Consider the following 62,419-nt stretch of genomic DNA (forward strand, 5'->3'; position numbering starts at 1 on the left):
TAACACATGCAAACATGAAACACGGAAATTGAACTGCATTACTGCACTAGAAATATGAAAAATGAGAGCGTTTAGCGCATAAAAAAGGCCAATTTTATGTGTACCTGGTAGCCACTTTACGGCATCTCTCTTATACCAGGTCCTACGCTTTCCTTCCTCGCTGAGAATAAACGTCTCCATGTGAATGGGTACCTACGAAAACCTCTTCTTAGACAACATTCTCTCTCTCTGTGGAGGGGTACTGGACCTGCTGCAATTAAAACACCTGTGACTAGGAGGCGGAGTGCTCGGTCAGAAGGCTAAATAATACATTTGAATAAACTGACCGTCACATCCACATCCGCTACCAGGTACACATAAAATTGGCCTTTTTTATGCGCTAAACGCTCTCATTTTTCATATTTCTAGTACAGTAATGCAGTTCAATTTCCGTGTTTCATGTTTGCATGTGTTAGCGCTGCAGTGTGCTGCCTTTTATGCTTGACTGTATTATACAGTAGGCATTTGCCACTAGCAGATGTAACCGGAGCTTGCTCAGATTGCTGCTCTTTGACAAATTAAATCCCGCTGTCAATCTCCGACAGGACCGTTAAACTCACAAGATCCTGCCTGTGTGACCATTTTGACGACCGACAGACAACTATGATGTGGTTACCAACATGGCTGACTTGATACTTCTGTGAAAATTAGTCACTGACTGGGCATCCTAGGAGACTGTGATTTTTGCTATATACTGCAGTACTATGGTATTGCAGTGTAATGGACAAGCATTTGGTTGATCGTGGGTTCTAAGAAAAAAAAAAAGTAATAAATAAAAGCTTTAAAAAATATAAAATAAAAATTGTAATCAACTCCATTTTCCAGTTTAAAAATAAAGAAATAACAAAAACAAACATACGGTATTGAATCAAATAGAATAATACATTATTTAACTCCTATGGTAAATGACAAAAATATTTGAAATGCCACAATTGCCATTTTATGGGTCATTGTTACTCACTCAAAACAATGCAATTCAAGCTATCGAAGTAATGAATGGTGTCATTCAAAACTACAACTCGCATAGCAAAAAAAAAAAAAAAGTTTCTGTGGCTGTGTCGAGGAATCAATAAAAAAGGTATGGGTTTCGGAAGAAGCGGAGGAAGAAGCAGTATTTAAAAAATTAAAATTGGTCGCTCCAGGAAGGGTTTACAGTAGAGTGGCCCTCCACCTTGTCATTAAATGTGATCATATGATCATACCGCCTTTACTTTTCCTCTACAGTGAGATGGACAAGTTCTGGTGATGTGATTGGTGCTTGGCCATCTTACGGGACAAAAAAGGCCATCATGGACAGGAGACAAACAGAGCGCCGACCTGACTAAAGTATGTGATGGTTATAGGATGGAGAGCACCAGGGGAGGTGATTATACATGAGAAATATATAGTCACATTTAATATAGAGGTTGGAGGATCCCTGTAAAGAGAATCTAGGTTAAAAAAAAGTGTCCAGTTTTGCTCTTATAGTATTCCTGCTGTTCCCCTAATTATTCATATATATATATTTTTTTAAATCCGTTATATGTATCCAGAGATATGAGCTATTTAATTTAGTGTAAATTTTTATGATCTTTCCCAAAAGGGGCGTGGCTCACAAGGTAATTATGCAGAGGCACGCCCCAGAGGATCCTGCGAGCCACGCCTTCTTTCTAAAGCATATATAAATTAGCACTGGAACCGTATGGTGGACTTTAGAAAAAAAAAACCTGGCGCAGTGGAAATAAATAAAGAGCAAAAACAGACCACTTTTTACTTGGTGAGATGTTCTCTTTAAGGAGCTAAACTAGGCCACATCCTAACAGGTTGATGAGAAAACTCCCTTAAAAAACACTTCCAATATTTCATAGGTTTCCCCTGGAGTTTACCTTCGGGATAATAAATGACAGTTATTTATGGCCACTCCATTCCTCCATTTACTCCTTTTCTCATGTTCGCACCTATTTTGGCTTGGATATTGTTGGGCGGCTCTAAAGTTTACGCACCGAGCTTTTTTTCTGATCCCTCACCAAAACTCTGTAAAGTAGCCTATTAGATAATGGAGGGAGTTATTCATTAATCCGGCTCATCTCATAAAACTGGACTCAGGCAATTCCCAGCAGACTCATTATCAGCAAACTCCTTCTCCTGCAGAACAACAAACAGGACCATGGGCAACTTCCATGTAAGCTTTCTCTATGCCTGACACGGTATTGATGCGATGCAGCAGAGCTGGACTTGTTAGACATTGATTTAAAAAAAAAAAGGTTTGAAATAGTTTTGGGTTTTACATAGGACTGCAGGTAGCCCTGCAACAACTGGGTATACGTGAGAGATTCAGCTCTGCTACATCCGCTCAATATATTAATATTATTCACTGATATTACTTAATGCATTTTAAATGTTAATATCTTACATAAATTCATACATTTTTTGCATTTTTATGAAACCCAATTTAAGAATATTTGTGCTGTGTTTTATATTTGTGTTCCGTGTCTTTCACACCAGTTTTTTTTTTTGTGTGCCCTCCATTATTTGTACAGATAGATCATAGATCGGTTACAATTATTCTGTCTTTTCATATGTCCGTTTTTTTTTTGTGGGGAGGGGGTTTACGGATTGTTCTTGAATTTGAAGACATGTTCCATTTTGATCAGTTGTTGCGGATGAATTTCGCCAATGCAAGTCAATGGTCAACTGGAAAACAAAAAGTGTAAAGGCCATGGATGTTATCCGTATTTTACTGCTTAGTGGGTAGGAGAGAGGCTAAGAAATGTTTTTATTCCTCCGAGAAAAGCGGATGCAACCAGGATTATAAAAAGTGACAGAAGGACTAAAAAAAATTGGATGCGGCACGCTAAAAAAGACTTGGATTGTTTTCATGTATGGGAAAAAAACTGACGTGCGAAATCGATCTACGGGCTTATGGACCCGTCCGTGGATCTCATTCCTCACAGACCCCAATGCACAGGCTGGCCGGCGGGTCTCCCGAGTGTGACAGCCTCATAGAAATACATGGAGAATCTGGAAATCTGGAGACCCGCAGCCAGCCAGTATATTGTGGTCCATGACTGGACCAAGACGTCTGCATGAGAAAATGAATTATTCACGGGAATCTGATGGTGTCTGGACCACGGGCAGGGTGAATCAGACCCTGACTGCGCGAACGTAGCCATGTATGCTGTTGCGTTTCAGGAAAACCATCCTTTACTGTCTTGGCTGCGGTCCCTGGTGGCTTCTCCCTATGTCCAGGTCTCCTAGACTGACAGGTCTCTTCTGAAGTGTCTATAAGTGGAAAGATCTGGCAGTGTAGGGGAGTGGGGTGGGCGGCAGCATCGGACTAGTTATCGGACGGTTTATCAAAAAGCATATTCTCTTTGTAAAGCCCTCCATGCACATTAGACTAATGTTGGCCGCACCTGCCAATGTCAATCGGTTTGGCCGACACTTATGGAGGTGCCGGCTGATGGACGGTCGGAGGAGATGTCAGTTGGGTATGTCCGATTACAGACTGCCGATTGCTTTGTCCTCCTGGAGAAAAGCAGAGATGTCTGTTGGCGGCTTTCTCAAAGTGTGCCATGGAGCACTTGGCCGAACGACGCTACTGTGTATGGGAAAGATGGCCAAGACCGGTGATTGATCGAATGTGCTTAGGACATACACGGCTAAAATAACTCTGCTCATGGTTCAGGAGCGCGAATCAGATGACAGCGTCCCTCTAGTATAATTACTGCATAATTGTATCAATACATTTCCAGATAAATTTACCTGGAACGTAATATATCGAGGGTAAAATTCGCTTTATTATGGACAAACCACAATGTTGTATGTAATAGAAGTGTGAATCCATTTTATACTCTTGGCAGTGAATGGGACAATATTTTTATTACAATAATCGACTAGAGACAAATCTTATCAGAGGGAATGAACGTAGAGTAACCCTACAAATGAGGGGAATCACGCTACAGCCGAGAGCGCAGAGGTCATCTCCCTCAATCACGAGATTCACCTGTGCCGATACTGAGGGCTGATGGCTGCCAACAGCTCTAATGACACATATATATATATATATATATATATATATATATATATATATATATATATATATATATAGAAACAAAAGCGCATTGCTAAATAGTACCCAATATCACTAGAAACAATGGATCGATCCATTCCTGCCTCAACGCGTTTCTCCAATTTCGGCACATCAGGAGGCTTAATTATTAGTACAGGGGGATATAATAAATATGGTGACCCTAAGGTCAACTTCGGGACCAATGATTATTTGTGCCTCATAATTTACCGAAGCCCTGATGGCAGAAGACTCTGGCTGCATAAAAGAAAGCCGAAGTTCGAAGAATTGTCAAAGAGTTGACAAATAGTTTTTTAAATAAGTGCAAATCTAGAAGGCAAAATGATTACTGTTATTACTTGGCACATTTATTTTTAGAATATGATTTTTTTTAATTAATTATGCCTAGCTGGAATCAATTATAGTTATGATTTTATTACTCATTTTATACAATGTTATTATTATCATCGTTGTTATTATCACTATTATTTTTATCATCATCACCATATTTTATATTTTCATCATTACCATTATTTATTATTATTAATAATTATCATTATCATCATCATTATTATTATTAATATAACTATCTTTCATTTTATAATCATTATTATCACTATTATTTTTTATTATCATTATTATTATTCATATCACTATTTTTTAGCGTTTTATCATCATTTTTTTTATAATGTTATTATCATTATTATTATCATCATTATTTTTAATATCATTTTATTATCACTATTATTTTTTATAATTTTATTATCATTATTATTTTCAGTATCATTTTTATTATTGTTATCAATATCACTATTTTTTATTATAATTTTTTTACTATTATTAATAACACTATTATTATTATTATTATTATTATTATTATTTTGAAGTATTTTTATGAAGCCAACAACATATTTTAGTAAGAAAATAAATTTAAGGGGATTTTGCTGTAAAGATAAAGATTTTATTTAAAGCATAAAATACACTATTTTGGCAGTTTTATTTTTACATTGGGTGGTTCAGCCAACAGCTTCCCCTAATGAGGTCGTCACACACACGCATGCACAGATTGGCAGAGTGTGCATTTACGGTGGGGGGTGACAGTCTGGTCACCTCCATACACATCAGAGGCCAAGCTGACCAACCTTTTCCTTTCGTAATGTGTTTGGGGGCCTTTATGGAGTATTTCTAGAACTGAAAGTTGTCCATATTTGTATCAGTCCCATTGATAATGCATGGAGCGGCGGAGGTCTGCATCCGCACCATCACTCCATTCACAAATGGGATCTTGCTCTTGGGATTACTGGAGAGTCATGGTGGTCCTATTAATCCCCCGGTTATAGAAAGTTAGATAGCAAATCTACCGCGTGTGAATATATGGAGACAAAGCTAAGTCAGCCATGAAACAATATCCCAAATCTCAGATTCCTACATCCTCGTGTCATGGAGGACATTTCCGGCATTCACTGCAGAACTGTAAAGTTTTTAGTTAATTAATGTTTTTTTTACGTACATTGGAAAATCCATTTTTGTTAAAAAGGTCGACAACAAAGCTCCGATCCCACGGTCTCCCTAAGCTGTAAAGTAAAGGGGAATCAGACAGCAAGTGTTTTCCACAGCGCCACCATAGGGGACGTGAAACATGACATGGAGCTCATTTATATCACTAAAAGTCGTTCTGGACCCTCCTAAGTGACAGAGAGGCACTGTCTACAGCTATCTGACTGGCCCTCAACGGAGGGATTTTTAATCTTAAGTTTAATGCTCATGTTCAATGTTACCAGCCACCTTAGAGTATCCAACCTCCTAGCCAAAGAGCATGTGCTTGCAAGCTACTTCCTATACAGCTTGTAAAAGCAGCTCTGATCCATCCAGACTCCATCCAGCTCTGATCCGACAAGCCTCCATCCCCCAGACTCCATCCAGCTCTGATCCGGCAAGCCTGCATCCCCCCAGATTCCATCCAGCTCTGATCTGGCAAACCTTCATCCCCCAGACTCCATCCAGCTCTGATCTGGCAAGCCTTCATCCCCCCAGACTCCATCCAGCTCTGATCTGCAAAGCCTCCATTCCCCCAGACTCCATCCAGCTCTGATCTGGCAAGCCTTCATCCCCCCAGACTCTATCCAGCTCGGATCTGCAAAGCCTCCATTCCCCCAGACTCCATCCAGCTCTGATCTGGCAAGCCTTCATCCCCCCAGACTCTATCCAGCTCGGATCTGGCAAGCCTTCATCCCCCCAGACTCCATCCAGCTCTGATCTGGCAATCCTTCATCCCCCCAGACTCTATCCAGCTCGGATCTGGCAAGCCTCCATCCCCCCAGACTCCATCCAGCTCTGATCCGGCAAGCCTCCATCCCCCCAGATTCCATCCAGCTCTGATCCGGCAAGCCTCCATCCCCCCAGACTCCATCCAGCTCTGATCTGGCAAGCCTCTATCCCCCCAGATTCCATCCAGCTCTGATCCGGCAAGCCTCCATCCCCCCAGACTCCATCCAGCTCTGATCTGGCAAGCCTCTATCCCCCCAGATTCCATCCAGCTCTGATCCGGCAAGCCTTCATCCCCCAGACTCCATCCAGCTCTGATATGGCAAGCCTCCATTCCCCCAGACTCCTCCCAGCTCTGATCCGGCAAGACTCCATCCCCCCAGACTCCACCCAGCTCTGATCCGGCAAGCCTCCATCCCCGAGACTCCATCCAGCTCTGATCTGGCCAGGCTCCATCCCTCTGAGCTCTGTATAGAAGTTGTCCACTACTTGGACAACTTCTTCTCATACCCTTCGCTCGGCCCCCTTAAAATAATAAAGCCTATACTCACCTCTCGTGCCAGGGCCATTCCCGCGTTGTCAGCACTCCTTCTCCCTGGGCTCCCATGCTGTTGTTGTGACCCCAGCACCCAATCAGCGCTGGCATCACTGTCCCCGCCTCCTGTCGAATTGAGTGAGCAGGAAGAGGAAGCTAGGGATCAGCGGCAGCCTGGACTTCCTCTTCATGTTTGACTTGTCCGAAGGTGGAGATAGTGATACTGTTGCTGATTGGGCGCCGGGGTTACATGTCACAAGAACAGCACGGGAGCCTGTCGAGACGGGAAGGGAATATAAGCTTTATTATTTTATCGGCACAAAACATTTTGTTCAAGAAGAAGTTGTCCTAGTAGTGGACAACCCCTTTAAATGATGCAGAAGCAAAGCTGTCTCTGCTGGCAGCTTTGGAGAGCACACAGTTCGGACTAGAGGTGCATCCATACCGCTGGTCTGAATTGTCAATCTTTGGAAGGTTATCCCCTCCCTGACAAGGAAAGCGGGGAGCAGCATGCTCCTGAATATAGAATATGAGACCACCCCTCTATAAGGCTGACCCCTGTAATAACTCACAATTCACCAATATGAATAGAGACAGATCTTTGTTTTCCCATGGTGGGACCACCCTAGTTGGGGCATTGATTGAGCCCTGGCTCACATCGCAAACCCGATTTCTCCAGAGATGCTCTAGAAGTGCTGAACGCTTATGGAGGAAAACACGCACACCAGAAGACTTCATCCACTTCAAATTTATATTAAGGACCTATAACTCTGCCCTTCACCTTGCCAAACAGACCTACTTCACCACTCTGATCTCCTTACTATCCAACAACCCCAAGAAACTTTTTAACACCTTCCACTCCCTCCTCAGGCCAAAAGCACAAGCCCCTATCACAGACATTTGTGCTGATGACCTGGCCTCCCACTTTATAGAGAAAATAGACATTATCCGTCAGGAAATCCGCTCCCAGACACCAAGTGCAATGACTCCCATTCCTGCCTGCATCTCCCCTGGCTCACTCTCCACTTTCGATCCCATCACAGAAGAAGAAGTCTCCAAGCTCCTCTCCTCTTCTCGTCCGACTACATGCACCACCGACCCCATTCCCTCACACCTCCTCCAGTCTCTCTCTCCAGTTGTCGCAACTCACCTAACCACAATCTTTAATCTCTCCCTCTCCTCTGGCATTTTTCCCTCCTCCTTCAAACACTCTATCATTACTCCATTACTAAAAAAAACAAACCCTTGACCCATCATGCACAAACAACTACAGACCGGTCTCCAATCTTCCCTTCATCTCAAAACTCCTGGAGCGCCTAGTCTACTCCCGTCTTACCCGTAACCTCTCCACTCATTCCCTCCTAGACCCTTCACAGTCCGGGTTCCGCCCCCCTACATTCGACAGAAACTGCACTCATCAAGGTGACCAATGACCTTCTGACAGCAAAACGTAACAGTGACCACTTTCTGCTCATTCTCCTCGATCTTCTCTTCTCTCTCTACACGGCCCCAATTGGACAGACCATCAGCAGATTTGGCTTTCAGTACCATCTTTATACTGATGACACACAACTATACACGTCAGCCCCTGACCTTACCCCCGCTGTACTACAGAACGCCACTGACTGTCTGTCCGCAGTCTCTGACATAATGTCCGCGCTCTACCTGAAACTCAACCTCTCCAAAACTGAACTTCTTCTGCTCCCGCCTTCTACTAACCTCCCTAAATCTGGCATTTCTTTCTCCGTGGGTGGCACCATAACACCCCGGCAGCAGGCACGCTGTCTGGGTGTTATGTTTGACTCCGATCTTTCCTTCACCTCCCACATACAATCTCTTGCCCATTCGTGCCGCTTACACCTAAAGAACATCTCTAGAATCCGCCCTTTTCTCACCATGAAGACAACAAAAACTCTCACTGTCGCCCTAATCCACTCCCGTCTGGACTACTGCAATGCTCTATTAATTGGCCTCCCCCTCACGCGACTTTCCCCTCTCCAGTCTATCCTTAATGCAGCAGCCAGGGTCGTCCATCTGGCTAATCGTTACTCGGACATGTCAGCTCTTCGCCAGTCATTACACTGGCTGCTCATTCATTACAGGATACAATTCAAAGTACTCGTTCTCACCCACAAAGCTCTGCACAGTGCCGCACCCCCATACATCTCCTCCCTCATTTCTGTCTATCGGCCTAACTGACCGCTGCACTCTGCAAACGACTTTCGACTAACCTCTGCACTAATCCGTACCTCCCACTCCCGACTCCAAGACTTCTCCCGTGCTGCGCCAATCCTCTGGAATGCTCTACCCCAAGATATTAGGACCATCCACAATTTGCATAGTTTTAGGCGCTCACTCAAAACACATTTGTTCAGAGCGGCCTATCACGTTCCCTAATCAAAGTCATTTTATGTTTATGTGTGTGTGTAGCCCATTCACTATCTCCATCTATCCCCCACTCCCTGAAGATGGCTGGGCCATCATTGTAAATACATCGTTGTAAATACACACCTGTACTTTGTATCTCCCCACCTCATTGTAGATTGTAAGCTCTCACGAGCAGGGTCGTCTTATTTTGCTTTATTACTGTATTGTTAACATTGTTACCTATGACTGTTGTGTTTGAAACTGTTAAACTGTAAAGCGCTGCGGAATATGTTGGCGCTATATAAATAAAGATTATTATTATTATTATTATTGAGACTGCGCACTCCCCCTCCATTCAAAGACGATGAGGTTCACGGAGGTCTCCGAGTCCAGCACTCGGCCATCCCTGTCCCATAGACTTTGACTAGAGCGGCGGTACATGTCTGTCCAATGGACGGGCTGCCCACGATCATACACTTATCACCGACGCTGTAGATAGGTGGTAATTGTCAATTCTGGGACAACCCCGATACGGACATTGTACTTCTCTACCCTTATAGTTATCATGCTGGGCGTGGGGTGAAGTCCCTATAGTGACGTGCACTTCACATTTCCCCGCCAACAATTTTGGTAAAAATTTTAATCAATAAGTCGCGGGCAATACTTGTCAGTAGGATTTCAGTAGTACACCCCGAAACCTGATTTATGGATTTATTTATGGCTTTTGCCATAATAAATTCCGCTGATAAAAGTCATGTCATTGGAATTTCCCAACACCTGCCCAACGCGACAGTCACGGAAAACAGGCAAGCAATTATCAGATGGGAACGGATACAAATCCATACGAGCAGTAATGGAGCGATTATTACATCCTTAGACTTAGTGGGGGGTTTTCCAAATAGATATTTTCAGTAATAGTCAGCTTGGTGCTGAGTAGCTGGTGCAGGGGTGTAGCTGGCGGGACGGGGGGAATACAAGCCAAGTTGCTTTTTGCACGGGTATTTTCATGGTTAGACAGTAAGTCATGGACATACAGTGGATGCATCACACCAGAGGTCATAGCATCGTCTATGGACGTCACACACGAGTCCTTTTATTGGAAGAATTTGACTGTAGACAAATAAAACCCAGGCTGCGGCTGATATTATAGACCTACAAGATATTTAAATTAAAGGTGTTGCCCCTTTCAGAAAACTTACTTCATTGTAAAAATAACAAACTGCGCCTTACTTACCCTCCCCGGGTCCAATGCTCTGTCTCCGTTCTTTCTTGTTTGGCTGCATCGGTGATGTGACATCAACAGCGCTGCAGCCCATCACTGAGGTCAGCAGCTCGTGTTGCCTATATCAGCAGAGCTGCTGAGTTCAGTGATTGGCTGCAGCGCCAGAGACTTAGCTCAGGACCCGTGGAGGGTTAGTAAAGTGCAGCTGGCTTTTTAATGATAAACTGAGCTGGCAGGAAAAAGGGGACAACCTCTTTAAAATACAAATTGCATAGCAATGTTGATGTATATTGTAGAAATAATACCATTATATAGTGTTTAACCACCATTCATGGTAAATGCCATAATCATTATTGCCAGGCTTGGGGACCAAGATATTTGGGGATTACTTACATTAATTACTATGTTCCAAATTATTATACAAATGACATTTTTATCGGATTTTCCTAAATGGTCAGTGCAAATGACAGTCAGTCTAATAAAAGTCATCACCCGTTAGATTATACATCGAATTTTATTGAAGAAACCTCCCAATGATAACAGTATAATCTCCAAAATGAATAAAAACTTAAAATGCACTGTTCCAAATTATTAGGCACAGTAGTATTTCTAAACATTTGATATGTTTTAAAGAACTGAAAATGCTCATTTGTGGAATTTGCAGCATTAGGAGGTCACATTCACTGAGCAAAAAAGCTATTTAACTCCAAAACATCCTAACAGGCCAAGTTACATGTTAACATAGGAACTCTTCTTTGATGTCACCTTCACAATTCTTGCATCCATTGAACTTGTGAGTTTTTGGAGAGTTTCTGCTTGTATTTCTTTGCATGAAGCCAGAATAGCCTCCCAGAGCTGCTGTTTTGATGTGAACTGTCTCCCACCCTCATAGATCTTTTGCTTGATGATACTCCAAAGGTTCTCTATAGGGTTGAGGTCAGGGGAAGATGGTGGCCACACCATGAGTTTATCTCCTTTTATGCCCATAGCAGCCAATGACTCAGAGGTATTCTTTGCAGCATGAGATGGTGCATTGTCTGCATGAAGATGATTTTGCTCCTGAAGGCACGTTTCTGCTTTTTATACCATGGAGGAAAGTTGTCAGTCAGAAACTCTATATACTTTGCAGAGGTCATTTTCACACTTCGGGAACCTTAAAGGGCCCTACCAGCTGTTTCTCCATGATTCCGGCCCAAAACATGACTCCTCCACCTCCTTGCTGACGTTGCAGCCTTGTTGGGACATGGTGGCCAACCACCAACCATCTACTACTCCATCCATCTGGACCATCCAGGGTTGCTCAACACTTACATCTTTACTGTATCAGTAAACAAGACTGTTTGGAAATTAGTCTTCATGCATGTGTGGGCCCAATACAACCATTTCTGCTTGTGAACACTGTTTAAGGGTGGCCGAATAGTAGGTTTATGCACCACAGCAAGCCTTTGAAGGAGCCTACACCTTGAGGTTCGAGGGACTCCAGAGGCACCAACAGCTTCAAATAACTGTTTGCTGATTTGTAATGGCTTTTTAGCAGCTACTCTCTTAAGGTACCGTCACACTCAGCGACGCTGTGGCGATATAGACAACGAGCCAACCTAAACTAGATTGCTGGAGCGTCGCTGTTTAGGTCGCTGTAGAGACGTCAAACACAGCAACTCCAGAACGATGCAGGAGCGATCCAGTGACGTAACGGCGACTCAATTCTCGTTCTTGCTGGTTGTTAGCTCCATGTCAAACATTGCTGGCGTCGTTGCTTTTGATGTCAAACATGACGATACACGCCGACCTGGCGACGAAATAAAGTTCTGGACTTCTAGCTCCGACCAGCGATGGCACAGCGGGATCCAGATCGCTGCTGCGTGTCAAACACAACGAGATCGCTATCCAGGACGCTACAACGTCACGGATTGTTGTCGTTCTCGTTGCAAAGTTGCTGAGTGTGACGGTACCTTTAATCCGATGAACTTGCCTGGCAGAAATCTTCCTCATTATGCCTTTATCAGCACAAACACATCTGTGGTCAGATACAGCCACAAATCTCCTAACAGTACGATGATCACGCTTAAGTTTTTGGGAAATTTCTAATGTTTTCATCCCTTCACCAAGGCATTGCACTATTTGATGCTTATCAGCAGCAGAGAGATCCTTTTTCTTTCCCATGTTACTTGAAAACTGTGACCTGCTTAATAATGTGGAATTAGAATCACCTGGAAAACTAATTATCCCATGTATTTAAGATTGATTTCAGTGATCCATTGAGCCCTGCGACACAATACCATCCACGAGTTTATTTGAAAAACAAAACAATTAAATCTTTATGACACTTAAATCCAATTTGCATAATAATTTGGAACACAGTGTAGTGTTATCATTTGACCACTGTACCTTTTCTAGTTATTGTAAGTGCTATTATTTGGTTGCCGTATATTGGTAATATGTAGTCACTGTATTGCGGCATTATTTTTCCATTGTATGGCGGTAGTATTTGGGCACTGTATACCTGTATCTTTTAGTCACAGTAGAGTGCTATTATTTGGTCACTGTATGGGGCTATCAATTGGTTACCATATAGTCTATGATGATGTAGTCACAAAATGGTGCCTGTGAGGCTAGTCACTACTCATGGACAAGCCGTGAGGCTGGGTAGTCAAGAGGTCCGAGGTCAAAAGCCAAGAGAGTACGTCATATACAGAGGGGTGAGACAAAGGCATAGTCAGGTAACAGTCCGAGATCAGAATTCCAAGAAGGTAGCGGATCACGACAAAACGCTTCAATTTGGTCTCAGTATAGCGCCATTATTGAGCAATGTATAGAGGTGTTATATGAGAACACTGCGGTTTAACACTGATTGGCGGACATTTATCATTGTGTTTGCTGCAACATTTTTCTGAAAATTGCATCATTTCATTGTCATAAATGCCGAATTCATTCAAGCTCCATATTTTACATCATTGATTACACCACTTTTTAGTACTTTATGCCAAAACTTAAAAATTATGCAAAAAAGGAAACGTGTACTATTACAGCATTTCTGTAAAAAAGTTCCAAAAAAAGTTGTATATTCTAGACTGGTCTCATCTGCCTTAAAAAAAAAAGCCATGGGACAAACAATTTTATGTTGCAAACATTTTTTAATGGATAAATACTCACAATTTGTGCAAATTTGTGCATTAATGTGCGACATACAACACATCGGTCTTGGGCTCTTATGTAACATTGGGAAGCGGACCACTGTGCTTAAAAAGTTGTGCCAAAGTAATTTGCTCAAAATTTATCATCATGGTGCAACATTTGAGCGTAGAAGTGAGCGGACGCTAAAGAATCGGTGCAAATTTTTGATACACGTGGAGAAATCTGGAACATCACGTGACATAGTGCCAATGTATGGAAACGGCACAGTAAACCGAGAAATATTGACAGTGGCGTAATATGAGCATGGGTGCTATGCAAAATTTCCAACAGGGACCCCAACTATCACCGGTCGTTAATGGTGTTGGTCTTCTCATATGGGCCAAAGAGGACCTTTAAGGAGGAGTATGGAAAAGCAAAAAGTTTTTTTTTCCTTATGACTCTATAAAACAGGTAAAAGTGTCCCTTTCCGTGTGTTTCATGGAATGATTTTCATGGGCAAATACATATTGATTGATACAAAGCAGGTGGATCAGTGATAAAGTCAGTAATCCTGCGGGCACAATCCTGCCCATTGTAGTTTCTATGTCTGATCGATACATTCATTCACTTGTGACATGGGGTGGAAAAGTCCGGCGCGCACAATGATTACTCCTTTACCCCTTTTAATTATTAATTAGAACGACCATCACATTTATGACTTCACTTATCGGCAAGTAGATAAGTCCAAACTTTGATCAAGGAGGGAACAGATGTGAACAGGTGGGCAGCGGGCTTTTCTAAGGATCTCACACTGCTCATCCGGTTATAAAAAAAAAAAAAAAAAAGATGAAAGAAAAAAGTGAAATATAAAAGGACAGAAAAAAAAACTAAATAAAATAAAATTACGTGATAAAAAAAAGAGTGTAATAAACTTTTGGTTTAGAATTTTCCTAGTAAAAATATCCAAGAGTGAAAACAATTTAAAAGAGATTATAATTTAGAATTGATCAATAAAAGCTATGCAAAATTAGGCAAACGCTAGGACTCTATGAATTTTGGGTCCTGTCTCTTTCAAGGAATAGCAGGAAGGGCTCATTCAGGCGTCCAATTTTTCGAGTACAAGTGCTATCTGTGATTTTCATGGACAGCACTCGTATCTGTGATAGTCTACGGGACAATTCACATGCTGTGAAAATTATGGAGACATGTCTGATGTTGATCCAATGATCAGATCAGAATCAGCAAAGCAAGTTAATGGGACCATGAAAATAAATTGGATCGCACTAGGATGACATCTGAGTGCTGTCCAATTTTCATGGACTGACACAATGGAGAAGGTGGAGGTTTTTTTTAATTTCTCCATGTCCGAATAAAGCAGACAACACTTGTAGCACACTCTGATCAGAATAATTTTTTCTTGCACGTGAAAAAATCGGATGTCTGAGCTCTAAGTGTTCTTATTTTCATTGTGAGGGAAGGCATCACGAGACTCTCTGACAAATGCTGAGTTGATGCTTCTATAGACTTCATTAATTGTACATTTTTTAAATATTTGTATTATTTTTTTTTTCTGCTTAGTTTTAATGTCAGTAAAAGCAGTATGAGAGGCAGTAACACTAACAGTGAGCAAAAGCAGTATGAGAGGCAGTAACACTAACAGTGAGCAAAAGCAGTATGAGGCAGTAACACTAAGGCCGGCCTCACACTAGCGAGTTTTACGGACGTATGAGCGCATAAACTACGTCCGTAAAATACGCATTACACACGGCCCAATGATTCTCTATGGCCCAGCTCCTATCTGCCGTATATTACGCATCCGTAATATACGCTCTTGTACGGCCGTAGAAAATCGCAGCATGCTGCGTTTGTCACCGTATTGCGCAAAAAAAAATCGCCAATGAAAGTCTATGGGGGCGAGAAAAATACGGATTACACACGGACCAGCAGTGTGACTTGCGAGAAATACGCAGCGGTGTTAGTGAAAAGCCGGTAATTCAATTGTCAGCTTTTCATTTCTCCTTCACAAACCCGACAGGATATGAGACATGGTTTACATACAGTAAACCATCTCATATCCCCCTTTTTTTTGCATATTCCACACTACTAATGTTAGTAGTGTGTATGTGCAAAATTTGGGTGCTGTAGCTTGTAAAATAAAGGGTTAAATGGCGGAAAAAATTGGCGTGGGCTCCCGCGCAATTTTCTCCGTCAGAGTGGTAAAGCCAGTGACTGAGGGCAGATATTAATAGCCAGGAGAGGGTCCATGGTTATTGCCCCCCCCCCCCCCCCCGTGGCTAAAAACATCTGCCCCCAGCCACCCCAGAAAAGGCACATCTGGAAGATGCGCCAATTCTGGCACTTAGCCTCTCTCTTCCCACTCCCCTGTAGCGGTGGGATATGGGGTAATGAAGGGTTAATGTCACCTTGCTATTGTAAGGTGACATTAAGCCAGATTAATAATGGAGAGGCGTCAATTATGACACCTATCCATTATTAAACTTTATTGAATAAAACAGTAAATCGCATAGACATATTTAGCTTTGACTAGTCTGCAGAGTACCCAGATTGGCCGCTAAATATCTCCATACATGAAAACTGTGATATTTAATCCTTTATTTGTACATTATTTTTCACATGAGTTGGCATGATAAAATATAAATGTCTAACATATGTCACAAAGGCAATGACAGAAGACTATATGCTCCAAGGCAACACTTAGTGCTATACTGATTAGTCAAAGCTGAAATGAAAGGGTTTTTTCACATCATCATAAATGGGTATTATTGGATAGTGCTTGTAAATACGAGCAATTTTGCAATTTACTACTTATTAAAATTTTCTGTCGTTCCAAAGATATTACCACTTTTCTTTTGTTTACTGCGTGTTGCCTTGGAGATCGACCACCGCTGCTAGACAGAACATGTGTTTAGTGCTTACAAGCTCTTGTCTATCTGTTTTAAAGCTGCCCAGGAACGTTGGAGCGCACTGTTTTGTTAACCCCTAATTCTGTCTTTCTTCGGTGCAGAGCTTACAAGTTAGACAGCGGCGGTGGTCGGTCTCCTAGACAACGCACTGTAAACAAAAGAAAAGTGTTAATATCTCAAGAACGGATGCAAATTTTAATACAGAGTAAATTGCAAAAATGCTTCTTTTTACACGCTCTATCCATCTATGAAGGTGGGAATAACCCTTTAAAGTTACTTGAAATCACCAGAAAGGCATAAATCCTCTGTTATTAAGGGCCATTATACTTGTGCGGCCATAAGATTTATGATATACAACAGATAAAGGGTTCCCGCCCTGCAGGAAAGCGAATACCAGTTATTGATTGATGTTACGTATTTCTAGTGAACAGATAATTTATGAGGAAATCATCTGCCAGCCGCACAAAGCAGACGTCGCTTTATTACTGTTGTTTGCCTGAGATTAGACAGTGGTGGTGATCAGTCAGCAAACATTATGTTAAGCTATGCCTTGTGCAAATATCCTGCGATAATGGACCTGTCCGTGACATTTCCACTGTGGAGCCAGCAGGACTGGAAAGGCCCCATACACAATGTGCACAGGGACCACCTGCGCCTCCCCCGACAGGTGACCCGTCTGTTAAATTCCAATGACCAATGCTTTTGTTAAGATAATCCACTACCAGAGGCGTCTTGTAGCGGCCCTTGATGGGGTCGCCCACATTTTTTTTTTTTTATCCATTTTTTTTTGGCTTAATGCATATATTTAGGGCTAAAGATCCTTTTTGCAATTGGGATACATTAAAACTTTTGCACCGCTTGCCTTTTACAGGCTTTTTGATTCCCAGCATATTCAACTTTTGTGGTCAGGAGAAGCTCAGAAAAAAAGACAGATAAAAGAGTTAAGAACTGACCATTCAATGTGAATGAGCTCGCTGACGGATTCTCAGTTAACTCATTCTACAGCCTACAATAGAAGCAAAAAGCTAACTTTGCAAACATTTTTAATGAAACCCAATTGCAAAATGATTTTTAGCCTTAGATACATTAATTTAGTTTAAAAAAATTTCCCCAAAAGTTGGGAAGCCCCTTTAATTGTATGCCCGTCAGGGTGGGGAGTAATGAAATGCACCGAGGCACTTTCCATGAATTGACACACCTCCGATTCCAAATCTGCAACCAAACTGCTGGGAAATGCACATTTGACAAATAGAATTTCTTATGTATTTTGCCCTTCACATTGCAAATGGTGAAATTTAGGGTAAGATTTCGGCAATATTTTTCAAAATACCTCACTATGAAATATTCTTTACTAATAAATCAATTATTCTTTTTCTTTTCAGCCAACCATCCGGCACCATCATGATTTTAATGCAGAACGAGATTGCAAGAAGCTGCAAAAAGCTTGTAAAGGAATGGGTGGGTGTCCAGTTAATAAATCGTTCCACAGACCCAAGTTATCCAGGGTGTACATGGTGCAATTTAAAGAGGACCTGTAACTAATCAAAAGTGTCCAGAGTTTGCTCTTATTTTATTCCCGATGCTCCCCTGAGTATTCCGCTATCTTTCTTTTTTAAATCTGCCATATGGTTCCAGAGATATGGGATTTTTTAGTCTAATGCTAAGTTTTTGGTCTTCAAAAGGGGGTGTGGCTTACTAGATTCTTTGGGGGCGGTCTCTAAACTGCTCTGCATAATTACCGTCAGCCACATCCCTTTCATAAAAACCATCACAATTAGCACCCTTTTCAGGTCACCCACAGATTTTCTATTGGATTAATGTCTGGGCCATTCCACAACTGTCATCTTCTTCTAGTGAATCCATTCTTTATTATTGATATGGAGTTTAGCTTGGGATCGTTGTCACACTGAAAGGTGAAATTCCTTTTCATCTTCTGTATTTTAACACAGGACTGATGGTCTTGATGCAAACTTGAATGATATTTGGAACTGTTCAAAATTCTCTCCACATTGACTAATGTCCCAGCTCCAGATGGCGAAAAACAGTCCAAAAACATATATCTGCCTCCATTATGCTTCACTGTGGGTATTGTGTTCTTTCCTTGATGTGCAGTGTTGGCTTTTTGCCAACATACTGTCACATAGTGACAGGGGACTGTGGGCACCCTAGACTAACCAATTACCCCAGATGGTGGAGACGCTGGGGTCTCTGACCTTGCTATCTGTTCCCTGCCCCACCCAGGAAGGTGTGTGGCTGATGTGTATTGGAAAACACTAACCAGACAAACAGGTGTTAACAGACAGATAAAAGAAAACTACAAACATACAAATACACTCATAATACAATAGAGCTGGAAATATGGGAGGATTATGAGGCACAAACCAAATAGGAGATGAAAATGATAGACACGCAAACCAACCCCACACAGCAATCTTCTGAAAAACTCTCCAACCGCAAACTCCAAACACTGAACTTCTCCTTCAACACCAAACCAGGATGTAGAACTATCACTGGCAACTCCCAAGTACCAGTGACAACCATATATACCAGAGGGGAGTGGCCAACACAGAACAGCTTAGAAAATTCAGGATGGAGAGATCCAGGAGATCGACTGAACCGATTGACCCTTGCAGTGACAGAGCAAGGAAAAAATGCCACTGTTTAATAGGATGGTGAAACATTTCTAATCATTGCAGGAGTTTGTGTAATTAGATGCCATGATCTTATGTAACCTCTCTGTCATGGTATCCCTGTGACATATACCTTTTGGAATTATGGCCGTAAAGTTCCACCTTGGTCTCATCAGACCATAATGTGTTTTTCCACATGCTTTTGGCATACTTAATGTAGGTTTTGGCCAATCATAGCTAGGCTTGCATGTTTCTTTTATGTAACAAAAGGTTTCCATCTTGCCCCACAGGTCAAGCATATAAAGAATTTGGGAGATTGTTGTAATATGCTGTACACAACCAGAACTTGCCAGAAATTCCTGTAGCTTCTTTAATATTATTGTAGCCCCCAGGACCAATTAACTTCTTGTCTTATAATCAATTTTTGAGGGAAGTCCACTTCTAGGTAATGTCACTGTTTTCCAAATTTTAGCCACTTCTTGATGACACTTCACAGTGCACCATGATATAGCCACTGTCTTGGAATTTTTTTGTACCCTTCTTCTGACTGATAACCTTTAACAATTAGATCCCTTTGCTGTGTTGTATGCTGTTTACCGACCATGGCTTTTACTGTAAAATGCAACTAAAATCCTCCCCGAACAACTAAACCTTGTATGGGGGCAATCATAATCACTGTAAATAATGGTTGCCGTGCACTGACTACTATGTAACATGATTGTAAATGTGATTGACTAACACAACCACATCCCCAATTATGCAACCACATTATTTTAGTTTGGTTATTTTTATTCCCCCACCCCCAAAATGATTTCAGTTTGCTTCTCCGTGGATTTGTACAGATTATGGGTGACATTGAAGGTCGAAAAAGTTCTGAAATGATTCTAAATTATATGATTTTTGCACATGATGAAAACCTGTCATTTTAACGGGGTTGTGTAGACTTTTTATAGCCACTATATATGCTGCTCCTCAGTCTTAAGCAATAAGAATAGATTGCAGTCACCTGTACTTCAGCTCGTGTTCTTTTAAAGACGGACAGTCATTTTGCAAAGTTCTTTTATTTTTATTTATTTTTTTATATACATACAGTGGTGCCATGTACAAGTTTGTCATTACTATTATTTTTTCTAAAGTTTATCTAACTAGATATGAAAGTATGACTATGACATGGTCCAAACAGAATAAAAATAATATCAAGCCAACAATTTACTGAATAAATTTCTTCCGTTCACTGAATGACATCTATTTCTTTTTTTATTATTTTACAGGAACTGATGAAAAAGCAATTATTGAAATCCTGGCAAATAGATCTTCTGAACAGCGGCAGGAAATAAAGCAAAAATACAAGACAATGTACGGCAAGGTACTGCACACCGTGCGCTCATGGTGACATATTCAGTAGGGAAAAAAGTATTTAATCAGTGACCAATTGTGCAAGTTCTCCCACTTAAACAGATGAGAGAGGCCTGTAATTGACATCATAGGTAGCCCACAACTATGAGAGTGAAAATCACAACACTAATCCAGAAAATCACCTTGTCTGATTTGGCAAGATTTATTTTGCTAATTATGGTGGAAAGAAAGTATTTGGTCACCTAAAAACATGCAAGATTTCTGTCTCTCACAGATCTCAAACTTCTTCTTTAAGAGGCTCCTCTGTCCTCCACTCATTACCTGTAGTAATGGCTCCTGTTTGAACTTTTTATCAGTATAAAAGACACCTGTCCACAACCTCAAACAGTCACACTCCAAACTCCACTATGGTGAAGACCAAAGAGCTGTCGAAGGACACCAGAAACAAAACTGTAGTCCTGCACCAGGCTGGGAAGACTCAATCTGCAATAGGTAAGCAGCTTGGTGTGATGAAATCAACTGTGGGAGTAATAATAAGAAAATGAAAGACATACAAGACCACTGATAATCTCCCTCGATCTGGGGCTCCACGCAAGATCTCACCCCGTGGGGTCAAAATGATTACAAGAATGATGAGCAAAAATCCCAGAACCACACGGGGGGACCTAGTGAATGACCTGCATGGAGCTGGGACCACCATAACAAAGGCTATCATCAGTAATACACTACGCCGCCAGGGACTCAGATCCTGCAGTGCCAGACGTGTCCCCCTGCTTAAGCCAGTACATGTCCGGGCCCTTCTGAAGTTTACTAGAGAGCATTTGGATTATCCAGAAGAGTATTGGGAGAATGTCATATGGTCTGATGAAATCAAATTAGAACTGTTTGGTAGAAGCAAAACGCATCATGTTTGGAGGAGACAGAACGCTGAGTTGCATCCAAAGAACACCATACCTACTGTGAAGCATGGGGGTGGCAACATCATGCTTTGGGGCTGTTTCTCTGCAAAGGGACCAAGACAACTGATCCATAATAATAATAATAATTTTATTTATATAGCGCCAACATATTCCGCAGCGCTTTACAAATTATAGAGGGGATTTGTACAGACAATAGACATTACAGCATAACAAAAATCACAGTTCAAAATAGATACCAAGAGGAGTGAGGGCCCTGCTCGCAAGCTTACAATCTATAGAAAAAAGGGAGACACGAGAGGTGGATGGTAAAAATTGCTTTTGTTGTTCGGACCAGCTATAGTGTAAGGATCGGGTGTTCATGTGAAGCTGCATTAACTAGTTAACAGCCTAAGTATGTAGCAGTACAGACACAGAGTGCTATTACCTGCAAAAATTGTATGAGAACATGATGCGAGGAACCTGATTTTAGTTTAACTTGTATGAATGGGCCACACAGGGATAATTAGGTTAATACGTTGAGGCGGTAGGCCAGTCTGAACAAATGTGTTTTTAGGGCACGCTTAAAACTGTGGGGACTGGGGATTAATCTTTTCATCCTGGGTAGTGCATTCCAAAGAATTGGCGAAGCATGTGAAAAGTCTTGGAGATGGGAGTGGGAGGTTCTGATTATTGAGGATGTTAACCTCAGGTCATTAGCAGAACAGAGAACACAGGTAGGTTGGTAGACTGAGACCAGGGAGGATATGTAGGGTGGTGCTGAGAAATGGAGTGCTTTGTGAATGAGGGTAATAGTTTTGTACTGGATTCTGGAGTGGATGGGTAACCAGTGTAATGACTGGCACAGGGTAGAGGCATCGGTGTAATGGTTGGTGAGGAATATTATCCTGGCAGCAGCATTCAGGACAGATAGGAGAGGGGAGAGTTTGGTAAGAGGGAGGCCGTTTAGGAGAGAGTTACAATAGTCCAGACGAGAATGAATGAGTGAAACAGTAAGAGTTTTTGCAGAGTCGAAAGTAAAAAAAGGGCGAATTCTAGAAATGTTTTTGAGATGCAGATAAGAAGAGCGAGCCAGTGATCGGATGTGGGGGGTGAAGGAAAGCTCGGAATCAAATCCATGTACATGAAAGAATGAATAGGGCCATGTATCATGAGATTTTGAGTGCAAACCTCCTTCCATCAGCAAGGGCATTGAAGATGAAACATTGATTGGTCTTTCAGCATGATAATAATCCCAAGCACACCACCAGGACAATGAAGGAGTGGCTTTGTAAGACACATATGAAGGTCCTGGAGTGGCCTAGCCAGTCTCCAGATCTCAACCCCATAGAAAATCTTTGGAGCGAGTTGAAAGTCCATGTTGCCCAGCGAGAGGCCCAAAACATCACTGCTCTAGAGGAGATCTGCATGGAGGAATGGGCCAACATACCACCAACAGTGTGTGCCAACCTTGTGAAGACTTACAGAAAACGTTTGACCTCTGTCATTGCCAACAAAGGATATATTACAAAATATTGAGATGAACTTTTGTTAATGACCAAATACTTATTTTCCATCATAATTTGCAAAATAAATCTTGCCGAATCAGACAAGGTGATTTTCTGGATTTGTTTTCTCATTTTGACTCTCATAGTTGTGGTCTATCTATGACGTCAATCACAGGCCTCTCCCATCTTTTTAAGTGGGAGAACTTGCACAATTGGTGGCTGACTAAATACTTTTTTTTCCCCACTGTATACTCATCTGAAGACCTGGATTGTTTACATTTATTTGAAGAAACAGTCCCAGCAAATTTTGGAAATTCTTGAGTCAAATGGGGTTTCTCATAAACCCAACCCATAAGAGGATGATCGCTGGAGCTGGTGGGGTCGGGTACAGTTCTGGGCAGGAATGCTTGTGAATCTAAAACATCCCAAATTTACCATAATCTGTGTTGATAACTATGTTATTGCTAGGATTCATCATTGAAGTCGTTTTTACATATGGCGGCAGTGGTATGGTTGTGTAGGTGCTCATTAGTCAAGAAAAAAAAATATCTTTTTTTCATAGAGTTCCAACATGCTACTCATGAGAAATCTAGCATAGAAGCCAAAAAGAAAATTAGGCTAGAAGTGCACTGGGGGCATGTCAATGCACTTGGAAAAAAGCTGTCCAAATGCACTGACGAGCCTCCTGTGCACTTCAAGCTTAATTTGCCTACAGCTTCTACACAAGATTTCTCACATCAGATATATATATATATATATATATATATATATATACGGTATATATATTAAAAAAATATAATATTGTATAGGACAAGCACCTATTCAGCCATACCATTACTCCAATACATAAAAACGTACTGATAGATTCCCTTCAACAATCATTGTGACCACGTCATCTCTTGTTGGCTCTTTTTTGGCTTCTTTTGATAGACACATGGTTGGATTATTATAGCCAAAGTATGGAGCTTTCCCAAATCTACTGTTATTTCTTTCTTGCAGGTGGTGGTAAGACCCCCACCAATATACACAGGGTTCTGTGAGAATCTCCAATTTTTTCAGCATTATATTTTTGGGGGCGTTAAATTCAGTGTCAATACCCAGATCCAAATCCCTTGTATGGAAACAGATTTATAAAATAACATGGCTGGCTATTTGCTGTATTATGTGATGACGCCTTTCTATTGAGTTGTGGGATTTGGGGTACAAACGGTGGTGGCAGGGGCGGATAATGACAGCTTGGGGCCCCCTCCTTTTATGGCGACAAAGCTATATATATATATATATATATATATATATATATATATATATATATATATATATATATATATATATATATATATATACAGCTCTGGCAAAAATTAAGAGACCACTGAAAAATGTTCAGCTTTTTCTCTTTATAGGTATATTTTTGAGCTAAATGTAAATTGTTTATTTATTCTATAAACTTCTGACAACATGTCTCCAAATTTCCAAGAAATAAATTTTGTATTTTTTTTATGAAAAGGAGAAAAGGTCAAAATAAAAAAAACAAAAAAAAAACAGTGCTTTCAGACCTAAAATAATGCAAAGAAAACAAGTTCATAATCATTTAGAAACAACAATACTAATGTTTTAACTCAGGAAGAGTTCAGAAATCAATATTTTGTGGAATAATTATGATTTTTAATCACAGCTTTCATGCGTCTTGGCATGCTTTCCACCAGTCCTTCACATTGCTTTTGGGTGACCTTATGCCACTCCTGGCGCAAAAATGTAAGCTGTTCTTCTTTGTTTGATGGCTTGTGACGATCCATCTTCTTCTTGATTACATTCCAGAGGTTTTCATTGGAGTTCAGGTCTGGAGATGGGGCTGATCATGACAGGGATTTGATGTGGTGGTCTCTTAATTTTTGCCACAGCTGTGTATATATATATATATATATATATATATATATATATATATGTATATATATATATAGCCACACACACATACAGTACATGTATATATATTACATAGCCTCCTTTAATATGTATATTGCCGTCCCTTATTATACTGTGCCCTCTCTTGTCATGTACAACACCGTCCCTTACATATTGGATTACTGTATATAGAGCCCTGTTTTTTATTGCATACCGTCCTGTCTTGTTAGCTGTATAATGCAATGATGGCTGATGGAGCATGGGTAAGCTTCTTTTCTAATAGAGGACCTGATGGACTGGTAGTCTGGTCACCAACTGCTCCATCAGCAGTCATTTTGTATCTAACAAGAGAGGGGACTATGTAATAAAAGAGGGCGCTGTGAATAACAACAATAACAAGAATACACTATGTAAGAGACAGCACTGTAAATAACAGCAGAGAAAGCTATATAATAAGGGATGGCACTATATATAACTAGAGAGGATGGTACGCAATAAAGACAGTGTTATACATAATGAAACAGGAAACTATGCAACTAAGGACACTATACTGTATACTAAGGGACTGTGTTATACATAATAAGTAAGTACACTATATACTAAGGGACTGTGTTAGACATAATAAGTGAGTACACTATATACTAAAGGACTGTGCTATACATAATAATCAAGTACACTATATACAAAGGGGCTGTGCTATGTATAATAAGTGAGTACACTATATACTAAGGGATTGTGTTAAACATAATAATCGATAATGTCTTTCTCCACCTCCCCCTGTTCCTAAATCCATTATAAATCTCCCTTCCTCCCATCCCAATCCCCCACAGCACTCATTGTCCTCCTTCCCCCGCATCTCATTATTGTCCTCTCCCCCAACCCCATTATTGCCCTCTTCACCACCTCTATCATTGCTTTCTCCCCCACCACCCCATCGTCATTTCCACCACATCTATCATTGCTTTCTCCCCCCCACCCCCATCATTGTCCTTTCCACCCCCTCCATCATTGCGTTCTCCCCACCACCCCCATTATTGCCCTTTCCACCACCTCCATCATTGCTTTCTCCCCCACCAGCCCATCATTTCCCTCTCTATCACCCTCCATCATTGCCTTCTTCCCCACCACCTCCATCATTGCCTTCTTCCCCACCACCTCCATCATTGCCTCCTTCCCCACTGCCACATCATTGCCCATTCCACCACCTCCATCATTTCCTTCTCCCCCACCACCCACATTATTGCCCTTTCCACCATGACCATCATTGATCTTTCCACCACCACCATCATTGCCCATTGCACCACCCCCATCATTTCCTCCTCCTCCACCACCCCCATTATTGCCCTTTCCAGCACGACCATCATTGTCCTTTCCAATACCACCATCATTGCCTTTTTTCCCTGCCTCCCACACCATTGCCCATTCCACCTCCTCCATCATTGCTTTCTCCCTCATCACCCCCATCATTGCCCTTTCCACCACCTCCACCATTGCTTTCTCTCCCACCCCCCATCATTGCCTTCTCCCCACCACCTCCATCATTGCCTTCTTCCCCACCACCTCCATCATTGTCTCCTTCCCCACCACCCCATCATTGTCCTTTCCACTGCCACCATCATTGCCTTCTCCCCCCACCACCCCCATCATTGCTCATTCCACCTCCATCATTTCCTCCTCCCCCACCATCCCCATCATTGCCCATTCCACCACCTCCCTACCACCTCCTCCTCCATTTCCTCCTCCCTACCACCCCATTATTGCCCTTTCGACCACCAAGATCATTGTCCTTTCCACCACCTCCATCATTGCCTTCTCCCCCACCATCATTGCCCATTCCACCACCTCCATCAATTCCTCCTCCCCCACCACCCCCATTATTGACCTTTCCACCATGATCATCATTGTCCTTTCCACCACCACCATCATTGCTTTCTCCCCCACCACCCCCATCATTGCCCATTCCACCACCTCCATCATTTCCCCCTCCCCCACCACCCCATCAATGTCTTTTCCACCACCTCCATCATTGCTTTCTCCCTCATCACCCCCATCATTGCCCTTTCCACCACATCAACCATTGCTTTCTCCCCCACCAACCCATCATTGCCCTCTCCATCACTCCCATCATTGCCTTCTCCCCCACCACCTCCATAATTGCCTCCTTCCCCACAACCCCCATCATTGTCCTTTCCACTGCCACCATCATTGCCTTCTCCCCCATCACCCCCATCATTGCCCAATCCACGTCCATCATTTCCTCCTCCCCCACCATCCCCATCATTTCCCGTTCCATCATCTCCATCATTTCCTCCTCTCCACCATCCCATTATTGCCCTTTCAACCACCAACATCATTGTCCTTTCCACCACCTCCATCATTGCCTTCTCCCCCACCATCATTGCCCATTCCACCACCTCTATCAGTTCCTCCTCCCCCACCACCCCCATTATTGCCCTTTCCACCCCCCCATCATTGTCCTTTTTACCTTTTTACCATCTCCATCATTGCCTTCTCCCCCACCACCCCCATCATTGCCCTCTCCATCACCCCCATCCTCCACCGACATACACACAGACACACACAGCACCATTTGCCTCTCTGCACATTCCACCGCAGCGCTCCAGCCACGCCGCTGACTGCTGTGTCCTACAAAGCGGAGCTGCAGGGATCTCTCTCTGCCTGCCACACATGAGGGCAATCTGGCCAGGAGCCCACTGGAGCCTCGAGGCCGGATAAAAAGGCCAGATTTCCCTCATTATTAGCTGCCCTGCAGGGGCCCCCTCCTCCTCTGGGCACCGGTGCAGCCGCCGCACGGGCTGCACATGCGGTATGTCCACCCCTGGGTGGTGGTCCCACCATCATTTGAGCCAGTTGATGTTTCTTACACAAATGTACAAGGTATACATTCCCAAATTAGGTTCTAAGGACCAGGAATCCAAAAATAGGATAGGGGATAGTTTTCTGATCGCTGGGGGTTCGGACCGCTGGGACACCCAGAGATCTCGAGAATGTGGCTCTGCACATTCTCAAATTTTACTGCATTAAAGAAGTTGTCCACTACTTGGACAAGTTCTTCTCATACCCCTTGCTTGGCCCCATAAAATAATAAAGCTTATACTCACCTCTCATGCTGGCGTCGTTCCCATGGTGTCACCACTCGGTCTCCACAGGGCTCTCATGGTGTTAGGACACATGACGCTGGTGTACCAATCAGTGTTGACCTCATTGTCCCTGCCTTCTGTTGAATTGAGCAGGAAGAGGAAGTCCGAGGTCAGCTGCAGCTCTGACTTCCTCTTCATAATCAATTTGTCCAAAGGCGGAGACCGTGACGCCAGTGCTGATTAGGTGGCGGTGTCATGTGTCACAACAACACAGAAGAGCCCCAGGAGAGTGAGTGCCAACACCGCAGGAACGGCACCAGCACGACAGGTGAGTATACGCTTTAGTACTTTTTGGGGGCTAAACATTTTGAAAAAGAAGCGGTTGTCTTAGTAGAGGACAACCCTTTAACTCTCTAAGAAAATAGAGGAGCACTGCACTCGTCTTTCTTCGGCAGTGCTATAGAAAATGAATTGAGCAAATGGAAAGCACGTGCGCCTCCACTCAATTCAATGAGTCGCGTCCTTGGGATTTTTGGGTGTCCCAGCAGTCGGAGCCCCAGTGATCAGCAAGTTATCCCCTTTGAGATTGAACTTTTAAGGCTTTATTCACACATCAGAATTTTTTCCAAAACAAGGAAGGTCTCCAAAACACAGAATAGATGTTATTTTGTCAATTTTAGCTTTTCTCTATAAGTTCCAGTCCTGCTTTTGGCATACAAACACTCATCCAAATTCTCCCAAATACTGATGTGGGAATAAGCGCTAAAGAGGTTTTCTATGTTTTGCCTTACATTTGTTTGATTTTTTTTGTGTTTCTTTTTCAGGACTTAGATAGTGTATTAAAAAGTGAACTAAGTGGCCACTTCGAGAAGACTGCCTTGGCATTGCTTGATCGTCCCTGTGAATTTGATGCAAAAGAACTGAAAAAAGCCATGAAAGGGGCAGGAACCAATGAATCTCTGCTGATCCAAATCCTTTGTACAAGAGCCAACCAGGTACAACATCTCCTTAAATCACTCAATTGCAGTTTTTTCGAATGGATCCGACTTTGCAACCATTTCATAGCGTCGATGCAGCTAAATAATATACAGTTATGTAGCGACTTTCAAATAGTCCTGATGACAATCCATTTTTTTACCATTTGACGTATGCAGCCCATATGCAGAACTATGTATCTCCATGGCTTTAGCCTAGAAACAATGCAAGTATTCTAAAAATGCAGTTGTGTGTACCATCTACTCGTTATTTTTGCTAAACAGAGTACTGGAACTGGTTAATAAACGGCTTCATGATCAGACTGCACAGGGTTCGTTTGACGTCTATAATCAAGGAGACAGATAGGTCTGCATAGGAGCGGTATACACATAATGTAGTTAAAGTTTTATTATACTATTCTTTTTTCTTTTTAATGCCTCTTTAGGGAAAAATATTGATTAAATACAGTTTCCTCCTGATTTGTCTGTATAGGCAGTGCAGCATAGTATGTGCTTCATGGCAGCTAGTATGAATTAGAGATGATGTACCGAAAAGTGTCTGTCCACAGACTTACTGCTGACGAACAGCCCATCCCCTAAAGATCAGGGAATAACAAGGGACCATTGTGATTACTGTATGGCATTACCATCCTGGATTATCTGGATCACATCAGTACAAGAAAGCGGTCATGAAATCCTTTATTCTCTGCTGATTCTGTCCCAGTCTACACAGCAAAGCTGTCAAGTAAACTGCAGAAAACAGGAAGTGTCAGCCTATTTTGTGCGCTCTACTGGGCAGTGTAAAAGCTGCAATATTTCAAGATATATATACAGTATATATATGTATGTATATATATATATATATATACATACACACAGTGGGGAAGATAAGTATTTGATACACTGTTGATTTTGCAAGTTTTCCCACCTACAAAGAATGGAAAGGTCTATAATTTTTATCATAGGTACACTTCAACTATGAGAGACAGAATCTAAAAATAAAAAACAGAAAATCACATTATATGATTTTTACATAATTAATTAGCATTTTATTGCATGAAATAACTATCAGGGACTATGCATCTCTACCGAAGCGAGGTGACTCTGTGACTTATCTGTTATAAGTCGCCATCTTTCTTTTTCAGCAAATTCGAAACATAAAAGAGTCGTACAAGAAATGTAAGTATTATGGCTCCTGTGCAGTACTGCCTTGTAGTGATGCCGCCCTCAGCTGTGACCTTCATATGTGTCTGTATCTCAGTGTTTGGGCGAGATTTGGAGGCTGATGTGAAAAGTGAAACCAGTGGTTACTTCCGGAAGATACTCATCTCATTGCTGCAGGTACTTCTACTATAAGTCTTGTAATATTGACCACCGGGGATAAGACATGTTGGAAACCAGAAACTAGGCTGTGGTGCATTTTGTTGAGAAGTGCATCTGCCATATATAATTTATGCTTATGGAAAGATATTGGGAGAGATTAGAATCAGCATGTTGGAATTTCCAATGTCCAATCCTTACTTTTTCAGAGCAGGTACAAGCCACTGTCAGAGGATTTTGGCAGCGGCTCTCTCATAGAGAACACAGGAGAATGATTGTTCATGTGTAGGGGGAGGTAGCAATCGACCCAATGATTGTGCGTATGGAAGCCTTAAAAGGCTGCAAAATAGGCCAAAATCTAGTGTATGTCACATACAAATAACACGTGCTGAACATCAGTAAGCTCCTTCCCACCCAAGAAGCACACCAGAGGTGGAGACATTTCAGCGAAACTCCACTTCTCACTAGTTTTCTCTATCGGGCAGTTTTGTTGAAGTTCACATTATGGGTTCTGTCTTAAGTTATGGAGGCCTTAAAGGGCTCCCTAATGTGTCCATTCAAGGGGTCAAAGTCTGGTGGACCAAAACATCATACCTCCCCTGTATCAATAAAAAAAGCTAGGGGTGCAAAAAATAAGCCCTCACCCAGCCCCATAGCCCCAAAAATGAGAACACTACGGTAACGGGTCTCGGAAAATGGCGACACAAGCAACAAAAAAATGTTATTACAAATTTCATAATTTTTTTTCACCACCTAAATAATAAAACAAACTATACATGTTTGGGATCTTCATACTTATACTGACCTGGAGAATCATATGTAAATAAAAATATATATATTTTTTTTTACCTGCGATCATTTCATTCTTTGTATTATATACCGTAAGACTTCAGTATTGCAGTATACAGTAAAACTTCCGACCTCTGATAAACTCCAGCCACGAAAGTACAAAGTTGGCAGCAACAAGCATCTTCAGTACGTCCCTGGATGCCAACCAACCCATCATCACCAACCGATGGGTGAGCACCTGGAAAGGCAAACCATCGGGATTGCACCACTAATACGCAGCTGTCAGAGGTTGACAGCGGCTTTACTTTGCTGGATGGGCAACGCAGACGGCACCTGTCGTGTAAGGAACAGGCTCGGCTTAGCACCACCATTTTCATTTACCCTCTTAGAGAATTCTAAGTGAATAGATGCGGATCCACCACATCTCTTGATCAGATTGGAAAATGGTTATAAAAAGGGTCTCTCACTCTGGAGGTCCTGTCTTGTCCATTTCTTTAAGAAGGCATCATGCAATACCTTTTTTCTCCTGTTGGGGTGCTGTAGAGAAACTGAACACTTAAGTTACAACCAGAGATTACAACCGATCACTGGATGTCCCAGTGAGAATAGGCTTTTTCCAGGGGAGCTTTCTAAAAAGGAGAGAATGTTCACAAAATATTTTTTTTTAATAGATCAAAGAAGTGTTAGAGGGGGTTGCAAACTATCTGGACAGCCCCATTTAACCCCTTCCCGACCCATGACGCCACGTAGGCGTCATGAAAACCCGTGCCGATCCGACCCATGACGCCTATGTGGCGTCATGGAATGATCGCGTCGCTGCAGAGCGGGTGAAAGGGTTAACTCCGATTTCACCCGTTCTGCAGGGACAGGGGGAGTGGTACTTCAGCCCAGGGGGGGTGGCTTCACCCCCCCCCCCGTGGCTACGATTGCTCTGATTGGCTGTTGAAAGTGAAACTGCCAATCAGAGCGATTTGTAATATTTCACCTAAAAAACTGGTGAAATATTACAATCCAGCCATGGCCGATGCTGCAATATCATCGGCCATGGCTGGAAAACCTGAAGTGACCCCCCCCACCCCACCAATCGCCCCCCCAGTGCTCCGTTATGGGGTCCGGTCCCCTCCGTCCTGTGCTCCGCTCCCCCGTCCTCCTGCCCGCTCCCCCCTGCTGCTATGTCACCCCCCCGTGCTCCGACGCCCCCCCCGTGCCCCGATCTCCCCCCGTGCCCCGATCTCCCCCCCCCTTATACTTACCGAGGCTCCCGGTGCCCGTCCGCCTCCTCCATGGGCGCCGCCATCTTCCAAAATGGCGGGCGCATGCTCAGTGCGCCCGCCGAATCTGCCGGCCGGCAGATTCATTACAAAGTACATTTTGATCGCTGTGGTAGGTTCTATCACAGCGATCAAAATAAAAAAAATAACAAATAAACCCCCCCCTTTATCACCCCCATAGGTAGGGACAATAATAAAATAAAGAAAATATATATATATTTTTTTTCCACTAGGGTTAGGGTTAGAACTAGGGTTAGAACTAGGGTTAGGGTTAGGGGTAGGGTTAGGGTTACAGGTAGGGTTAGGGTTAGGGGTAGGGTTATGGCATGTGCACACAGTGCGGATTTGGCTGCGGATCCGCAGCGGATTGGCCGCGGATCCGCAGCGGATTGGCCACGGATCCGCAGCAGATTGGCCGCGGATCCGCAGCGGATTGGCCGCTGCGAATTCGTACCAGTTTTCCATCAGGTTTACAGTACCATGTACACCTATGGAAAACCAAATCTGCTGTGCCCATGGTGCGGAAAATTCCGTGCAGAAACGCTGCGTTGTATTTTCCGCAGCATGTCAATTCTTTGTGCGGATTCCGCAGCGTTTTACACCTGTTCCTCAATAGGAATCCGCAGGTGAAATCCGCACAAAAAAACACTGGAAATCTGCTGTAAATCCGCAGGTAAAACGCAGTGCCTTTTACCTGCACATTTTTCAAAAATCGTGCGGAAAAATCTCACACGAATCCGCAACGTGGGCACATAGCCTTAGGGTTAGGGTTGGAATTAGAGTTAGGGTTGGAATTAGGGCTAGGGTTGGAAATAGGGTTAAGATTAGGCTTGTGGTTAGGGTTACGGATAGGGTTAGGGGTGCGTTGGGGTTACAGTTGTGGTTAGGGTTGGGATTAGGGTTAGGGTTGGGATTAGGGTTAGGATTAGGGTTGGAATTAGGGTTACGGGTGTGTTGCGGTTAGGGTTGTGGTTAGGGGTGTGTTGGGGTTAGGGTTGTGATTAGGGTTATGGCTACAGTTGGGATTAGGATTAGGGGTGTGTTGGGGTTAGTGTTGAAGTTAGAATTGAGGGGTTTCCACTGTTTAGGCACATCAGGGGTCTCCAAACGCAACATGGCGCCACCATTGATTCCAGCCAATCTTGCGTTCAAAAAGTCAAATGGTGCTCCCTCCCTTCCAAGCCCCGACGTGCGCCCAAACAGTGGTTTACCCCCACATTTGGGGTACCAGCGTACTCAGGACAAACTGGGCAACAACTGTTGGGGTCCAATTTCTCCTGTTACCCTTGCAAAAATAAAAAATTACTTGCTAAAACATAATTTTTGAGGAAAGAACAATTATTTTTTATTTTCACGACTCTGCGTTATAAACTTCTGTGAAGCACTTGGGGGTTGAAAGTGGTCACCACACATCTAGATAAGTTCCTTCGGGGGTCTAGTTTCCAAAATGGGGTCACTTGTGGGGTGTTTCTACTGTTTAGGCACATCAGGGGCTCTGCAAATGCAACGTGATGCCTGCAGACCATTCCATCAAAGTCTGCATTTCAAATGTCACTACTTCCCTTCCGAGCCCTGACGTGTGCCCAAACAGTGGTTTACCCCCACATATGGGGTACCAGCACACTCACAACAAACTGGGCAACAAACATTGGGGCCCAATTTCTCCTGTTACCCTTGTGAAAATAAAAAATTGCTTGCTAAAACATCTTTTTTGAGGAAAGAAAAATGATTTTTTATTTTCACGGCTCTGCGTTGTAAACTTCTGTGAAGCACTTGGGGGTTGAACGTGCTCACCACACATCTAGATAAGTTCCTTCGGGGGTCTAGTTTCCAAAATGGGGTCACTTGTGGGGTGTTTCTACTGTTTAGGCACATCAGGGGCTCTGCAAATGCAACGTGATGCCCGCAGACCATTCCATCAAAGTCTGCATTTCAAATGTCACTACTTCCCTTCCGAGCCCTGACGTGTGCCCAAACAGTGGTTTACCCCCACATATGGGGTACCAGCACACTCACAACAAACTGGGCAACAAATATTGGGGCCCAATTTCTCCTGTTACCCTTGTGAAAATAAAAAATTGCTTGCTAAAACATCTTTTTTGAGGAAAGAAAAATGATTTTTTATTTTCACGGCTCTGCGTTGTAAACTTCTGTGAAGCACTTGGGGGTTGAACGTGCTCAACACACATCTAGATAAGTTCCTTGGGGGGTCTAGTTTCCAAAATGGGGTCACTTGTGGGGGGTTTCTACTGTTTAGGCATATCAGGGGCTCTGCAAACGTAACATGATGCCCGCAGACCATTCCATTAAAGTCTGCATTCCAAAACGTCACTACTTCCCTTCCGAGCCCCGGCATGTTCCCAAACAGTGGTTTACCCCCATATATGGGGTATCAGCGTACTCAGGAGAAACTGGACAACAACTTTTAGGTCCAATTTCTCCTGTTACTCTTGCAAAAATAAAAAATTCTGGGCTAAAAAAATATTTTTGAGGAAAGGAAACACATTTATTATTTTCATGGCTCTGCGTTATAAACTTCTGTGAAGCACTTGGGGGTTCAAAGTGCTCACCACACATCTAGGTTAGTTCCTTGGGAGGTCTAGTTTCCAAAATGGGGTCACTTGTGCGGGAGCTCCAATGTTTAGGCACACAGGGGCTCTCCAAACGCGACATGGTGTCCGCTAATGATTGGAGCTAATTTTCCATTCAAAAAGCCAAATGGCGTGCCTTCCCTTCCGAGCCGTGCCGTGCGCCCAAACAGTGGTTTACCCCCACATATGGGGTATCATCGTACTCAGGACAAACTGGACAACAACATTTGGGGTCCAATTTCTCCTATTACCCTTGGGAAAATAAAAAATTCTGGGCTAAAAATCATTTTTTGAGGAAAGAAAAATTATTTTTTATTTTCACGGCTCTGCGTTATAAACTTCTGTGAAGCACCTGGGGGTTATAAGTGCTCACTATGCATCTAGATAAGTTCCTTGGGGGGTCTAGTTTCCAAAATGGGGTCACTTGTAGGGGATCTCCAATGTTTAGGCACACAGGGGCTCTCCAAACGCGACATGGTGTCCGCTAACGATTGGAGCTAATTTTCCATTCAAAAAGTCAAATGGCACGCCTCCCCTTCCGAGCCTTGCCGTGCACCCAAACAGTGGTTTACCCCCACATATGAGGTATCGGCGTACTCAGGAGAAATTGCCCAACAAATTTTTGGATCCATTTTATCCTGTTGCCCATGTGAAAATGAAAGAATTGAGGCTAAAAGAAATTTTGTGTGAAAAAAAAGTACTTTTTCATTTTTGCGGATCAATTTGTGAAGCACCTGGGGGTTTAAAGTGCTCACTATGCCTCTAGATAAGTTCCTTGGGGGGTCTAGTTTCCAAAATGGGGTCACTTGTGGAGGAGCTCCAATGTTTAGGCACACAGGGGCATTCCAAAAGCGACATGGTGTCCGCTAACGATGGAGATAATTTTTCATTCAAAAAGTCAAATGGCGCTCCTTCCCTTCCGAGCCTTACCATGTGCCCAAACAGTGGTTTACCCCCACATGTGAGGTATCGGTGTACTCAGGAGAAATTTCCCAACAAAATTTAGGATCCATTTTATCCTGTTGCCCATGTGAAAATGAAAAAATTGAGGCTAAAATAATTTTTTGGGGAAAAAAAAGTACTTTTTCATTTTTACGGATCAATTTGTGAAGCACCTGGGGGTTTAAAGTGCTCACTATGCTTCTAGATAAGTTCCTTGGGGGGTCTAGTTTCCAAAATGGGGTCACTTGTGAGGGAGCTCCAATGTTTAGGCACACGGGGGCTCTCCAAACGCGACATGGTGTCCGCTAAAGATTGGAGCCAATTTTTCATTCAAAAAGTCAAATGGCGCTCCTTCCCTTCCGAGCCCTGCCGTGCGCCCAAACAGTGGTTTACCCCCACATATGAGGTATCAGCGTACTCAGGACAAATTGGACAACAACGTCCGTGGTCCAGTTTCTCCTTTTACCCTTGGGAAAATAAAAAAATTGTTGCTAAAAGATCATTTTTGTGACTAAAAAGTTAAATGTTCATTTTTTACTTCCATGTTGCTTCTGCTGCTGTGAAACACCTGAAGGGTTAATAAACTTCTTGAATGTGGTTTTGAGCACCTTGAGGGGTGCAGTTTTTAGAATGGTGTCACTTTTGGGTATTTTCAGCCATATAGAACCCTCAAAATGACTTCAAATGTGAGGTGGTCCCTAAAAAAAATGGTTTTGTAAATTTTGTTGTAAAAATGAGAAATCACTGGTCAAATTTTAACCCTTATAACTTCCTAGCAAAAAAAAAATTTGTTTCCAAAATTGTGCTGATGTAAAGTAGACATGTGGGAAACGTTATTTATTAACTATTTTGTGTCACATAACTCTCTGGTTTAACAGAATAAAAATTCAAAATGTGAAAATTGCGAAATTTTCAAAATTTTCGCCAAATTTCCGTTTTTTTCACAAATAAACTCAGAAATTATCGACCTAAATTTACCACTAACATGAAGCCCAATATGTCACGAAAAAACAATCTCAGAATCGCCAGGATCCGTTGAAGCGTTCCTGAGTTATTACCTCATAAAGGGACACTGGTCAGAATTGCAAAAAACGGCAAGGTCATTAAGGCCAAAATAGGCTGGGTCATGAAGGGGTTAAATGAAGTACCCCCCCCCCCCCCCCCCCCCTTGTAAAAGTAATAAAACAGACACTAATCTCCTGCAGAGGCACTGTTTTAGCAATGTTGGCGCCAGGTCTCCCGCTCATTGGCTGAAGGACTCACATGGTTTAACGACGTCACCAGAGCCCGGATGACATCAGTGCTGGGGGTCAGTATTTGTTTTTTTTAGTTCTACAAAGGGTCTACTTCATTTAAAGAGATTGATGGAAACGGTAAATTTGTTTTTTTCAGCAAACCCTTTGGGGCTTTCACAACATTTTGCCTGATGGCGAAGTAGTGATGAAAATCTCCCCGCCCCGCTCCTTTTGAGTGACAGGTCTACCTCTATACACACACATAGGGAGAGACCGCTCAGTCACAGGGGGTGAGGCGGGAAGAAGCTGGAAAACCAAACATAGTTAATGACCTACGGACAAGAAGTAGCAAAAACATAATTATATAGTGGACACCACCGATATCGTACATAGTAGGCCAAACGTGGCAGTAAAGGAGGACAGGGAGGAGTCAATTATAGAGGTCACTAATTGTCTTAAATATGAAGAAATCTAGTAACCATGAAGATCTGGGCCTCTAATGTACTATATACATTATATATATATATATATATATATATATACTGTACATGTAATTATTTTTTTTAGGCAAACCGAGATGAAGGTCTGGAAGTTGACAAGGATCTTGCCGGTCAGGATGCCAAGAGACTATATGAAGTGAGTAACCAAAATAGGAAGACCCTATGTAGTTATAGGAATGGCCAAATAGTGGTCGTGTTATGAAAATTATAGTTGTGGTACAAGCACTGTGTGGCGGAATAATTGTTTAGCCTTTCACACTATTCTTTGTTGGGCAATAATTTTCAATAATGAAATTAATTGTCAAAAATATAAGTTTCCTAATAATTCTGCGCACACTGTATACAATGGTGTACCAGAAAATATTTGCTTATTTCCCAATTCTCTTTCCCAGGCTGGTGAAGCTCGATGGGGCACAGAAGAGTCAGAGTTTAATGTTATCTTGGCAACAAGGAATTACATGCAGCTAAGAGCCACATTTAAAGCATATGAAATTGTAAGTATCAAGGAGGTCGACATCTTGGGTCGGCCATAGAGATAAAGACTTCCTCCATGTATGATGTTCCAATGTCCATTAAAACAGCACAATATTTCGGAGAACGGCTCTGTCCCTATAATATGCTGGGCGTAATTACATAAGTGTAGGTGACAAATCCCACTTTAAGATTTCTGGAAACTGTCCACGAAGCTTCTTTTACGGTTGTTGAGACCCATCTTTGGTCATCCGGTCACCAGTTCTGTAAGCAAGTCGCACCCCTGGAAGAGGAGGAAACTGTCATGGCCACGGCAGCTTTTTAATATGACATTCACCTCTTTCAATCTCATGTCTCCTCTTCAGTGCTGGACACAACTGATAATTACAATCCCTATTGCCCCTAATAATTTTATAAAATCTGTTTTTTTCTGCTTCTATCGTAGCTGCATGGTAAAAACATTGAGGATGCAATCAAAAGTGAAACATCGGGAGACTTGAAAAAAGCTTATCTAACAATTGGTATGTGTGATTAGAATATTTATGGAAATGGTTTCTATATTTTCCACCAGATTCATACAGTTCACATGGTTACTTCTCAATGGAAGCTCATCTGTACAACATAACCTCCAGATTTAAAAGAAGCTCTCCTCCTCCTCCTCGTCATCCTCCTCCCATCAAAGTTTTTATCCTGTTATTATATTACAGTCATCATATTATACAGCACTGTGTACTTACAATTGATCATTTTACTTTTGTACCAAGATAATTCTTCTCATTTCTCTGCTCTGTGTAGAAACAGGAAGTCTCTTGTCCCTGCATTTATCATCCCCCTCTTCACCTCCTCACCCAGCTGCTTCCTCCTCCCCCTGACATTCTTTTGCGGTGACATTAGAGTCACACAGGGAAAATTGACTTCCTATTTCTACACAGAGCTTAGAAGGATTCAGCTTGTCAGTTATTAATCACCTCACGTCATAGACCTAATGGAAAAGAGAAGAATTATCTGGGAAGAAAAGCAAAATGAGCAATTGTAAGTACACAGTGCTATGTAATATGATGATTACAATATAATAAGAGGATAAACATTTTGATGGGAAGAGGAGGAGGAGGAGGAAGAAGAATGTTGCTTTAGAAGGGAATTAACCATTAGAATATGATCTATTGTTTAGATCAGGTTTTTATGCAGGTTTTTCATTTTCAAGACAGAAGGTATAATAGAAAACCTGCTAACAATAGATACAGTGGGGAAAAAAGTATTTAGTCAGCCACCAATTGTGCAAGTTCTCCCACTTAAAAAAATGCGAGAGGCCTGTAATTGACATCATAGGTAGACCACAACTAGGAGAGTCAAAATGAGAGAACAAATCCAGAAAATCACCTTGTCTGATTTGGCAAGATTTATTTTGCAAATTATGGTGGAAAATAAGTATTTGGTCACTTAAAAACATGTAGATTTCTGGCTCTCACAGACCTGTATCTTCTTCTTTAAGAGGCTCCTCTGTCCTCCACTCATTACCTGTAGTAATGGCACCTGTTTGAAATTGTTATCAGTATAAAAGACACCTGTCCACAACCTCAAACAGTCACACTCCAAACTCCACTATGGTGAAGACCAAAGAGCTGTTGAAGGACACCAGAAGCAAAACTGTAGCCCTGCACCAGGCTGGGAAGACTGAGTCTGTCTAGCAGCCACAAATCATGCAACTGCGTTGACATAAACTAAATCTCCGAGCACGCCGTAATACTCGGATACCACCCGAGCATTCTCGGAGAAACTCAAGTAACAAGCATACTCGCTCATCACTATTTGGGACCATAAAAAGCAGGACAGCATAGGGACCCCTCTATTCTTGATAACCAGCCTTGTTAAAGCTGCAGCCCCCAGCTGTGAGTTTTGCCTGGCTGGTTATCAAAAATACAGGGGAACCCTTGCCGTTTTTTTTAAATTATTTATTTACAGCGCAGGAGCCGACTAATGAATTCACCCATCAGCGCCGCTCCTGTTCTCGCTGTTATTAGTGGCAGCAGGTGTCGGATGATGGGAGCAGTAGTTCCATCCGCTGACACCAGTGACCGGAGGTAAACTTTATACCTCCGATCACAGCTGAGTACTCACGCTGTCTTTAGGCCACGGCTCTCTGACCAGCGGGGATGATTTCACTGCCGATCAGAAACAGTGTTTGTCGCGCTGTCTTGCACATGACAGCGTGACAAACACACGGTGTTCGGACTGACGAACCCGAACAGTAACACAAAGTTTGTTTTCAGTGTCCATGCCCAAACAGTAAGTGTTGGATACGGACACCAAACTCTACTGTTCGGGTTCGCCCATCATTAGTTGGGACCATAAAAAAGCAGGAGATCCTTGGGGGAGTTAGTTATAGAAAGATCGGACATCTTCTTGTTAAGTGGGATTGCCTGGGTCATTTTTTTTAAATTATAGCACAATTCCACCATATGTGTGTAACTATCCCCTCCAAATGTTGTCCGATACCGCGGGGGGCACCTTTTAAGTAACAACGCCAGTGCACGGTACCATCTAGAAATAATCTTGAAGGAAGTTTCTTGGGCTTTGGTAGCAATTGAACCCTTATATGCAAATAGAAAACATTCCATTGGAAGTCATCAAAAGATTTCCCCAATTATTTTTCCCCACTCAGATCAATACAATGGTCACCAGATGTCTGAGCAATAAGGTAGTTATAGAGTCCAGAAGAGACAGCGTAAGAAGGGGGATGACGAAAGACACCATTTTTCAAAGTTTGTGGACTCCCTGTGAAGCTGTATAGGTTTTTTTTATTTTTGAATGGAGGTGTTGTAGTTGTCTGTAGTTATATTGTTTTCTTGGAGGACTAGGAGTTCCCCAAAATATCTCACCGGGTGACATTAGGGAGGTGTGGGACCAGAAATATATTTTTCTTTCCAGGAATCGATTAGAGGATAATATTGGTAAACAGGTAGAGTTGTCTGAGATGTGGAATAATATTCTGCTGGGGTCAATTACAGAAATATTCATGTTGCCATGTCTCAGGACCACAATTGTGAAATATGTGCTATAAGACATGTGATTAAGAGAGGGGATGGGGGGAGGCATCGGGGGAGAGAGGTCAGTGCCTCTGAGTTGATAGACTGAAGCAAATGGAGCCCGAGTTTCCCCGGCTGGTGGTGGAAAAAAAATCTAAAATTCTAGCATGGACGGCCACCATGTCATATTTTCAACAGTCTGGAAGGCTAAGACCTCCCATCTGTATGGATCTAACCAAGATATCTTCACAAATACTGTACTTGGTCGTCTGCGAATGTTTTGCCAAATGCTTTCAGGTATTTTTTTTAGGTCTCAAAGAGATATAAAAGTCTGGGTAAAATGTTCATTTTTAATATATTACATTTTAATATATTTACTCTTTCCGAATCATGCAAGGATCCTTCCAGTCCATGAATGTAGGTCTCCTGCACAATGACTGATAACACCTCTATATAAGGTACATGACTCAGGATCCACCATTTACAACAGGTGATGTCACAGCTCACCTCCTCCAGTACAATGACTGATATCCCCTCTATATACAGTAGATAACACAGGATCCACCATTCACAATAGCTGATGTCACAGCTCACCTCCTCCTCCTGTACAATGACTGATAACACCTCTATATAAGGTACATGACTCAGGATCCACCATTTACAACAGGTGATGTCACAGCTCACCTCCTCCAGTACAATGACTGATATCCCCTCTATATACAGTAGATAACACAGGATCCACCATTCACAATAGCTGATGTCACAGCTCACCTCCTCCTCCAGTACAATGACTGATAACACCTCTATATATAGTATATAACACAGGATCCACCATTCACAATAGGGGATGTCACAGCTCACCTCCTCCTCCAGTACAATGACTGATAACACCTCTATATACAGTAGATGACTCAGGATCCACCATTTACAACAGGTGATGTCACAGCTCACCTCCTCCTCCTGCACAATGACTGATAACCCCTCTATATACAGTAGATAACACAGGATCCACCATTCCCAGTAGGTGATGTCACAGCTCACCTCCTCCTCCTGCACAATGACTGATAACCCCTCTATATACAGTAGATAACACAGGATCCACCATTCACAATAGGTGATGTCACAGCTCACCTCCTCCTCCTGCACAATGACTGATAACACTTCTATATAAAGTAGGTAACACAGGATCCACCATTCACAGTAGGTGATGTCACAGCTCACTTCCTCCTCCTGTAAATGACTGATAACACCTCTATATACAGTAGATAACACAGGATCCACCATTCACAATAGTTGATGTCACAGCTCACCCCCTCCCCCTCCTGTACAATGACTGATAATACCTCTATATACAGTATATAACACAGGATCCACCATTCACAATAGGGGATGTCACAGCTCACCTCCTCCAGTACAATGACTGATAACACCTCTATATACAGTAGATGACTCAGGATCCACCATTTACAACAGGTGATGTCACAGCACACCTCCTCCTCCTGCACAATGACTGATAACCCCTCTACATATAGTAGATAACACAGGATCCACCATTCACAATAGGGGATGTCACGGCTCACCTCCTCCTGTACAATGACTGATAACACTTCTATATACAGTAGGTAACACAGGATCCACCATTCACAATAGGTGATGTCACAGCTCACCTCCTCCTCCTGTACAACGACTGATAACATCTCTATATACAGTAGATAACACAGGATCCACCATTCACAATAGGTGATGTCACAGCTCACCCCCTCCCCCTCCTGTACAATGACTGATAATACCTCTATATACAGTAGATAACAGGATCCACCATTCACAATAGGTGATGTTACAGCTCACCTCCTCCTCTTCCTGTACAATGACTGATAACACTTCTATATACAGTAGATAACACAGGATCCACCATTCACAATAGGTGAAGTCACAGCTCACCTCCTCCTCTTGTACAATGACTGATAATACCTATATATACAGTAGATAACACAGGATCCACCATTCACAGTAAGTGATATCACAGCTCACCTCTTCTTCCTGTACAATGACTGATAACACCTCTATATACAGTAGATAAAACAGAATCCACCATTCACAATAGGTGATGTCACAGCTCACCTCCTCCTCCTGTACAATGACTGAATACACTTCTATATACACTAGATAACACAGGATCCACCATTCCCAGTAGGTGATGTCACAGCTCACCTCCTCCTCCTGTACAATGACTGATAACACCTCTATATACAGTAGATAACACAGGATCCACCATTCACAATAGGTGATGTCACAGCTCACCTCCTCCTCCTGTACAATGTCTGATAACACCTCTATATACAGTAGATAACACAGGATCCACCATTCACAATAGGTGATGTCACAGCTCACCTCCTCCTCCTGCACAATGACTTACAAACCTATAACTTTTCTTCTGCCTTTGACATATATCTATCTGAACGTACGTCACAATCTGTAATTTCGGGGTTTGCCTGCACACAATGCCCGGGGCAGTATCACCGCCCTGGTGAATAAGGCAAACATTAATCATCTATTGTAATTCCTGGGAGACGAGAAGTTCCGGGATCGTGGTAGAACGTTGGTAGATCTGTCTGTGGTCACACTTATGTGTGGGCTTTTGTCTTTTTCTGGCAGAAGAGATAATTACCACTATACTCCTGGCTGGCTCGGTTCACACAACCGAAATATAGTTTGAAGTTTTTTTGTTCTGCTTTTTGCTGAAATTAATAATTTATTAATAAAGTAAGTCATTGTTACATAGATATTTTATACTTGTTATTTTTTTATAACTTTTTTCTACGTAGCTATTTTATTACACTAGCCATAACCCTAACACAGTATTAACACTAACAGTAAGCCTAGCTCTAGTTAGCCCATAACATTTATTCTAATGTGGTTTTTTTCTAGTTTTTTTTTTGCACCTGACTCTCAGCTGTAGTTAACAAAGAAACATCATTAGATAGATTTACAAATGAGAAGTGAGGCAGAGAGCTGATGAAGAGCACAGTACAACACAATGCAGGGCACATGATTGAGCATTGTCGCTGCCTATGCAGAGTGCAGCAGTCAAAATCATTTGTCATTAACTGCTGCTCTCTACATAGTTAGCAACCAAGATGACAAAGTTCACCTCAGTATACTGATAGCTTTGACATTTCAATGGTCGCTCCAAGAAGAATAGAAAAGAAGAAGAACCAAATTAATGCGGTGAAGCTCATTGTGATAATTTTGCACTATATAGTGACAGTGTTAGGGGAGCCTCACGAGCAGCTTCTTCTTGGAGTGGTGCTTTGCTGCAGATAGGATGAAGTGAACTTTGTCATCTTGGTCTCTGCCTATGTGGAGAGCAGCAGCTGATGACAAATGTTCTTGACTGCTGCACTCTGCATAGGCAGTAATGACACACGTGCACTGAACTTGTGCTTCCCACAGCTATCTCTTATTTGTAATATATATATATATATATATATATATATATATATATATATATATATATATATATATATATACACTCACTGGCCACTTTATTAGGTACACCTGTCCAACTTCTTGTTAACACTTAATTTCTAATCAGCCAATCACATGGCGACAACTCAGTGCATTTAGGCATGTAGACATGGTCAAGACAATCTCCTGCAGTTCAAACCGAGCATCAGTATGGGGAAGAAAGGTGATTTGAGTGCCTTTGAACGTGGCATGGTTGTTGGTGCCAGAAGGGCTGGTCTGAGTATTTCAGAAACTGCTGATCTACTGGGATTTTCACGCACAACCATCTCTAGGGTTTACAGAGAATGCTCCGAAAAAGAAAAAAAATCCAGTGAGCGGCAGTTCTGTGGGCGGAAATGCCTTGTTGATGCCAGAGGTCAGAGGAGAATGGGCAGACTGGTTCGAGCTGATAGAAAGGCAACAATGACTCAAATCGCCACCCGTTACAACCAAGGTAGGCCTAAGAGCATCTCTGAACGCACAGTGCGTCGAACTTTGAGGCAGATGGGCTACAGCAGCAGAAGACCACACCGGGTACCACTCCTTTCAGCTAAGAACAGGAAACTGAGGCTACAATTTGTACAAGCTCATCGAAATTGGACAGTAGAAGATTGGAAAAACGTTGCTTGGTCTGATGAGTCTCGATTTCTGCTGCGACATTCGGATGGTAGGGTCAGAATTTAGGCGTAAACAACATGAAAGCATGGATCCATCCTGCCTTGTATGGAGCATCTTTGGGATGTGCAGCCGACAAATCTGCGGCAACTGTGTGATGCCATCATGTCAATATGGACCAAAATCTCTGAGGAATGCTTCCAGCACCTTGTTGAATCTATGCCACGAAGAATTGAGGCAGTTCTGAAGGCAAAAGGGGGTCCAACCCGTTACTAGCATGGTGTACCTAATAAAGTGGCCGGTGAGTGTATATATATATATATATATATATATATATATATATATATATATATATATATGTATATATATATATATATATATATATATATATACATATATATGTACACACACAATCATAGCCGAAAGTGTTGGCACCCTTGAAATTGTTCCAGAAAATGAAGTATTTCTCCCAGAAAATTCTGACAATCACACATGTTTTGTTATAAACATATTTATTTCCTTTGTGTGTTTGGAACAACACAAAAAAACAGAGACAAAAAAAAGGTAAATCGGACATAATTTCACACAAAACCCCCAAAATTGGCAGGGCAGAATTGTTGGTAAACAACTTTGTTTCAAGCATGTGATGCTCGTTCAAACTTACCTCTGGCAAGTAACAGGTGTGCGCAATATAAAAATCCCACTTGGAACCAGATAAAAAGGGAGAAGTTGACTCAATCTTTGCATTGTGGGTCTGAGAATTGTCTGAGGACTTGACAGCCAAAATAGTTGAGAAATATCAACAATCTCAAGGTTACAAGTCCATCTCCAGAGACCTTGATGTCCATTTGTTCACAGTGCACAACATAATCAAGAAGTTTACAACCCATGGCACTGAAGCTAATCTCCCTGTATGAGGATTGCAGAGAAAAATTTATGAAAGGTTGCAAAGCAGGATAATCCGGATAGTGGATAAGCAGCCCCAATCAAGTTCCATAGAAACTTGTACATCAGTACAAGTACATCAGTACAAGTACATCAGTGTCGGTGTGAACTATTCATCCACATGGGAATGAAATGAAACACTATGACCGGAGACCCAGGAGGACCCCACTGCTGACACAGAGACATAAAAAAGCTAGACTGCAGTTTGCCAAAATGTATGTGAGAAAGCCAAAATCCTTCTGGGTAAGCATATTGTGGATCAATGAGACCAATATAGAGGTTTTTGGTAAAGCACATCATTCTACTGTTTACCAAAAACTGAATGAGGCCTACAAATATAAGAACACAACACCTACAGGCAGATATGGTGGAGGTTCATTTCCCTTTTTTTCTGTTTTTTTTTTTTTGTGTTGTTCCAATACACACAAAGGAAAGAAACATGTATAACAAAACGTGTGTCACGTCAATAATTATATATATTTTGCGCATGATCTTTCTATGTTAGATACAGCTGAGAGTCATGTCAGGTGGAGTTCATGTGTCTGGAGGACCGTGGATGTCTATAGACAATACCGGATACACATTGAATTTAAGAGTTGTAGATCATTTTAAAATAACAAATATATCATGAAGCAAAAATAAAAATAACAGGTATACAGAAAAGTGCAACTCGACGCCGAACTATGCAAATTCAATGGCTCTTTTGTATTGTTAAAGGGAACCTGACAGCTGAGACATGATGTCCGCTGCCAGGGACCCATTTGTCTGACTAGTCAGCCCTTATGGCTTTTAGGTTTCAGAGTGAATGATACCTGGCTGAAATCATGCAGCCAGCGTCTGATACATGTTTACACTGACGGATTGCGATAAACGATGTGCTCTGAGCGATCTGTAGTAGATCTGTAATAGATCGTTCAATGCACAGAGGCTGCCATAGTTCTCGTCAGGGCAGTTTCTGATGACACAACCTATTTACACTTATTTTTTAACTAGATTGTTATGACACGTTAATATTTCACTGTTAATTCAGTTTAGTTTATGCATCATCTGTATGTCCCCTGCAATTCCTCTTTATACCTGCGGGAGTGCTATACAAATCATTCCTGCTCAAACTCCTGACCCCTCCCAGCCCCTATAATCAGTGAAGAACCTCACAATGTGAGACATTAGTCAGCCCCTTTAATAGAGGTTATTACATTATTAGCTTCACGGACGTCTTTCTTTCACATAAATGTTCCTGTTTTTAGAATAATAAACTATTTGCACACAGTACAAACTGCGGGGGCGGCGGGGCACAGACCCCTTGTACCCGCTGACTCATGACTCATACACAGACATGGGCCAGGAATTCCATTGCTGGGATGTCGGTGCAATCTCACGCACGTCCTGCCCTTGTCCTGACCCGGATCCTTCTCCCAGCGCCGCTCTGCTAATGTCTGGGATTTGATAATCACATTAATGTGAAAATCATTCGGCAAAGTTTCTGGTCTGCGGTCGTTACCGGTGCAATCTATATTATCTGGAGTTATTGAAACGCTGATATTTACTTGTGTAAGTAACTCATTGTAGCCCTAGAATGCAAGTATGATAACGAACCGCGGGCATGCTGGGAGCAGTAGTTGTAACATTAATTGAGGGTCACCGATCTCTTTAACTCAGGCCGCCCTTTACACGTCCGCTTAAAAAACATCCTCGTGAAACGGTCTGTTCTTACTTTTCTGTTGGTCGTCCATTAGTGTATGTGTACTATCCGTGTGTACTATCTGTGTGACATCCGTGAAAAGTCCGTGTACAGTCCATGTGACATCCATGTCACACCAGAATAAAATGCAGAATAGAAATTACAGATTTTTAGATATTAAAGATATACATACGGTGGCATGTAAAAGTTTGGGCACCCCTGGTCAAAATTACTGCTATCGTGAACAGTTAAGCAAGTTCAAATGATCGCTAAAAGGCCTAAAGCTAAACATGACACATTTTCTTTGAATTTTAGGCAAAAATATATATATACGAGCTCATAATTTTTTATATTTTAAAAATTACAAAAAGGAAAATGGGTTGATGCCAAAGTTTGGGCACCCTTGGAGATTTGTGTGCTCAGATAACTTGACAAAGGATTAAGGCCGTATGTCTTGGTCACTCTCATCGTTAAGAAATACCAGGTGATGCAAATTTCCCAGCTTTATAAAAACCCAGCCTTCTCTATCCTTGTGCCAAAAAAAAGCTGCCTAGCACTCTGAAAATGAAAATGGTGGAGGCCCACAAAGCAGGAGAAGCTATAAGAAGATAGCAAAGCATTTTCAAGTTGCCCTTTCCTCAGTTCGAAATGTAATTAAGAAATGGTAGTTAACAGGAACATTGGAGGTCAAGATAAGGTCTGGAAGACCAAGCAAATTTTTAGTTAGAGTTGCTCATAGGATTGCTAGAGGCAAATTAGAAACCCCGCTTGACTGCAAAAGACCTTCAGAAAGATTTATCAGACTCTGGAGTTGTGGTACACTGTTTTACTGTTCAGAGACACCTGCACAAATATGGCCTCCATAGAAGAGTCATCAGAAGAAAACCTCTCCTCCATCCTCAACATAAAATTCAGCGTCAAAAGTATGCAAAAGAATGCCTACATAAGCCTGATGCATTTGGAGACAAGTCCTGTGGACTGATAAGATTAAAATAAATCTCTTTGACCACAGTAATAAAAGGTATGTGTGAAGAAAAAAGGCCACAGAATTTCAGTAAAAGAACATCTCACCAAACATTAAGCATGGGGATGGATCAATCATGCTTTGGGGTTGTGCTGCAGCCAATGGCACAGGTAATATTTCATGGGAAGAGGGAAGAATGGATTCAATGAAATATCTACAAATTCTTGATGCAAACATAACACCATCTGTAAAAAGCTGATGGCTTCTATAAATGGATAATGATCCAAAACACACATCAAAATCCACAATAGACGACATCAAAAGGCGCAAGCTGAAGGTTTTACAATGGCCCTCACAGTCCCCTGATCTGAACATCATTGACAATCTGTGGCTAGACCTCAAAATAGCAGAGGAAGCAAGACGACCCAGGAATCTCACAGAACCGGGAGAATGGATGAAAATCTTATAAAAAACAACTGAAAGACTGTTGTCTGGCTGCAGAAAGTGTTTACAAGCTGTGATACTTGCAAAGGGAGGTGCTGCTAAGTACTAACCATGCAGGGTGCCCAAACTTTTGCATCAACACATTTTCCTTTTGTATATTTATATTTAATTTGCCTAAAATACAAGGAAATCTGTCATCTGTAAATTTAGCACTTTTAGAGATCATTTCATTTTCAACTTGCTTAACTGTTCACAATAACAATAATTTTGACCAGGGGTGCACAAAATGTAACATACCACTGCAGACAGATAGATAGAGGTCACATATATAATTTGTGCCGTGTGTGTAGCTTGCTGTAGATATATTAATCTAACAAATAAATGCAAAAAATGGCATGGAGTCCCCCTATCTTTTGTAACCAGCAAAGGTAAAGCAGACAGCTGTGGGTTGATATTATCAGGATGGGAAGGTCCATGCATATTGGCCTTTCCCCAGACAAAATACAAGCCTGCATCTGTCCCAGAAGTGGCGTATCACAGGAGATGCTCCATCTATGGTGTTTCGCCTTCACTTTTCCCGATGCCCTGGTGACTTGGCAATCTGGGTAATTCGGCTTGGAGTTGATGTCAGCTGTGAATTGTGCATTGCTAACCCAGGGAAAGAAAAGAATTGACACACATAAAAAATAGTTTTTTTTTTAAATAAACACACTTTCCCTGGTTCACCACTTTATTTAAAAAATAAAAAGGTCCCACGCAGGTCCGATATTGTCCAAGCAAATCTACTGAATCATCCATGCAGAGTCTATGGAGCCTCGCAGTCAAGCTCCATAGTCTTTGCAAACAGCCACTTCTAGGTCACACTGTGCAGCACGAGACATGGCAGCTCTGAAAAGCGATGACATCAGTAACATTACTACTCTAGCTAGGGACCCTTCACTAGTCCTACTTAGGCCCGTTACTTTCTGCTTTACAAGCTCAGGGTCTTGTGGCTAGGTGTGCTCTTCTATTATCCTTCTCTGGAAGGCCACTGTCTCTCCATCACTTATACTCAGGATCTCGCTATCCCTCTTCTTTGGTCTCCTCTCACTCAGGGTCACCCTCGAATGCGGCACTGATCACTTTGTATTCTCAATCCTCTCATTCCGCACTGCAGATTTTATCTGTCTTCTTAGCAAGAAGCAGCACTAGCCCCTCCCACTATGGGCTAGTCACAATCATTAAGTTAAGAGTTAATGGTTGTGACTAGCCCACAGTGGGAAGGGCTAGTGTAAGGAAAAGTGACTGCTTGGTGCTTCGCGCTAAGAAGACAAATAGGATCTGGAGTGCGGAGTGTGAGGATTGAGTCCAAAGTGAGAAGTGCCGCATTCGAGGGTGACACTATTCACATTACTATCACAATACTATTAACACTACACAATATTTACCAAAGGCGCAGAACACAATTCACACAACATTCAGACCAATTTCTATAAGGGGGAAACATGGTCACATGTCCACACCCTTACATTTTCATCATGAGCAGATCAGTAACATCTCGGTCCATCCTGTGATCTCCATCATTCCACCAATATTCCTTCCCGCTGTTACAACTTTAATGTTTCAGAATGAAGGGTGTAGAACTGTGCTCAAAAGTGAATATCTAGGATAATCATTACATGCCACTCTGGATTCTTTAAATGGAATCCGTCAGCATTGCAAGTCTTTGCTATATAATCTGAGAGCAGCATGATATAAGGGAAGAGATCCTGACTCCAGGGATAGGTCACTTACTAGTCTGTGTGTCTGTGTGTTGTAGTTTCAATACAATCAGTTTTATCAGCAGAAGATTATCACTGCAGGACTAGATCGTGTGGTCTGTGGTCATAAATCAGCACAGAGGAGTACAGAAAAAGACATATACATTAGTTACATCAGTCAGTGAACTCCTTATATAACCAAGCAATGTGCAGAGGAAAAAAAATCAGATAAAAGCCGATTGCTGCAAAATTTTTTATGAAAACCAAACACTAAAAATATTTTACCCCAAAACGTGAGCAAATGTGACATTTTTTTTTACCTGGAAGGTTTAATGAACCAAGTGTGATTTATTTCTTATTTTCAGCACAATGCACTAAGGATGCACAAGGATATTTTGCCAAGAAACTTAACAAAGCCATGAAGGGAGCTGGGACAGATGAAGACATGCTGATCCGTATTCTTGTCACCAGGGCAGAGGTACGAGATGGAGTATTATGGGATGAATAATTTCTTAATTTACCTTTACAGGGGCCAGAGGAATCTTTCTGCGTCCTGCATCATGGCCGTATACACAGTGTACAGTGATAGGACCGAGCTGCAATACCAGACACGACCTATAGATGAGAGTGGCGCTGTTTGACAAATCCTTACATAAAGCTAGAGATGAGATATTGCCACACCTCAAGCTTGAATCATGCACAAATATGCGCCATTGTAGTGGTGGTGTCTTCTTTTGTGGCTAAGTGCCTTTATAGGGGGTTTTTCATTTTAAGAAAAGCTCCCGTCCCCTGGATGCAGTTTCTTTTAAACAAACTGCACCCGACTCATCCTCCCTCGGTCTCAGCATCTGGTATTGTCTGTAGCGTTGACGTTGATATAAAGTCAGCACTACAGACGATAACAGACACCGAAAGCAGCTTTGGAGACACATAGTTGGACCCGGGGTGGGTGAGGAAAGCTCACTTAAAAAAATTATAACATTTCCATTTATTTTTTTTTCATTTATTTTTTATACGTCTATACACAACCTTTAATCATCGCTGCTGATAAACACAGAGCTACTATGTGGTGTATTTAGTAGAATCTATTTTGGGTTTCCATTTCCTAGTTGGACACTAGGGGGCGGCAGAGATATTTACTTTTACTCCACATTCACACACAAACATGGAGGAGAGCATTATGTCCACAGTAGAGTGGACTGTATTGTTTTGGAAAAAATGACACAACATGATGAGGAAATATAGGACCGGGGGGGGGGATTTATAAAGCAATTTGCATTCTATATTATTACTCTTGAACTACGGTGCAGAATTGCAACTTAGACTTATTAACAACATTTAGAAACTTTCTCCTGTTTGCAATAAATTAAAGACACAAGAACAATCTAAATAGATCAACCACAACTAATATAATAAAAGGGATCTCCAAATTCAACCCAAAATGCCGCTTTTTATGACTCCTGCAGTCTCAGAATAACTCACCCCTTCACGACAAGTCTTTAATACTTAGTAGATCCCCTCTGGCTGTTACGACCTGAAGCAAATGTGATATGTAGCAAGATGCCAGTGTTCCTGAGGAATCTCAGCTCATTCTTGACAGTGTCGTCCAGATTACTAACGCTCTTTGGTTGTCAAAAGAGAAGACCAAAAAGTTACCAAAAGAGATCACTGCCTTGTAAAAACAAAAAAGGAAAAGAATACAGAAGACACAAAGACATCGACGGTTCCTAGAGACACAGTAGAAATCAGAGTTTGTAAGATCAAAATTATTATCAACACTGACTACACTACAGAGAGAAGGAGCTGTCACTGGCTGCCATCAGATCCCTGAGGAGGACGGTGATCAAAAACTCTCGGCACATATTAAACGCTGAAGGTCTCAATACTCGAGCTCCAGGATGTCATCTCTACTGACCCAAAAGCACAAGAAAAGTTTGTTCCAGTATGTTAAAAGCCATAAAAAAAAATAACTCAGAAGTTTTGGAATTCTGTTTGGTTGAGTAATGAAACAAACAAATGGAACTTCTGGGGATCATGAATCAGCGATAAGTCTGGAGGAGGAAGAATGAGGCACACACTAAACAGATCACCTACTGTGAAGCATGGTGGTGGCTTGGTGATATCTGCAGTGAATCATGGGGGTGACTCAGTGGTGGGAACAATGAAGCATAGTGGTGGCATGGTGCTGCCTACAGCGAAGCATGACGGTGGCTCGTTGATGGCTACTGTGAAGCATAGATGTGGCTCAGCGATGGCTACAGTTAAGCATTGTGGTTAGTCAGTGATGGCTACAGTGAAGCACGGTGGTGGCTAAGTGATGACTATAGTGAAGCATGACAGTGGCTCAGTGGTGAGGACAGTAAAGCACAGTGGTGACCCATCAGTGGTGACAGTGAAGCATGACAGTGACTCAGTGATATGCATTGTGGTGGCTCAGCAGTGGATATAGTGAAGCATGGCAGTGACTCAGTAATACCTATTGCAAAGCATGGTGGTGACTCAATGCCTACAGTCAAGCATGGTGGTTGCTCGGAGATGCCTACAGTGAAGAACCAATGCCGATGAGGAATGACCTAAGATTCCTCAGGATGGCTGTCAAAAGCGGGTGAATGGCTATGTATCAATTTTGCAGCAGTTTATAACAGCCAGAGGGATTATACTAAATATTAAAGACTCTTGCAAAGATGGGGTTGACAATTCTGAGACTGTAGTTGTGAGTAAAATTAGCACCTTGCCGTGAACTTACGGAAACCACTAGATATACTGTATTAGTTGTGCTGAACTATTTACTATTGGTTCTGTTAGATCGGTTTATTGCAGAAAGTAGCTTTTGTGATTTTGTAAATTTTGCTAATAATCCTCGTTTACAATTTCTTTCTTCACAGATTGACCTGGAGACAATCAAACAAAGGTACCAGGAGCTGTACAAGAAGAGTTTATCCGATGCCATCAAATCAGACACGTCGGGAGACTTCTGCAGACTGCTCCTCGCTCTTCTGCATTAAGTCCTGTTTTCTAGATTTGTCTCCGTCCAGGGAAGAAGAGGCGCTGATCTCTAGGAATCTCCACGTTATCTCCATATGTTAAACACAAAAGAAAACTGACAGCGACTGAATAAAGACTTTCCTCAATCACGTTGTTGCTCATTTTACGTCATTTACATTATTTATACAGACGTTTCGATACATTTGGTCAATTGTTCTAATTTAGGATACAATTTATAAAGGAGCCGATCTTACAGATATAAATTGTACAGACGGAGCTGACAGATCCTCCGACTCTCCCACTGCAGTCCGTGTAAGTCTCCAGAGCACACAATATCTTCCTACGTGTCAGGGGTAGCACGCTGAGGAGGCAAGGTGGGCTTTACCCAGGGAACATTGCGAGGACAAGCTCTATACTATTAATCCCTTAACTACCCTAGACCACCAAGGACTGTAATATTTTATCACTTCACTACTCTAGACCACCAGGGACTGTATTATTTTATCACTTTACTACTCTAGACCACCAGGGACTGTATTATTCTATCACTTTACTACTCTAGACCACCAGGGACTGTAATATTCTATCACTTTACTACTCTAGACCACCAGGGACTGTACTATGTTATCACTTTACTACTCTAGACCACCAGGGACTATACTATGTTATCCCTTTACTGTCCTAGACCACCAGGGACTGTACTATTTTATCACTTTACTACTCTAGACCACCAGGGACTGTATTATTCTATCACTTTACTACTCTAGACCACCAGGGACTGTACTATGTTATCACTTTACTACTCTAGACCACCAGCGACTGTATTATTCTATCACTTTACTACTCTAGACCACCAGGGACTGTAATATTTTATCACTTCACTACTCTAGACCACCAGGGACTGTATTATTTTATCACTTCACTACTCTAGGCCACCAGGGACTGTAATATTTTATCACTTCACTACTCTAGACCACCAGCGACTGTATTATTCTATCACTTTACTACTCTAGACCACCAGGGACTGTAATATTTTATCACTTCACTACTCTAGGCCACCAGGGACTGTATTATTCTATCACTTTACTACCCTAGACCACCAGGGACTGTAATATTTTATCACTTCACTACTCTAGACCACCAGGGACTGTAATATTTTATCACTTTACTACTCTGGACCACCAGGGACTGTATTATTCTATCACTTTACTACCCTAGACCACCAGGGACTGTATTATTCTATCACTTCACTACTCTAGACCACCAGGGACTGTAATATTTTATCACTTCACTACTCTAGACCACCAGGGACTGTAATATTTTATCACTTCACTACTGTAGACCAGTAGGGACTGTACTATGTTATCACTTTACTACTCTAGACCACCAGGGACTGTATTATCCTATCACTTCACTACTCTAGACCAGTAGGGACTGTACTATGTTTTCACTTTACTACCCTAGACCACCAGGGACTGTATTATTCTATCACTTTACTACTCTAGACCACCAGGGACTGTAATATTTTATCACTTCACTACTCTAGACCACCAGGGACTGTAATATTTTATCACTTCACTACTGTAGACCAGTAGGGACTGTACTATGTTATCACTTTACTACTCTAGACCACCAGGGACTGTAATATTTTATCACTTCACTACTCTAGACCACCAGGGACTGTAATATTTTATCACTTCACTACTGTAGACCAGTAGGGACTGTACTATGTTATCACTTTACTACTCTAGACCACCAGGGACTGTAATATTTTATCACTTTACTACTCTAGACCACCAGGGACTGTAATATTTTATCACTTCACTACTCTAGGCCACCAGGGACTGTATTATTCTATCACTTTACTACCCTAGACCACCAGGGACTGTAATATTTTATCACTTCACTACTCTAGACCACCAGGGACTGTAATATTTTATCACTTTACTACTCTAGACCACCAGGGACTGTATTATTCTATCACTTTACTACCCTAGACCACCAGGGACTGTATTATTCTATCACTTCACTACTCTAGACCACCAGGGACTGTAATATTTTATCACTTCACTACTCTAGACCAACAGGGACTGTAATATTTTATCACTTCACTACTGTAGACCAGTAGGGACTGTACTATGTTATCACTTTACTACTCTAGACCACCAGGGACTGTATTATCCTATCACTTCACTACTCTAGACCAGTAGGGACTGTACTATGTTATCACTTTACTACCCTAGACCACCAGGGACTGTATTATTCTATCACTTTACTACTCTAGACCACCAGGGACTGTAATATTTTATCACTTCACTACTCTAGACCACCAGGGACTGTAATATTTTATCACTTCACTACTGTAGACCAGTAGGGACTGTACTATGTTATCACTTTACTACTCTAGACCACCAGGGACTGTAATATGTTATCACTTCACTACTCTAGACCACCAGGGACTGTAATATTTTATCACTTCACTACTGTAGACCAGTAGGGACTGTACTATGTTATCACTTTACTACTCTAGACCACCAGGGACTGTAATATTTTATCACTTTACTACTCTAGACCACCAGGGACTGTAATATTTTATCACTTCACTACTCTAGACCACCAGGGACTGTAATATTTTATCACTTCACTACTCTAGACCAGTAGGGACTGTACTATGTTATCACTTTACTACCCTAGACCACCAGGGACTGTACTATGTTATCACTTTACTACTCTAGACCACCAGGGACTGTATTATTCTTATTCTATCACTTTACTACTCTAGACCACCAGGGACTGTAATATTTTATCACTTTACTACTCTAAACCACCAGGGACTGTAATATTCTATCACTTTACTACTCTAGACCACCAGGGACTGTAATATTCTATCACTTTACTACTCTAGACCACCAGGGACTGTAATATTTTATCACTTTACTACTCTAGACCACCAGGGACTGTAATATTTTATCACTTTGCTATCCTAGACCACCAGGGACTGTACATTTTTATCCCTTTACTGTCCTAGACCACCAGGGACTGTTCAATTTTATCACTTTACTATCCTAGACCACCAGGGACTGTAATATTTTATCACTTCACTACTGTAGACCAGTAGGGACTGTACTATGTTATCACTTTACTACTCTAGACCACCAGGGACTGTAATATTTTATCACTTCACTACTGTAGACCAGTAGGGACTGTACTATGTTATCACTTTACTACTCTAGACCACCAGGGACTGTATTATTCTATCACTTTACTACTCTAGACCACCAGGGACTGTAATATTTTATCACTTTACTACTCTAGACCACCAGGGACTGTAATATTCTATCACTTTACTACTCTAGACCACCAGGGACTGTAATATTCTATCACTTTACTACTCTAGACCACCAGGGACTGTAATATTTTATCACTTTACTACTCTAGACCACCAGGGACTGTAATATTTTATCACTTTGCTATCCTAGACCACCAGGGACTGTACATTTTTATCCCTTTACTGTCCTAGACCACCAGGGACTGTTCAATTTTATCACTTTACTATCCTAGACCACCAGGGACTGTATTATTTTATCACTTTACTATCCTAGACCACCAGGGACTGTACTATTTTATCACTTTACTATCCTAGACCACCAGGGACTGTACTATTTAATCACTTCACTATATGAGGCCCTATACTATTAAAAGGTTATACCCATTTTAGCAAGTTATCACTTATTGTTGATCGCTGGGGGACCCCCCTGGTCTTGAAAATGGGTATCTGCAGTGCCCAGTTTGAATGAAGCAATTGCTATTTCGGGAAGTCCAGTAGACAATAAGTGGAGGCCATCACTCCATTGAAATGGGGTACTACCGATAGATAACTTGCTAAAGTGAGAGTAACGTTTTATGAGCTTCACTACCCTAGACCACCAGGGACTGTCATATTAATCCCTTCATCATCCCAGACCAGATAAGGATAGGACATATACTACAAAAGATAGAAACTATACTACTAAGCCCTTCGCTACCCTAGACCACCAGGTTCTATACTATTAAAACTTTCACTACTCTAGACCACCAGAGACAGACATTATGCTACTAAGCCCTTCTGTAGCCCAGACCACCAGGGACTGTATTTTGATTCTCTTTACTATCCTAGACCACCAGGGACTATACTATTAATCCCTTCATAACACTAGACCACCAGAGGCAAACACTAAACTGTTAAATTATTGCAGACCCCTAAACAATCAGTGGTTTTACAATATTTACACTGCTCTTGGCCATCTGATATGAAATCAATAATCTATTACAATTTATTACACTCGACCACCAGGGATCACAAAATTAACCCCTGCACTGCTTTAGTCCGCCAAAGATGTCTCCATTAACACTTTCACCACTCTAGCCCAAGATGAATGTCAAAATTAACCCCCTCACTGCTCTAAACTCCAAATATGCATCTATTAACCTATTCCATCACCTAGACCTCCAGGTCACAAATAATCTGTAGAAAGATTTCTGGTAATTGCACTCAATAATCAACCCATGTATTTTTTTTATTTTTTTTTTAATCCTCTTCAAAAAACATTAAAAAACACTGGGAAATCTCTTTCTATTCATTTCTATAGGAAATCCATTTTCCTGTTCACATGGGGATCTTTCCCCAAACTAGGAACGGTCAAATAAAAAAGCTGCAAATATATATATATATATACACCGTATATATATAAAAAAATGCTTAAAAAAACCCTCTTCCTGACAAAAGAAAACTCTCCTCCAAAAAATAGCGTCTTTCAGCTTCAGATTTCACCAGGGCCGGACTGGCCATAGGGCACTTCTGGCAAATGCCAGAAGGGCCGGTGCCAGTGGTGGGCCGCTCAATCCGCCGCCCCCGCCGTCGCATTCAACTATACCAGCGTATAGACGCCGGTACAGTTGAATGCAATGATGGAGGAGAGAGCGTCTCTACAGACGCTCCTCTCCCATCATTCCCCGCTCTGCCTCTGACACTGCGGGTGCGCGATGACGTCATATCATCGCGCACCTGCTGTGTCCCGGGCAGACTGCAGCTGCTGAGACAGGAGCAGGAACCAGGAAGCAACGCTGGGCACGAGGAGAGGTGAGGAGAGGTTTTTTTTTTTCTGTACTGTGGGGCCATTCTCGGAGGAGGGGAGGGGAGGAAGAGAAGAGATGTGGGCTGTATATAGTTCTCTGTGGGCTGTGCTCTGTGCTGTATACTGCTGTGGGCTGTATATAGTTCTCTGTGGGCTGTGCTCTGTGCTGTATACTACTGTGGGCTGTATATAGTTCTCTGTGGGCTGTGCTCTGTGCTGTATACTACTGTGGGCTGTATATAGTTCTCTGTGGGCTGTGCTCTGTGCTGTATACTGCTGTGGGCTGTATATAGTTCTCTGTGGGCTGTGCTCTGTGCTGTATATAGTTCTCTGTGGGCTGTGCTCTGTGCTGTATACTGCTGTGGGCTGTATATAGTTCTCTGTGGGCTGTGCTCTGTGCTGTATACTGCTGTGGGCTGTATATAGTTCTCTGTGGGCTGTGCTCTGCTGTATACTACTGTGGGCTGTATATAGTTCTCTGTGGGCTGTGCTGTATACTGCTGTGGGCTGTATATAGCTCTCTGTGGGCTGTGCTCTGTGCTGTATACTACTGTGTGCTCTGTGCTATATATAGTTCTCTGTGGGCTGTGCTCTGTGCTGTATACTGCTGTGGGCTGTATATAGTTCTCTGTGGGCTGTGCTCTGTGCTGTATACTGCTGTGGGCTGTATATAGCTCTCTGTGGGCTGTGCTCTGTGCTGTATACTGCTGTGGGCTGTATATAGCTCTCTGTGGGCTGTGCTCTGTGCTGTATACTACTGTGGGCTGTATATAGCTCTCTGTGGGCTGTGCTCTGTGCTGTATACTACTGTGGGCTGTATATAGCTCTCTGTGGGCTGTGCTCTGTGCTGTATACTGCTGTGGGCTGTATATAGCTCTCTGTGGGCTGTGCTCTGTGCTGTATACTACTGTGGGCTGTATATAGTTCTCTGTGGGCTGTGCTCTGTGCTGTATACTACTGTGTGCTATATATAGTTCTCTGGGCTGTGCTCTGTGCTGTATATTACTGTGGGCTGTATATAGTTCTCTGTGGGCTGTGCTCTGTGCTGTATACTGCTGTGTGCTATATATAGTTCTCTGGGCTGTGCTCTGTGCTGTATACTACTGTGGGCTGTATATAGTACTCTGTGGGCTGTGCTCTGTGCTGTATACTGCTGTGGGCTGTATATAGTTCTCTGTGGGCTGTGCTCTGTGCTGTATACTACTGTGGGCTGTATATAGCTCTCTGTGGGCTGTGCTCTGTGCTGTATACTACTGTGTGCTCTGTGCTATATATAGTACTCTGTGGGCTGTGCTCTGTGCTGTATACTGCTGTGTGCTATATATAGTTCTCTGGGCTGTGCTCTGTGCTGTATACTACTGTGGGCTGTATATAGTACTCTGTGGGCTGTGCTCTGTGCTGTATACTGCTGTGGGCTGTATATAGTTCTCTGTGGGCTGTGCTCTGTGCTGTATACTACTGTGGGCTGTATATAGTACTCTGTGGGCTGTGCTCTGTGCTGTATACTGCTGTGTGCTCTGTGCTATATATAGTACTCTGTGGGCTGTGCTCTGTGCTGTATACTACTGTGTGCTATATATAGTTCTCTGGGCTGTGCTCTGTGCTGTATACTACTGTGGGCTGTATATAGTACTCTGTGGGCTGTGCTCTGTGCTGTATACTGCTGTGGGCTGTATATAGTTCTCTGTGGGCTGTGCTCTGTGCTGTATACTACTGTGGGCTGTATATAGTACTCTGTGGGCTGTGCTCTGTGCTGTATACTACTGTGGGCTGTATATAGTACTCTGTGGGCTGTGCTCTGTGCTGTATACTACTGTGGGCTGTATATAGCTCTCTGTGGGCTGTGCTCTGTGCTGTATACTACTGTGGGCTGTATATAGTACTCTGTGGGCTGTGCTCTGTGCTGTATACTGCTGTGGGCTGTATATAGCTCTCTGTGGGCTGTGCTCTGTGCTGTATACTACTGTGGGCTGTATATAGCTCTCTGTGGGCTGTGCTCTGTGCTGTATACTACTGTGGGCTGTATATAGCTCTCTGTGGGCTGTGCTCTGTGCTGTATACTGCTGTGTGCTCTGTGCTATATATAGTACTCTGTGGGCTGTGCTCTGTGCTGTATACCACTGTGGGCTGTATATAGTTCTCTGTGGGCTGTGCTCTGTGCTGTATACCACTGTGGGCTGTATATAGTTCTCTGTGGGCTGTGCTCTGTGCTGTATACTGCTGTGTGCTCTGTGCTATATATAGTACTCTGTGGGCTGTGCTCTGTGCTGTATACCACTGTGGGCTGTATATAGTTCTCTGTGGGCTGTGCTCTGTGCTGTATACTACTGTGTGCTGTATATAGTTCTCTGTGGGCTGTGCTGTATATAGTACTCTGGGCTGTGCTGTATATAGTACTCTCTGGGCTGTGCTGTATATAGTACTCTCTGGGCTGTGCTTTATATAGTACTCTGGGCTGTGCTGTATATAGTACTCTGGGCTGTGCTTTATATAGTTCTCTGTGGGCTGTGCTGTATATAGTTCTCTGTGGGCTGTGCTGTATATAGTTCTCTGTGGGCTGTGCTGTATATATTACTTTGTGGGCTGTGCTGTATATATTACTTTGTGGGCTGTGCTGTATATATTACTCTGTGGGCTGTGCTGTATACTACTGTGTGGACTGTGCTGTATACTTCTACGTGGGCTGTGCTGTATACTACTGTGTGGTCTGTGCTGTATACTACTGTGTGGTCTGTGCTGAATACTGCTGTGTGGGCTGTGTTATCTACTACGCGAGCTGTGCTATAGTATGCAGGCTGTGCTGTATACTATGCGGTTTGTGCTATATAATATGCGGGCTTTGCTATATACTATGGGGAGTATATTATATTCTATGGGGGAGGCCATGTTATGTACTATGTGGCTGTGTTATATACTATTGTGGGGGTATATTATATTCTATGGGGGAGGCTGCGTTATATACTATGGGGGGCTGCATTATATTCTATGGGGGGCTACATTATATATTATGGGGAGGTGGGCTGTATTATATTCTATGGGGGTTACATACTCTGGGGTGGCTGCATTATACTCTGTGGGGTGGCTGCATTATACTCTGGGGTGGCTGCATTATACTCTGGGGTGGCTGCATTATACTCTGGGGTGGCTGCATTATACTATATGTGGGCTGCATTATACTGTATCGAGGACTATGGGGAATACGTTATACTATATGAAGAACTATGGGGTGCATTATACTATGGGAAGTGAATTGTACTACATGGATGACTGTGGCACCATTTACTATATGGAGCACTATGAGGATTGTATTATGCTATATGGAGGACTATGAGGATTGTATTATGCTATATGGAGGACTATGAGGAGTGTATTATACTATGTGGAGGACTGAGCAGTGTATTT

At 42.3% G+C, this 62,419-nt stretch overlaps 1 protein-coding gene across 1 annotated transcript; it reads left to right on the top strand.

Annotated features, from left to right (window-relative positions):
- The first annotated feature begins 2,055 nt into the window (after nt 1–2,055).
- ANXA13 (annexin A13) lies at nt 2,056–54,052 on the top strand. The gene is made up of 11 exons (XM_077271168.1): nt 2,056–2,200; nt 17,897–17,972; nt 20,416–20,510; nt 28,729–28,899; nt 30,024–30,057; nt 30,140–30,219; nt 37,594–37,662; nt 37,919–38,020; nt 38,443–38,518; nt 51,284–51,396; nt 53,804–54,052. The coding sequence occupies exons 1-11, from the start codon at nt 2,186–2,188 to the stop codon at nt 53,921–53,923; spliced, it is 951 nt and encodes a 316-aa protein (XP_077127283.1). The 5' UTR covers nt 2,056–2,185; the 3' UTR covers nt 53,924–54,052.
- The last annotated feature ends 8,367 nt before the right edge of the window (nt 54,053–62,419 follow it).

Source organism: Ranitomeya variabilis, chromosome 6, assembly GCF_051348905.1.
Source record: "Ranitomeya variabilis isolate aRanVar5 chromosome 6, aRanVar5.hap1, whole genome shotgun sequence".
NCBI classification, from domain to species: Eukaryota; Metazoa; Chordata; class Amphibia; order Anura; family Dendrobatidae; genus Ranitomeya; species Ranitomeya variabilis.

Excerpts from the sequence above, each read along its gene's own strand:
- ANXA13 (XM_077271168.1), top strand. Across the intron at positions 28,900-30,023 it reads TTTGTACAAGAGCCAACCAG|CAAATTCGAAACATAAAAGA; the intron begins GTACAACATCTC and ends TTTCTTTTTCAG. Across the intron at positions 51,397-53,803 it reads TTCTTGTCACCAGGGCAGAG|ATTGACCTGGAGACAATCAA; the intron begins GTACGAGATGGA and ends CTTTCTTCACAG.